Genomic DNA, 72,089 nt, shown 5'->3' on the forward strand with positions numbered 1-72,089 from the left:
CTGCTGTTAGGCCCTCGTGTCGTGGAGAGCAGCCTGTGTCCCTGGCTGCGAGCTCCTCTGTGAGTCCAATACTTAAACCAGAGGAGAAGGAGCTTGGTGGCCAAGACCAGCAAGTGACTAGGCAGAGCCCTGCGCCCCATGCCCCGGGTCCTGACCTCCTTGCCCTTCAGGACTTGTCTCCGCAGCCTCCAGAGCCCAGCCACCACTGGCCCCCGCCCCCCCCCCCCACCGCCCATCAATAGCTCACGCTTTATAGCACATCACATGATTAAAAGAGGAGATCCGGGCAGGGCACGAGCCCTCTGTGTGGTCTCATAAAATATTAATGGATTCAGAAAGGAAATGCAAAATCAAAATACTCGTGCAAGCTCGGGCCTGGCTGGGCCGGTGTTTGCTGTGGGATCGGATTTCAGGCTTCATTGTGGGCGGTCCCGAGTGCTGGGTGGAGGGCCCAATGCTGGCCTGGCCCGTGACTCGGCCGAGGACCCGCCCCGCGGAGGATGTAGCCCAGTCCTCTCAGAATCAGAGAAGGCGCCCGCCAGTCAGTCCATTCCTTTCCTCCCTGCCAGGACCCAGTGGGTGTGTGTCTGGAGACCCTGATGTCTGGCACCTTGCTGCAGCCCCCGATCCATCATCTTGGGGACCCCCACCCCAACCCCTGAGCACCCAGGGTCCAGCTTCCTTCAGAGCAGACGAGCTTGGCCACTTTCCCTCCGTTCTTTCAGCAGCGGTTGGTCCCACGCCCACAAGGTGTCAGGACAGGAGAATTCTCTGTGCAGGAGAACGCTCCTTCCATCTAGATCCCAAATCTCCCTCATTCCAAGTTCCCTCTTCCCTTTTGTCTGTTAAGCAACATGTGGGGGACGCGTTGCCTCTTCCTTCTCGGATTCCAGGGCCGTGTTCTCTCCAACTCTCCTTTTAAATAGGCGACATTTTAACACAGAGCAGGTTTCTGACACTCAGTAGACACTTAAAACCTGTTTAAAGGGCCCCAAAGGGACTTTCCTTAAAGTTCTTGAAATAGCAGTGCCTATTTGAGGGCAATTAGGAGAAACTCACTGAACCTAAAGAGAAGTTAACCTTGGCTGTGGAGATGTGTCCATTTAGACCTGGGCCGCAGCCGTGGTAAAGCCTGTCAACACTTGAAGTGGAACGTTTGCGGGCCCAGCGGCCGTCCAAAGCGGTTATTGAACCTCCCACGTGAGGGCAAATTGTGGGCTCGAGGTCTCTCTTATGTTCTGGAGCCAAGCCAGGCTCCACTGACACTCTGCAGGTCTCGTGGCCAGGTGAGATGGACGACTAACCACTTCATCAATCACTGCCCCAGCCAAAGTGCTGCCGGGTGATTGGTGGGAAATTCAAGCCATCCATCTTACCCCATCACCTGCTCTCTGCCCTGTCCAGGTAGCTCTGCTGCTCCCTCCTGCTTGTTCAGTGTGTCCGTCAAGGCAGTTGAGCAGCTGGCCCCTCGAGCAGGGTCGGCAGGGACTCACCCCGGGCCCTGGTGCTGTCGAGCAGGCCCCGAAGGACAAGTTCCCTGCCAGGGGGTGGAGCTTCGGTGTCACTAGAAATGCAGCAAAGCTCTGGGCAAGGTGGGGCATGTGCCGTTGCCCCAAATGGAACCTTTAACCATCAGAAGGCAATTTGCTTACCCAACAGTAAAGTCGTCGCTTTTGAAGGAAATCATAAATTCCACAATTTAAACAGGGTTCGGCAAAGGGACAGGGAGCTGGGCTGATTCAGAGATTAAGGAAAAACAAAAGCAGCAGTCTTATTGTCTGCTTTGGGGTCCAGGAACTGTAGCGTAACCTGCAAGATGATGACTTGACTTTCACACGAAAATCTGCAGTGTCTGTGTGCCCTGAGGGCTGACCTCTGACACAGAGAGGTCAGAGGGCAGAGTTGGTGGAGCTGGGAGATGTGAGTGTTGGGGCTTTGCTGATGTGACCTTGAGCTCACAGGCTCCCAGGATGTTGGTCCAGAGGTGGGCTTGTGGGCACTGGCCTGGCGGGGTGCCCCTTGAGGGGGCTCCCTCCAGGTGGTGGGCTCAGCCCCCAGTCTGGACCACCACAGAGACCCTGGGTTCGGGTGCCCCGAGGGTGCAGGGGGAGAGCCTTGCGTCCTGCGGGAGTCCAGCTGGGACAGTAGGCCTCCCGCAAGCCGGCGCTCCTGGGCCCTGGGGACGGCGTTGGGTTTGCCAGGTGAAGGGAGAGGCTGGAGTCCCTGGTTGGAAGGCGGTGGGAGGACTGAGATCAGCCCAGGTCCTAGAGAGCAGGGCGCTGGGCTTGGGACGAGGGCGAGTTCCAGGGAGATAGCAGGCGTCATGGAGGGTTTTAGCAGAAGTGAGCCAGGTGTGATGTTCATCCTTCACGTGACGATGAGAGTGGGGTGGGGACGGCCTGGGAGAAAGCGGCACATGGGGAGGGGACATAAAGGGAGCGGCGGGGTTCCCGGGGGCCCTGGGCCTCCCATGGGTCAGACTGTCTTAAATACTGAGTTCACATGGGCCTAATTTTATACCAGTGCTGGGGGTGGGTGCTATTGTGGTCTTGCTTCTCAGACAAGAAAACAGGGACGAACTTGGTTGGCAACCCGCCAGAGCCCCGACATCGCCCACATCAGGGGTGGCTCCAGGGGCCTGGCTCTCAGGATGGGCTGAGGGGGCGGCGGCACCGGGGTGAGGGTGGACGGGGCAGAGGCCGAGGCACCGGGGCTGCAGCCCCGCTGGCTGGAGCCAGTCTGTGCAGACCGCAGGGCCTCCCTCATCTCATTAACATGGAGAAGCCCTCTGGGCTCCACCGCTCAGGGGACTTCCCTGCCAGCAAAGCAGAGTCAGCACCTTGGGCCCATGGGCTGTCCCGCCCCAGGGAGCTCATGCAGGTCCACCCTGCCCCACCTACTTCACTCACACCCGCCACGTGGTCACCTGGGTCACTCAGGGTGAGTCTGCCTCTGGCCAAAGTGACCACGATGGATCGAGCTCATGAGGGGAGAGAAGGGAGGAGGGGAAACTGAGGCCAAGGGCCGGGACTCGAGTGACGGGGCAGTGAGGGAGGAGCCGGGCCTCAGCCCCACGGGCTCCTCAGCTGCCGGGCAGGCGACATTCTGTCCCTGGATGAACGGGCGGCTGAAGGCACACTTCCCCGCCCATCGAGCTGACCCTCTGGGCCCCACCCTGGGGTAAGAGGGGGTGTTGGAGAGCTGCGATGGAGCGGGTCGGAGGTACTACTGTATTAGTGTGACAAAGCTCACACCTGGCTTCCAGGCACGTGTTTGAGGTGATACTGCATGTGCTGACCTCTTCTCTGTGGGGACGTCTGTGTATGAGGGCTGACTGGGTGCCGGTGTGCTTTGTTGGCAGGTCTGAGGCCCCAGGAAGTGTGGGGACACCTACTGGGAGGGCTGTGTGTTGGCTGCAAGGTCATCTGCACCTCGGTTTCCCTGTGAGCAGCCCAGGTCCCCGTCAGCTGCCACGGGGACGTTTGCTGGTTGAGTTTCAGGTGGCACCCACAAGCGTCTGCTGAAGGGGTGATGGAGGCTGAACCACAGTATGTGACGGCGCAGAAACATAAAGGGAAGTACTTTTTATTTTACCAACAATTATTTATGAGCATTCCCATTCACCTTTTATGAAGTGGCTAGTGCTCATTTTTATACAACAATAAAATGTACAAAGCCTTCATCCTCTGTCTTACAATCTGATAAGACCAGGATCTCACCCCTCAGGACATTCTGGGAGGTGGCCTGAACTTGTGATGGCAGGCTATGGAGCTGTGGACGTTCCTCCCTGACCCGAGCAGAGAACGAAACAGTACTTCCGAGGACCCAGGGCTCACTTAAGGACGTGCGTATTTAATGAAATGGTGGTATTTCAATAATGACATTTGCGTTATTACCGATTTCGGGGACAGAGTTAAGAGAACAGCTCTCCCGTCCTTTCTGGGAAGAGGGTTCCTGACCCCCCAACCCCAGCTGGGGTCCTGGGTGGGCGCCAACTTCTCCCACTGCACTGCTGTGCTCCTGGGAGGGGTCAGGGTTCACATAACTGACCACTAAAATGGTAATTCTGTTTGACTGTGGTTGGAAATGTTAAATTTGAGCTGCTAGAAACTATCGCATTTCAACAGAGCAACACTACATTTTGGTCAAGTAAATCCGAATAAAATAATGGGGTGATTTGTAAAAAATCTGCTAGAATATATGGACCTCAGTTGTCTACAGTATAGGAAGAAGGAGTTGGATGTTAAGTCAACTTGTAAGTTCCTTTAAACCAAAATATTGTATTGTATTCTATTGTGTTTTGTTCTTTTCATGGCCCAATGCTGAAACCAGAACTACTTTCCTCACATGCAGGTCTGACTTACTGACATGTTTAATGCTGTAGCATTAGACCAGAAATAATCGAATGGTTTCACCGGGAACTGATTCAATTCACGTCAGTCTTATGAGAATAAATTTCCAGGTGTTTACTGGTTAATGATTGGTTAGTAACTACTCAGTGGGTTCAGAGTGGTCAACTCGCTTGTGCATGGGTATGTGACCATATCGATATTCAGGGAAGAATTAGGATGAATGACATTTCCAGGGAAGGTCATTTTTTCCCGCATTGATTTTAGTCCAACATATGCAATGGTTTCCTTTATGGTGATGATTAATAACACACGTTTGTTTAAAGTGCTGCTGGGCGTTAATATTCATTGCCGGGTTTGACCCTCACAGCCCTTGGGAGTCGGTCAGTGTGAGGACCTGGGTCGTCCCCTCGTAGGTGGGTGGCCCTGATGGCCCACAGAACCAGCAAGGACAGATCTGGACCAAGCTTCAGGCCTCCTGCTTCTTAATCTGATGGGCTCCTTTTCGAGCCAGCAAATACCTGCCCTTCTCAACGTTTCTGCTTTACTGGAAGATGCAGAATTTAGACTGGAAGATGCAGAATTTAGACGTCCATGGATCGTGTGGTGACTGCAGAGCTGGTGACTGTGAACCGGCTCAGGTCCCACCAAACACTGTGGCGTTCGTGAAGCCTCCTGAGGCCTCCTTCATTTTCTTTTTAATTACTATGGAAATGCATGTGTCGTGGTTATGAAAAAATAGCAAAACGCCCTTTCCCAGACTCCTTTGCACAAACTTTTGGATATACGGGGAAAGATACTAGGTGGAAGACTGCCCTCTCACCATTTCCAGCACATCAGGGCTCAGGGTCCCCTGTTTGACACCGTCAGAGTGCCCTGATTGGTGAAGTCCAGGCACCTTGAGAAGTCCCCATGGGGAGCCTCTTGATGACTGAGTTCTCTCAACTCAATGCAGGCTCCTGGAGACCCTTGAGGGTGACCACCCAGAGCTATACAGATTCCAAAGTCACATTCTGCTGTTTCCTCAGAATATGGTGTTTCCCAGTGTGTTTTCTTATTGCAGAATTGAGCCATGGACATAAGTTTGATCCCTCGTTGTTCATAAGCAGAGTCCCTACCTGAAGGCGATTGGCTCATCTCCGGTCAGGAAGCTGCCCATGAGGCGCTGGGTAGTGACCTGATGGACTGGGGTGGGGGATGGGTTGGGGTCACAGGGGCTGGCGGGGTGGGGGGTCTGTACCTGGAGGACACCCCTCCAGAGCTCATCATCCCAGTTCTTTTCTTGCTCCACTAACCGAGGATCTGGTTTACTAGCAAAGTTCCTGGAAAAGTTTCTTCTCTTTTCAAAATATTATCCTTTATCAAAATTCAGAAAAGTAACAAAAATCAACACGAAAATGACATTTGAAACCAAGACCACTTTTTTTGCTGTTGTTTGGGTTCCACTTTAACCATGTTTAACAGTCGACCATGTAACTGCTAATTTTAACAGTTAAATTTACAGGTTTAAACAGTTTTTATGATGCCCGGCTATGTCAACTTGACAAGTCTACTGTTAAAATAACTGCTTAAACACTACATTTACAGTCCAAAACATTCTTTGTCACTGCTAAATTGACTCATTTCAACTGCTATTTATTGTCAAAATCATTTTTTCAAATTACAGAGTGAGAAAGGCAGTTTTTCTAACTTTGAAATTGAGTCACTTCAGGCTGTTTAAGATTCATGGAAATATTGCATTTTAAACTGTTCCCATTAAAAAGTGGGAAAATCATGTATTGCATTTACAGTGAAAACTATTAAATCGATTTATAGTGAGAATGAAAATTTACTACGTGTGGTTGCACACCCAGATGTGAGGGACTGAGTCTTCTGTTCTAAACAATTCCTTGAGAATGTGCTGTCTATTCTCCTTAAAGATGAGTGGAGTATTTTTCAGAGAATAGAAAGTTCACTGTAAGAATCAGCATCACTGATCATGAATGTTACACATTAAGCATTTTTATGTCATTGAAAGTGTTCACGTTTAATTCGCAGTGATTTTACATTATTTATGTAGGAGACCAGCAATTTGGAAATTTTAAACACAGATATATTTGTGTTCTCTGAGAAAAATTCAAGACAGTAGCATCTTTGATTTTATAACCTATGTTATACATAATATGTTGTATGATTTTAATGTGTATGTATATATATATGTATTAGAACTTGTGTTTTTATTTCAATAAATTCACATAATTTATGATGCAATATCATTTGTGTGTATATATGTGATTTTCTCTGATCAAGTTTCTTTTTTTTTAAGAGCTTTTCAAACTTTGAATTACTAAATTATCCCCATTTCATTTCATTTATTTCCCAGGTTGTCAATTGGTTTTCATTAACCTGTGTCTTTGGGTTTGATTCAAAGCAATTGTATAATTTTAACAATGGAAAATAAGTTTTATTCACCGTTACCTTAAATTAATGTAATTGATCATTAAGACCTGGACAGAAACATTTTTCTTTTTAGCATTGAAAGGAGGAAATCTATGTGCTCCTAATTCAAAGCCCCCTTATAATCTCAGGGAGAAAAAACAAAATAATGTCCGGTCTGGGTGGTGAGCGTGTGTATAAGAGGTGTTCCTAGTATCCTGACAATGTAGCTTACGCTCTTGTTGGATTTCCGCCAGCTTAGGTGACGTATTTGTCCCTCTTGTCTCCTCTTCTCCTGCAGGGGAGAGAGGAGGGTTCACCACCTCCCTCGTCATCTGGTTCACACGGTCTGTGTCTCTGTTGTTGCTTAGTCGCTCAGTCGTGTTCGACTCTTTGCAACCCCACGGACTGGAGCCTGTCAGGCTCCTCTGTCTGTGGGATTCTCCAGGCAAGAAGACTGGAGTGTGTTGCTGTTTCCTTCTCCAGAGGATCTTCCCAACCCAGGGATTGAACCTGTGTCTCCTGCATTGCAGGCTGATTCTTTACCACTGAACCATCTGGGAAGCCTGTGTTAGGTGCTTGGAATTTTCAGACTGTAATGCACAAAAGATGTGAAATTTTATGTGGTGGAGAAGCGAATGGGCAGACAAAACCGAGTTAGATGGACAGGTAAACACGTAGTCCCACAAGGAGGTCAAGTTCACTGCAGAGGGAAGGACAGATAAGACAGGTGGTCAGACAGAATAGCAGAAGATAGCAATGAAAATTTCAAAAATTTTTACAGCTGAAACTGGAGAAAATCCCTTAAGGAAATGTAAGCTTTCAAAGGAAAAGCCGTTGTTTTTTCTTCTCTTTGTGTTTTGTTTTGTAGTTGAAAGTAGATAAATGAGCTCTAGGTGAGTAGCAGCTTGGGAGAGAATCTGTGGCCAGTCACAGGATCCAGTGTGTTTACCCCTCGTCATTGGTCACGATGGTTCCTGAATAGGACGCCCAGACTGGGGGATGTCAGTGTGGATGTCCCCAGCTGGGTCCACCCTCGCCACCGTGAGAGACAGAGCCACACATGTGTGGCCGGCAGTCAGTCTGCAGGTGTAGGCGCGGGCGCTGTTGAGGGTGACCACCACGTTCCCTTCTCACGGGAGAAACAGTGAAACTCGGGTGCGTGCCAGCCACACTGGATGCCCTTCCTGACGGGCGGCTCCAGGCCCTGCCTGGACTCTACCTGTGATGCATCCCTGAGCGTCCTCTGTCAGGTGGTCCTCTCCTTTCCCGAAGCCCCTCGTCACACGGCCTTTCCCAGTGTGGGAACAGGGCGGATTCTCCCAGCTGGCAGCCCACAGAAGGCCCGACCCTGGGACGTAGCTCGAGTGTCTTCCCGACGTGGCCCCGGGGAGCCCAAGGGGAGGGTTGACACCCTCCTGCTCCTCTCCCTGCAGTGTCGTGGAAAAGCCTCACGCCTGCCGGCCCTTCCCTCCACCCGCACTAGCACAGTCTCCTCCGAGGACCCGTCGTCATCAGAGAAGACCCTCCCCAGGGCGCCCACCAGCTTATTTCAGAAACAGGGGAAGTGTCCGGATTCTCTCTGCTCCCCTCTCCCTCAGACATCCGGCCCCTCAGTGCTGCACGTCTGTAGCGTCTTCTCATTTTCATTGTGCCTGGCCGTGTAAAACCCACAGACAAACTCCATTGTGGGTGTATTTTTGAAAACATATTGGATCATTATAAACTTTTCAATGCGAGCTAAAACAAAGCAACTCACTAAATATTTCAATTTGCCCACCTGTTCAAATTACTCCCCACAATGGGGTTGCCATTCACGCTGTTCCTCCACTCCTTCCCCTGCTATTGTCTGGGCTTTAACAATAGATGCGAGTTAATAAAACCCAATTAAAGATGAGGGAAGCAGTTTGCAATGGTTCAGATAGAATACCTGCTCAGGAATAATTAGCATAAAGATGTAGGCTTGTTGGGTGAAGGATTTCCAGAAGCATCTGTACCACTGGCGCCTTTATGGCCGTCCGCAGTCTGGGTGGCCATGGCCTGATCACAGAAGCAACAGCTTAAAACGTGTCCCTGCAAAGTAAAAAATATTAGCCCAGATCTGCATTTCGATTCACAGTACTTGCAAATGTGGTTCAGATTTCTCAGCTCACAGACCAACCACTAACTAGCGGTTTAGTAATCAGAGGGATCCCACCCACAGCCCTCCTTGGAATCACTGGCTTTCTTGGTTAGACACCTGGTTGGTGACAAGCCAATTAGTCCAATAGTTGAATTGCTTGGGCTGCGTAGACACAGCCCGACTCCAGTTGGGAAGATCCACATTCAGAATTTGGATAATTTCAAAGAGACTCGGCCATTCTGCCCCTTTGAGGAAATGCCTTCCCCAACCACTTATGGAATTAATTGACCAATTAGAAAATATTCAGGAAGAGAGAGTGGCTGATCTGAAACTTTCTGATAAGCGGCCTGCGCTCTGGGTTAACGGGCTTGCAGACATATGTTCTGCATGCGGGCAACCTCTCGGGTTCCTCCACGGGCTGCCCATGTATTGTTTCTGTCCACCTTTGCAGAGCAGAGGTCAGCTCCTCGCGCGCTGTGCTCGTCCCATCAGGGCCAGAGAGTTATTCCATCAGAAGAACCTGTGTAGTCAAGGGCATGTTTCTCCAACACACAGTCACACTTAACAGTTCTTTCCTGTGAGTGGCCCCTGCAGAGAGGCCTCTGAGCACACGGCCCTGGGGCTGTCCGGGGCTATGCTCTCCTTCCCCGGGCCCCGTCTGGGGGTGGTGTGTGTGCTCTGTGTGAGGCCCCTCGTGTTGGTGGGCTGTCCTGACCCTCCTGGAGTCGGGGGTGGTGATTTAGCTCTTTCCTTACTGCAAAGGGCAAGAGAGGTCCCCATATAAGGGCACACCCGGCCTCATGCACTGGCCTTTGGAGCCCCGCCCCTAAGCCACACCGCCTCTCCCCCGGCTGGGTGGGAGTCGCCCTGGCCACCTGCTCTGTGGACGCTGTATGTGGCCCAGAGTGGCGGAGATGGCTCAGGCCACAGCCCACGGGCCATCCTGCCAGCCATGTCCACGCGTGTTCCCTGCTTCCAGGCACCACCCTACTCTGTGGGCTAATCCCAGATTGAACTAGTGAAGAAATGGGAAGAAATTCTAGCAAAGATGGCAAATAAACAGAGTAAAACCAAATAAAAAACCAGCGGGTGAGCCCCCCAGATATTCAAGGTGGCTTCTGCCATTCATTTTCTCTAGAGCAGCAGGCTGGGGGCTCACTCTCCCCCTCGTGGGCTCACTGTCTCCCCTGGTGGACTCACTCTGCCCTCGTGGGCTCACTCCCCCTTCGTGGGCTCACTCTCCCTTCGTGGGCTCACTCCCCCTTCGTGGGCTCACTCTCCCTTTGTGGGCTCACTCTCTCCCTGTCGTGGGCTCACTCTCCCCTCTCATGGACTCACTCTGCGCTCGTGGGCTCACTCTCTCCCCCATTGTGGGCTCTCTCCCCTCGTGGGCTCACTCTGCCCTCGTGGGCTCACTCTCCCCTCGTGGGCTCACTCTCCCCTCGTGGGCTCACTCTCCCCTCATGGGCTCACTCCCCCCTTGTGAACTCACTCTTTCCCCTTGTGGGGTTCCCATCATTTCAAATCCTGCTCCTCCTTCAGGTGCCTCAGACCTGACCCGAGCCTTGACCCCTGAGGCTCTGTCTCACTGCCAGAGCGTTTCTTGCTGTGAAGCACTTGGTGTCTGTATATCTCCCCTGTGGAACAGACTGGGACCCTCTGAATTTGCACTTTTTGGCTCACAAACCCCGTGGCTCTTCCCCTTGCGGGTCCCTGCGGGTCTGGCCCAGGAGCCAGCTGTGGGCCCGTCCTCCCCGGGGAGAGCCCTGGCAGCCGCTCCCCGCAGCCTCTCCAGAGCCCCGGCCCCAGGGAAGCACACTGCCCTGCACTCGGGGCTCAGCGCTCTCACCAGCCTGGTTAACCACGTCCCCCAGCGTGTGTAAGGGGACTGTAGAGGTTCACTCCAAACTGCACACAGCTCTTTCGTTAGCACCTGAAGGGCCACCATGGAAGTCCAATGTTTGAGAATAAAGACCACCACCCAGCATAGAGCCCGCCTCCAGGCCCGTCCCTGCCACTGTGGCCCGCACGTGGGGTTCTCTCACGGGACGCGTTTAGAGAGGGTTGTACACTGCTAAACGCCGAGGCTGGGATGCCGCTGGAGTGGGGTTCCTGGCCCCCAGCAGGGCGCAGGCCGAGGCGCTGGAGGTCAGCTGGCAGCCCTACGGCCTGGGGCGTGGGGCTGACTGCCGGCTGGCTCTTCCTGCAGAGGTGACGGCCACATCCTGGACTAAACAAGCCCCGTCGGAGGGCCGAGGTGTTAATTGGCGTGGGCACTGCGATGTGGGGGTGGACAGGAAACGTGCCTGAGTTACGATGTCATCACAGCTGGGCCCCTAACGAGGGGCCATGTGTGTCTCTCTGTGGCTGGATTTTCGTATTTCTCAAATGGCCTTCAGTGACAGGCATGCACACTCACACACCAACAGGGACCTGCCGCACAGCACAGGAAAGTCTACTCGGTGTTCTGTGATTGCCTAGAGGGGAAAATCATCCAAGAAGGCATGGAAACACACACGGACAACCGGATGCCTTTGCTGCACCCCTGAAACCTACACAGCGCTGTAGATCAACGGTAGTCCAGTGTGAAATTAAACACAGACAAGAGAAGGGTCTGTGCTGCATTTGAGCTTCTCTTCCTCTCTCTGGTTAAAGGTCAGCTTCAGTCCGTGTTGCTGTTCGTGAAGTCCTACTCCACGAGAGGCAGGCTTTTGTTCAGGTCTTTCTCTTAAGCCCTGTGGCTGCTGGACTCGGGCTGGAGAGGCTGGGATGTAGCCCTGCATGTCCCCACCCCAGGCCGTGGGGAACGTGTCCCCGAGTTGGAAGCCGGGTGTCTCCACCCTATCCTCCTGGCTCTGCTCCCTGATGCCTCCTGGGACGGGTTCCCCGGGAGTCGAGGCCTCAGGACAGGAGTCCACCTGTCTTCCCCGTCCTTGGTCAATACTCACATGAGGTTCTGGGCCTTCAAGCTGTCCTCTTGGAGAGGATGTAGACATCATTTCCTAAGATTCACTGCAAAGCATATATTGACCAAACGGACACACCTACTGAGAGTCCACTGTGCCCTGGGGTGATGCAGTGAGCCAAGTGCCAGCCCTGCCCTCGGCGGGCAGCACCTGCAGTTCATGAACTGACATAATCCAGGGGAAAAGCCAGTCACGGGAAACGGACAGGGAGCTGGGTTGCTCCAAGGGTAAGGGGCTGAAAACACGAGGGCCGGGGAGGCTCTAGTCGCCGCCGTGGAGCGGCACTGGGCCCCAGGGTGCAGCAGAGGTCAGGGCTGGGGGGGTGGGCACCGGCCTGGGCACTGCGCTCCCCCTACAGGGACCCACCCGGCCAGCTGGGCCGGTCCCCGTTGTCCACTCCCACAGGGGCCCATGGAGAAGGCTCCTGCGGGTGGCCAGATAAGGCGGCCGGTGGAGCCTGTGTTGAGGGAGGAGGCTCTGACCGTGGTGTCCTCTGGAGATGCGGGAAGACACGGGACCAGGGACTCGAGGAAGAGGCGTAGGAACACCACAGATAGGGAGGACGTGGACTGGGACGAAGGAAGGCGTGGTTTCGTGACAAACCACGTCCTCGAGAGGGGATCCAGCCTGCGGCCAAGCCCTCCCAGGGATGAAGGCTGGGAGCTGGACACTGGCTCTGGAGGTGCTGTCACGGAGCCTCTCGCCCCTTTGTGTGACCCTGGTGCCTTGAACTTCCTGATGTTCAAGCTGGTTTTAGAAAAGGCAGAGGAACCAGAGATCAAATTGCCAACATCCGCTGGATCATGGAAAAAGCAAGAGAGTTCCAGAAAAACATCTATTTCTGCTTTATTGACTATGCCAAAGCCTTTGACTGTGTGGATCACAGTCAACTGTGGAAAATTCTGAAAGAGATGGGAATACCAGACCACCTGATCTGCCTCTTGAGAAATCTGTATGCAGGTCAGGAAGCAACAGTTAGAACTGGACATGGAACAACAGACTGGTTCCAAATAGGAAAAGGAGTTCATCAATGCTGTATATTGTCACCCTGTGTATTTAACTTATATGCAGAGTACATCATGAGAAACACTGGACTAGAAGAAACACAAGCTGGAATCAAGATTGCCGCGAGAAATATCAATAACCTCAGATATGCAGATGACACCACCCTTATGGCAGAAAGTGAAGAGGAACTCAAAAGCCTCTTGATGAAAGTGAAAGAGGAGAGTGAAAAAGTTGGCTTAAAAATCAACATTCAGAAAACGAAGATCATGGCATCCGGTCCCACCACTTCATGGGAAATAGATGGGGAACAGTGGAAACAGTGTCAGACTTTATTTTTCTGGGCTCCAAAATCACTACAGATGGTGACTGCAGCCATGAAATTAAAAGATGCTTACTCCTTGGAAGGAAAGTTATGACCAACCTAGACAGCATACTCAAAAGCAGAGACATTACTTTGCCAACAAAGGTTCGTCTAGTCAAGGCTATGGTTTTTCCTGTGGTCATGTATGATGTGAGAGTTGGACTGTGAAGAAGGCTGAGCACTGAAGAATTGATGCTTTTGAACTGTGGTGTTGGAGAAGACTCTTGAGAGTCCCTTGGACTGCAAGGAGATCCAACCAGTCCATTCTGAAGGAGATGAGCCCTGGGATTTCTTTGGAAAGAATGATGCTAAAGCTGAAACTCCAGTACTTTGGCCATCTCATGCGAAGAGTTGACTCATTGGAAAAGACTCTGATGCTGGGAGGGATTGGGGGCAGGAGGAGAAGGGGACGACAGAGGATGAGATGGCTGAATGGCATCACTGACTCAATGGACGTGAGTCTCAGTGAACTCTGGGAGTTGGTGATGGACAGGGAGGCCTGCTGTGCTGTAATTCATGGGGTCGCAAGAGTCGGACACGACTGAGTGACTGATCTGATTTGATCTGACGCCTTGGAACACAGGTGGGGCCCATGCGCCACCTCAGCTGGGACCTCGAGGCCAGGAATGCTGCTGGATGCCTGAAGGACACGGTCCCCAGGGCGGCTCCACGGTCAGGGCCCCTGACCCAATGCCGCCCACCTACCCCCAACCTGCTTGCACTCCCCATGGGGCTCACAGCTGGGTCAGCCTGTGTGCAGCACACGTGTGTGTCAGCACCCACCGGAAAGCCTCGCCTATGTGAGGGGCCGGAAGCGGTGCGTGGACAGAAGGACCAGTCTGTCCTGGCCACCCTGGAGCCCATGTGATGGCACCAGAGCGGAGGCCCCAAAGGTGTCCCTGCTCTGCCTCTAAAGGGCCCCTGGGGGAGCCCACATTCTGAGCTTGGATACTTCCCTGCGTTCATTCAAGAGAGCTTTACTGCAGTGCTGCAGACCGTGCCATCAGTACGTGCATTCAGAAAACGGGACTGAGTGAAGGAGTGAACTCGCATTTATATGGAGTGACATTTCTAATGTAATAAGATAGGAAAGCCACCCACAGACCACACCCATTTTTATATTATTTTTAAATCACTTCCCCCCCAAAAAAAACTAAACCTTGATTTTGAGGAAACACAGAATTCTACAAGAGTAAACACAGAAGGTGAGTTTGATAAACTCTTACTTAGCATTTTAAACTGAAACATTTAAAAGAAGGCATCTTTTACTTTTGGGAGCTTGTACTTAAAAGGAAATATAAAAATGCATGTGGAGTAAGGTCTGCTTGTTGCCTGGGCTGGTTCATGTGCAGGGTTTGCTTTGGATCTTCCAAGGGCTTTAGTTTCTGTGATTAAAATGAGAAATGATTGCTAAGGGTGAAATTAATTTTCCTGAGTGGAAATTCTTGCAAAACTGATCAGGATGTTTGATGAATAAGAAATTATTATTATTCTGTAAAATCAGGTATTACAGAAGGTGGAAGAGAATGTTCCTATAAGTTTATTATTATTATTATTATTAATTGTCCCATGTTACAGAACAGGAAACTTAGTCTGAGAAACTTTACTGTAACAAGATGATAATTACATGAAAATTTATTATTGACATATTATGAGGGTTATGAATTTCAATTGATCATGGTTAATTAAAACTTTCATGGCAGCCAGAGTTTCCTGATTTAGAAGCAATTTCTTCCTAGTTGCACAAACTGGAATTAGGAATGAAGAAGCCATTTTAAAAATAACATTCATAGATTTCTGGATTTTTTAATTCATTAAGGAAATCAGTCACTTTGAAATCATGATTTTCATGTTGATTTGACTTTTCCCTGAAAGAACACGTAAGGACTTGCATAATTTTTCTGTTATTTGTTTTATATGAATGTGTGATTAGAATGCTTATAATGGCAAGTCATAGAAAAACCCAACTCTGCTTGGTTCAGACAGTGCAAGGATGTTCTTGGCTCCTGGGACGTGACAAGTGTGGTGGGGATTCAGGCCAGAGCTGCTTTCTTACGGCTCCAACACCTTTCCCTGGACCTCGCCTTGCTCAACCGCCTGATGCCTCTTCCCCAGGCTGGTCTCCGGAGCCACCATCCATCCCTGGCCCCTCACTGAGGCAGAGGGGCGGGGATGACCCAGGTAAGAGCCAGCTCTGGGAATGGGATGAAGCTGATCCCCTGATCTCAGAACGGCCTCGACAGAAGCCCCATTCCCTCTGCCCCTTCACCCCCCGACTACAGCATCCACATGGGGAAGACCTGTGCTCTGGTGTGTGAATGCAAATACCCCAGACAAGCATGGCACGTGAGGTCATCTCACCATCCCTACCTTTCTCTTCTCTTAAAAACAGCCATGATCAGGCCTGTCGGGCATGGCATCCTCTTCACACCGCTGGTGCTCTTTCTGGCTGCGTAGACAAGATCTTGGATGGTTGGGTGAATTCCAGTTTAGAAGAGGCATTCTCTCTTCCCAGAAGATCACAATCCCACCATCCATTTCCTAATGGTCTTTAAATTGACGAAGCTATGAGAAACTTTGTTCTCCTTTGTCATTGCAATTAAAAACTTCTCGTATCCATTTTGTGTGCATTCATTTAGTCATTGATCCAACTAATTAGATGCCAACTCTGTGCCATGGATTGTGCAGGCCTGGAGAATTCAGTAAGGTAGAGACAGTTTCTGCCTTCACCGCCGGATGGGTGTGTAACCCGTATCATTGCCACGTGGTAGGTAACCTGAGAAATGGAGCTACACAGACGTCCTGCATAGCGTGATCTGAAGTTGCTTTCCTGGGACAGGCGGCAGCTTTGGGGAGAGCAGGGGGAGGTCAGGTCTTCCAAGAGAGAAACGCAGGGCAGTTATTCTGGGCTCTTCACCCAGTCTGTGGATTTAAAAATCCTTCTGATTCTCTTGTTTTGCTCTCTATTTCCTGATGATTAAAACTCTCTCCAGATGTGGACTGAAAGAAGGCAAGGAGTTGAAATACAGGGAAGCACTTGGATGCTGAGTTTAAATGCTGGCTGGATGCTTTCAGGAAATCCGTGGCTTCGATTCCTCTGTGGTCTCTGTCCAGGGCCTCCAAGCCTTGTCCTGACCTTGGTCTCTGCTGGGGCCGCCTGATGCCTGATGGACAGAGACCCAGCATCCCAATTACTGGGCTTCTTCTGTCTCTGAAAGGAAGCCCATGAGCGGGAAGGGGTTTTGTCAGATGCAAGTTGGCTGTGCAGCATGGTCCTGGGTCCTCATGGTGTGATGACAGGAGAGAAGCTTATGGGCGCACATGGGTTTTCTGTCCCGCCCGCATCCCAGCTTTAGCTGCCCCTCGGTGGCCACTCCTGGTAGAGGATGTTGAGGGAGGGTTTCCTCTGTGTCCCAGTGGGTAGCAGGGCCTGGCCAGGGTCAGACCCCCAGCTCTGGATTCTTGGCACCCCTTGTTCTGGCGTCCAGCTCGTAATAAGCCAGCAGCTTAAGAGCCTCTTTTTAAATTGTCTGGGAAGGCAGGCGAGCTTTACAACCCAAACAATCAATTTCAAGCTGCCGAACCCAATCAGACCGGATGGAGAGCGACCCTTTAAATTGAGTGTGAAATTGGGAGAGGGCTCCCTGTCCCCCACAGGGTGTGGGGCTGTTGTTTCCTCTTCTAAGTGGGAGCCGTGACGGTGGCTGTGGTCTCACACAGGCCACGTGCCCCGACCCTGGCCTGGTCCTGCCGTGGGTCCGGGGGGCCGGGCCCAGGCCATCTGGCCGCACAGGCGAGCCTGTGACGTCCAGACAGGGCGCTTTATGCCCTTGTAAATGTACGCTGTGTCTCTCGCAGGGTCTGATTTTAATTTGGGTAATATTCCCGTTAATAATAACATCTAATTACAGCATCCATTAAAAGTTAGTAACATTAATTTAACAGGGAGAAAATCTAATAGAGTTCTTGGAGTGATATTGGCATTTTTCCATTAAATTAATGTTACAAACTTTTAACAGGATGTCTTAAATGGGCATCGTTAGTGTTGGGAATATTGAACAAATTAAATTCAGGCCCATAATATGAGGTGGGAGCCTATTTATGAATCCAGAAAAAGGTGTCTGTTGGGCTCTTTCATCCACTTAAAATATTCTACAGGAAGCGTCGGAGGCCGTGCAGCGCTTCTGGAAAATTCCTTCAGGGACGGACATGCCCTCTGCAGGGAGAAGGACCCCACGGGGGTGCAGTGTCCCTGTCACATCCTAAAATTCCTCTTGGAAACCCTCCTTTCCCCAGGTCTCATGAGACAAGCAGGTCCCTGGTGGACGCGAGGCTCCTGCTGCAGCCGCGGTGGGTAATGCTGACCTGGCTCAGCTTCCTGGTTGGGCTCCGACTAGCCGTGTGGTCCGCCTGGCAGGGTAGATGCAGCGAGGCTGTCTTTAAGCCCAGCTGGATGGGGTTGCCTACTCCCATACGTGCAGATGAAGACTCTGGAAAGGGCTGCAGGGGCAGCAGGAGCGATGTCCTCACGTTCCTGGGAGGTCGGTGCTCTTGGTCGGAGCTGGGGCTCCAGATGCGGTGTGGTCCTTGAGGAGATGGATGGAGTCGGACGCTGCGCTGTGGGGTCGGGGACTGCTGCTGCCTGACATTTACAAACCCAGAGATTTGTGAGTGAGGTTTGGTTTCACTGAGGCTGTCCCATAAATGCACTCATTACATGCATGCTTAAGGGAGCTGGTCAGACAGACGTCTATAAAAGCTTGGTCAGAGAGGATGGTCGTGGAAACGAACCTCGACACTTGGGATGGAGCGGCCGAGTGCCCCCTCGTGCTGGTGTCCAGGGCCTCTCCATCTACTTCCTGCTCACATCCCCGCGGTCCCCTCCCTCCTGGCTGTGGTTTAAGGACGAGTGTCTGGGGGCCTTGGGGGCGAGGGCAGGTGGGGGTGACTCTCCTGCTGCAGGGACTGCTCGAGTCTGCCTCTGCCGGAATTCTGTTCTAATTGAGAGGTTCGCCTGTTTTCAAGAGCTACGGTTTTATAATATAAACGCGCACGTGCACTTGTACACGACATATACACAAATCAGTATTTTGCGTGTATTTCAGTGACACGTTCCTGCAGTGGGAAGCATCTGTGTCTGCTTTTATGTGTGGGTAACAGTGAGCTCACAGGTTAAGGTATTTTGCTGTAGCGGTGTGGCAGCGTGTACTGACGCCCACCAAGTTCAAGTCCATGTCTGCCTCCACCCGCTGTGTGGTCGTGGTTTCTCACTTTTTCTGCAGTCTCAGTTTTGTCATCTGTAACTTGGGGTCATAGTAGCCACCTGCAGGGCTAGTGTAGGCATTAGAAATAACGACTAAGGCCCTACCAAATAAGGAATATCATCTTATGTTTTCAAGTATCAAATGAGAAGTAGAGAAACGAGTTGAATGCCTTCTTAAATTTTTTTCTGAATCTAAGGTTTGATGAGATACTACCCACCATGGCAACAGAAAAGCTTTGTAGTGATGCCTTTGCTGTTCAGACCTCAGCTGCTTCTGAGACTGAATGAATGTGGGACGTCCATGCCTAGGAAGACGCTGGTTGGAGTTCTGCATGTGGTGTAAACTGCTCTGCTGTCTCAGTAGGAAATGAGTATCTTGGAAATGTGAAGTAATGATGTACAATGAGCGTGTGAAGTCAGGAGCTCACAATGCCGTGGAGAGAGAGGATGTCACTTGAAAAGCAAATGCTGTCCTGTTTGAAGGGCAGATTTGGTGCCATGAGCAGTACACACAAAAGGACTCTGGAACCCAGAGTGAGCAATTTGGATTTTGAGAAAAGGTGTTTTTCCAACTAGTTTATGAAGTAAGACCATAGGCAGGACAAAATATGAGAAAAAAAAAAAAAAAAAAGAAATCACTTGAGCATCCATTTCTGAATGGGTTTCAGGAGAACAAACCATTTCTGTGCACATCCTTTGGACGGTTGGACTGAGTCCCTTTAGGGCAAAACCCTGGTCCAAGCTCATCCACCCCTGGTCAGTTCCTCTAGGTCCTAAGATGTTTATGAGTTTGATCTGCATTATTAACTTTGTCCAGAAAGAGTAGGACTGGGTTACCTTTTCCAGATCTCAGAAACACCCCTTCCGGATGGGGAAGCTGTTGGAATCAGAGGGAAGGAACGAGAATGCCTTCTGCCTGTTTCCTGATCTTCACCTCCTCTTTGCATCAAACTGCCTGCAGTTTGGGTTAATACCTGTAAATCTTCTCTTATGAATCGAGAGTATAAAAGCTCTGCTTAAACAAACTACCTCCTCCCAGGCTGAACAAAGGAAGTCTCTAATGCAAATTAGATTAGCTCTAGATTTAAAAAATGCCAGGAACTCTATCTGGAGTCAGCTTTCAGCCTCCTTCCATGGGAGACTCTGCTTCTTCCTTACGTAACTCATTAACAAGGAAAACTCACTCCTAAGCGCCTAACAATTTAAAATTTAGAGAGCAAACAGGTAAATAAAAAGCATAAGTTCATTCTGTCAAATGCACTTTAATTCCCCCCTTTTTGTTGTACTAAGATATTTAGAGATAAGTTTCTAGCTCCCTAAGAGGTAAAATCTAATTGTATCGACCACATATGAGTGCCTGGAATGTGGGCTCATCTTTCACAACCTCAGAATTGTGTTGGTTCTCCAGTCAGAAGGACATGGTGCTTGTCCTGGTACCAAAGCTGATAGAGGTTGTGTCCCAGAGGAGAGGGGTCACTGGGTGACTTAAGCCTTGAACTGTCATCTGCATGAAAGTGTCACTAACTTATATTTCCACAGGGACACTTCTGTCTGTTGTGTTTCCCAAAAGCTGCATCTATAAGTCAGGTGTCTTGAGGCTGGTCTGAGATGCAGCTTAGACACGTGGACAAATTCAGGCTGCCTTCAAGCCTCCCTGACAGTTCAGGGGGATGAAGGAGCTTGGAATTCCCTGGGAAAGAGGGAGGAAGTGATAGGGTGAGACCTGGAGACCCTTCACGGGTCGAACTCTGACAGGGATGCGCTGGTGGAGGTGGGACCCTGAATCATGAGAAGTGACTTTAGAGCACGTGAGTGAACACCTCACATTTCCAGGTGGCTTACCAAGTCTATTTCAGCTTTCAACCACTGTCGGACTTAGGGAGTCATGAGGGTGTGTGTCAACGTGTGCATGTCCATGTGTGTGTCTACAGGTGTCCATGTGTGTCCACACATGTCCACATGTGTGAGTGTGTCTGCATGCTTGTACACGCGACTCCATGCATGTTCATGTGTGTCTGCTTGTATGTCATTGTGTGTATGATTATCCATATGTGTGTCCATGTATGTCTACGGGTGCCCATGTGTGTGTCTCTATGTATGTGTCTGCATGTGTATGTCCATGCATGTGTATGTCCATGTATGTGTGTGTCCATGTGTATCCACATATGTGCATGTGTATCTGTATGTGTGTGCCTGCCTCTATGTGTCCACATGTGTGTCCACTGTGTGTGGATGGACGGGGATCCAGCATGAGGGCACACAGGGAGGTGGCGGAGACTGCATGGTCACTGGGCACAGCCCCTGGCTTTCCCCTGAGGTTCAGACCAGAGTCCAATCTCATTAATGTGAGAGACGTTGGTCTGAGAAGGGGACACAAAAGGTGCAGAGAAGACAAGCTCACCTGGGGGGCTCACCGTCGCCGGAAGTGAATCGCACTGTTGGGCGTGCAACGCCAGCCGCTCGCTCAGGGAGCAGCCACAGAGCCGTCCAAGCACACTTCTCACTGTGTTTTCAGTCGGTCTGGGCGCTGCTTTTGCTTCTCTTCCTGCCCGTCTTGGAAAAATTTCATTACACTGTTAAATGTTCTTTTACTTGGTACGTCTCCCTGTTTTATTCGGCGGAGGCGGTAGGTTGGATGAACACTGAGTCTCAGGTGGGTGCCCGTGGGGGTCCAGACCCTGTCCCTGGCTGCACGCACGGCCTCCCCGTGTCCGGACCCGAGCGTCGGGGCACCGTTCCCATGGCCACAGCACTTCCTGGCTTCCTCACTTCTGTGCGCTTTTCTGGGAAGACGGTGGGGGCAGTCATGCGGTTTTGTCAGAGCTCAATCCAGTTTGGTGTTTGGCTTTAGGAAGTGGTGGGAAGAGGTCCTCAGAGCTAAATCGTGCTCTTTTGTGAAAGGAAATATGATCCCAAGTGACTGTGGCCACTCAAGGCCCTGGTGGTCTGAGAGTCCAGGGGCCGCTTCAGGAGGAACCTGGTGTGAGACCTGTGTCAGTGTGGCCCATGAAGAACCAACCAGCCTCGCTGAGGAGCTAGTGGAGGTCCCAGTGCAAGCAGAGGAGACCAAGGACCTAGCTGGTCTGAGGTCCCAGTGGAACCAGAGGAGATACACAGGGATGTGTTCTGTGGCTCCTCTGTGCAGAAGACACAAGTATTACATATCTAGCCTTTTTAAGTTAAAATCCATGAAAGCAGTGTATTTTGAATTTTTCATTCGGGCCTAAGTTTAACTTTTAAAACAAATATGTAGACAGTAATGAATGCTTACATAGCTATTTACACTTTTGAAATATTGGCATTGGTTATCAATACCTGGCTTTTCACATTTCCTCCTGGTTAATAGCAGCAATGTGGTAAATAAAAGATGGGACATGTTACAGCTAGGACCACTAGGAGAATGTTATGAGGAATCGGATATATCTGCAGCAAATTGGTTGTGGTCAAATGTATTTTAAATTGACTTTTGTGTGTATCTTAACATTCAGCATGACACGCTGAATGTTATAAATAAAAGATCGTGGAATGAATTATATCCCTTATCTAAATGACGACACAGAAAAGAAGAGTAGCCAACCTCATAATTGAATATCCTTTAGGATGTAATGGTATGTTTTGTTTAACTGGTCGGATTCAGGCAATCAGTATAACATAAAACATAAATTAGCATGATGCTAAGACGAATACAAATATTTGTGCATCTTATTGTGTAATCAGGTGCAGGCAAACTAGAGTGCTGCTCTGCAAGGTCTGCTTTTAATTAAAAGAGCCCCAAATAGAACCATCATGCTAAACATCAGAGAAAAAAAAAATCTCAATACAATCTGCCAAGCAGCCGCCTTATAACAAAACGTTTGATTGTCCTGTGGGATGGTCACACTATGGATCTGGGTAATATGACTTATTGATTATTGCTCTAAGTGCTCTTGGTGCTATTGATAGGTTGAAGATGCACGAAATCCCGCACACCGTCCAATCTCCTCCAAGGCAGGGAAAGCGCGCATCTGGTTTCTCTCAGCTCTGAAATGCTCATTAGCGAAGGTCTACAGCGAGTAAATCCTGCTCTTTTAGGAAGTGAGCTAATTAGGAGTTGGTTTTACACTTCTCAGGGTTTCATTGCAATCTTTACACTTCTGTGATGGTGCTTAGGAATTGCTTCTTCCTCGACCTCTGCAGTCGTGGGAGGGCTGTCCTCTGAGCAGTGGTCTTTGCAAGATCGCTGGGGCTTGCTGGGGCTCACTGGGGCTGGGGCGATGGGTACCGTGGTCCAGGAGCTCAGAAACCAATCACAGTTAACACAGGATACACTTCCTGCTTGCAGAGGTCAGTGGGGAGGATCACAAGGCAACGTGTGGACAGAGAAACCACGACCTTTCAGGACCAGGTCCCTTGGTGGGCAGCCGAGGCCAGCTCTGCTGTGGATTGCAGGAAGGGTCATTGCAGGAAGAATTTTGGGATCCTGTAGGTACAGTTGTTTCTGTATGAACTGAAATTTGCTTTACATGAACACTTGGAGAAGACAGCTGGGTGAGATGAGGTCAACACATCCTCTTCGCTGGAATCTGGCTGCTTTCATTCCATCTTTTCTTCCCAGGTGCGAGCCAGCTCCACCTCCCTTTCCTCTCTTGTGTTTCCCTCTTGCTTCAATCCCACAATGCCTGGGTCCTGCTCTCCAAATGAATCCCATGCACTCATCCTTCCTGATCTAAAGTTCTTTCTTCCATAAAGACTGACCCGCAGTTTCAGATAGAGAACATACAGATTGCTGTCTTTTGTGTCTTACAAATGTTAGGTTGGGATTCTCAAATAGACTGGGAATTCTTTGCATCCAGGAAACACTTAATGCAATTCTTTTATGTTCTCACCCTACCCTAGAGTACCCTAGAGAATTCAAACGGTGTAGTGGACTGTCCCCAAACACTTGCTAAATGACTGGTAACATGAGTGCTTTCTGGAATCCAATATTGAATTAAAAACTTTATGAAGGTCAATGGTGACGGCAGATGTCACAATTATGTGAGACCAAGCTGTGCAAAGATGCCTGTGATGCTGTGTACCTGTGTGTGTGTAAAACGTGCCTCTTCTGTCAAAACATGCTAAGCATAGCAACCGATTAAGGTAATTAAAAGCAAAACAATAATATTCAGTGACACCAGTGTCATGAGAATGTGGTCTGTTCAGGTTCATACATGTAAGACTGCATGAGATGAAACTGGAGCAAGCAAATTCAAGAACAGACTTTCCAAGTTTCTTAGAGCAGTGGGAGCACTAAGGAAGTGCTCGGTGGTGAGGGTAAGAGAATGAGAACCAGCCAGGGCAAGGAGAGTTGGGAGACGCAGAGGGACCTTGAAAAGAGGAAGCCATAACAGAATCTCCATCCAAATAAATTTATTTCCATTAAGAAATAAACTTTGTTTCCAATATGAAATTTATTAGTTAGAATCAGAAAAAGAGAGCAGGGTCCCCAGAGAGCATTTCCCACCACTGGGAAGACCCCAAAGAAGTAGAAACTTCCTAACCCTACATGGACTGCAGTGGGAATCATGACCATTCCACCGTTTGAGTCTCCCCTGGAATCTGAGGCTCTATTTGGCTTCAAGTGCTGGGTTATGTAAGACAGTAAGAATGTCTCGCAGGTGTCAAAGAGAGTGTGTCGAGGAGAGAGAGATCACCATGGGGCTACCCCACAAGGAGAGGAGTTTGTCACCTTGCTCTGCCCAGTTCGCCAGCCAAAGGAAGCAAGAGTATCTAACATGATTGTTAAAGAGGGACGTGTGAGCAGTGGTGGCACAGAGAACATCCAGGATCATTCCTGCCTGTGCACATGGCTGTGTGCACGTGTGGGTGCAAGTGTGTGCAGTGTGTGCATGGGTGTGTGCAAGCGTGTGCACATGTGTGCACAGCTGTGTTTATATACACATGTGCATGGTGGTGTGTGTGCCAGTGTGCACACGGCTGTGTGCATATGTGGGTGTATGTGTCTGCATGCATGCTGGTATGTGTGCGCACATGTGCGCATGGCAGTGTGTATGCCTGTGTGCACGTGTTTGTGTACACATGTAGGTGCATGTGTGTACATGTGTGGCAGCATGTGTGTGTGTACATGACTGTGCATGTACCCTGACCTCACCCCAGGCCTCAGTGAAAAGCCTGGAAGGTTGTGTCCAGTGGGGCGGGCCTTATATGTGGAGGTGGCTGACTGACCCAGAGACAGAGCTTTAGTCGGAGTGTCCTGCTGTGAGCTCACCTTAGCAGGATTTGCGTTGGGATTTTTCTCTGTATGCCAAGAGGGAGAAGGGCAGCCCACTCACCACTTTGGGTGGGGCCTTGTGAGCCACGGCCCCAGCAGAGCTGAGCTGCAGCCAAGTGCTGCCTCCGCGGGCTGGCTAGCTCGGGCAGACCCGCGGCTCAAACGCGCCTCCTGTGGGCACAGCCTCACCGACGCTGGGAAGCAGATGGGGTCCTGAGGAGCTCAGGGCAGCTGCCCCATGGCCCAGTAGGGAAAGAAAGGCGCTGGGGGGCCGGTGCCCACGTCCACGAGCCATGTTACCCAGGGCCTGCTTGACAGGGCTCCTGCGGCTCCAGCCACCGAGACCGTGGCTCAGGGCGACCAGGGAGATGGGACATGGTCTCCGGAGCCACCACTGTGAGGGCCGTCGTGGGTGAGCCGAGGCATCAGCCGGGCTTCCTGGAGCCCCGCTGTTTGTTCTTTGCAGCCTGTCAGGCAGGCCTTTAAGGCAGGGCTAACTTCTTCATTCCAGACATTTTAGAAAGCCAGACATAGCTCTTCCTTCAATCCCTGAGCTTCTCACACACAGATTGGTCCTTCTCTGGGATGGAGGCTCTGAACAGCCTTGTGGGAGTCCTCTGTCTTCATCTTCGTCATCATCACCCTCATTGTCAATATTATCCCCTCAGATGGGGAATCAGATGGTCTCAATACGTGCTAGGAGATCAACCTTTGCCCTGGCATTAACAGATGTGAGATTTATCAGCCGGAATCACGTGGGCTCATGCACAGCAGACCATGGCTGGAGGGAACAGGGTCGTGTTCTGCACAAAGGGTGGTCATGAGAGTGGGCCTGGGATGGAGAGGCGGGAGCTGGGATAGCCAAGTCTGCACGTCTACCCGTGGGTTTGGGACAGGGGAGGCATCTGGAATCAGACATGTTTGCATCCATGGCACTGTTTTCACTGAGGTTCACCTGGCGGGGGTCTGATGAGATGCTGGATGTAGGCAGTTTATTTATTACAGAAAGCCCAGCATCAGTGTCATGTGTTCAGAGTGAGTCTGGACCAACGCCCTGACACAACCCCAGAGATGTTCCCCCGCAGCAGGTGAGGTTTGCTGGGTCAGCATCCCAACCTGAGAATACTATATTCAGTGAGTGGTTTCCGGGGGTTTTCAAGGAGGAAATTTTGACTCAAATCTCTCTCTCCATTTTCCCACTGTTCCAGGTGCACAACAACTGTTCAGAAGGCTCCATTACTCTCTGCTTCAGTTTCTTTGAGCCCGAATCAAAAAGCAGAGACTCCAAAGGCAGTTCAGTGAAGCTGAATGAAGTTTCCCGTGGGAGCTGGGATGTCGTTCTCCCAATTGGATGTAGATCCGTGTGGAGTGTATCAGGAAAGTCCGTGAACATGAAACCACGTGAGCCAGAACCACCGAGTGGCTCAGTCAAACACACATACGTCAGAACCTCTGCGCTTTGTGAAGTGCCACTGACGTGTCCGGGACATGAGCACGGAGCCTGGTGGTCCTCAAGGCACGAGGCCAGTGCAGACACCAGCCACCACCCTCCACCTGTAAGACATGGGAAGGACCGTGACCTACCATCAGATTCTCTCACCGTAAGGACGCTTCTCAATGAGTAAGTTCATCTGGACCCCTGCTTACCTTCTCTCGGGTGGGCGCAGACCAAAGGGAGTTTCCACGTCTTTTCACAGGGACACCCTCACATGGGCCCATATTATTGGCATTTCTATCAGTTAATATGACATTTTGCCTCAGAAGCTAACATTTTGTTTCCTTTTCAGTAGATTTTATAGTCTTTTCCTTACACAGAAAAAAACTCTCAAGTCTGAACTTTTAAACTTTGGGAACGTTTTCTGTGGATCATCTAGTAGTTATGACCTGTAGCTGAGACTGAGTTCTGTTTTCTAATTCTATTTAAAATTGTTTTATCATAATATTTTAAAAATATTTTAAGGTTTACAGTATTTTTAATTTTTTAATTTAGCAAAATACAAATGGGATAGAAAGATGGTGCAAATACTTTTAGGAAGATTGTTTTAAAAAAAATAAAAACCAATTCCAGAGCTCCAACCACAGAGGCTGCCCTGCATGCGCAAGACTCTCTCGAGTCTTTGCAAACTCAACTTGGATCCCAAAGATCAAACCAAGTGCATTCACAGCCGGGCTCAGTGCAACTCAGGGCAAAAATACATTTTCTGTCTGACAAGTCCATTGCATAAATAAGCAATTTAAACACAATTTAAATACTATTATGGGTGAAGCATAATTAATTTTAAAATCATATTTAAGCATTTTTAGATCTGTGATCTCTTGGTTCATTTAAGGTAAAAGAAGCATCACTAAATCATTGGCTCTGCACGTTTGGAACACTTTATCAGTATTTGTGTTTTTAATTTCATTTCTCTTTTTGAGACCGGAAGATTCTCTGCATTCATTGTGATTACATCATAAACTATCTAAACATTCCTGTTTGAAAAAGTGTTTTGTAGAAACGGTGCGACTGACCCACTTCTCAGTGGCTTCATCAAATTCTGCAGCTTTAATTCCGACATACACCAGAAGTTCTATTTCTGTCTTTTTTCTTCTCTTGCCCTCTCTTTAAGGAACGCCTCCTAATTTTGTTTTATGGCAGTTCCTTAAATATGGCATTTGGTATGATGTCTTCATATTTACACTTGGAAAAGGCTAATAATACATTAAAAATTTAAAACATTGCATGGGAAAAACACATAGTACTACAATAATGAGTTATTGTTACTCAGTGTATTTTTATGGTGTTTCTGTTTGGAAAATAAAAATGTTTCCCTGTGGAAAGTCTCAACTTCTGCAATGCAACCAGGGTAGGAAGACACCACCTCCATGTTTAGCAAGCGATCTGATTATTCAATGTATTATTATGAAATGAGCTCCATTGGAAGATCAAAAGTATTTATTGCTTTGGATTTTAGTTCCTATGATCATTATGAGTGCCAGACACTCAGAGCCCATTTTCCAGGCAAAAAAACAGGTTTGGAGAGATTAAGTCACTTAACTAACAGCTGGCAACCAGGACCAGTGCTTATCATCACTGACTACTCAGGCATGCAAAGCTGGTTAAACAGGAGAGGGTGTTGTCTCTGTTAGAAATGACACAAAGGCTTTATGTCTTTGTCTAAAGAGAGAAGGATGGTGACTATATACAACACTGTTCTTCAGGGCCACTCTTTTCTTCTTTGTTCTCATAAACTCTCTGAAATACCTGTCATATAACAAGAGGACACCCTCCCTGGTCAGCAACCCTGGGAGAATGGACAGGTGCCCTGTTCACTTCATAGGACTCCAGCTCACCTCTACAGGGGTGCTGTACGTGGGACCGCCTGCACCCCTCAGCTGTGTGGTCAGACAGAAATGGTCTGTAGGTCCGCCCCCAGGCTATGGCTGTGGGGCTCAGCCCCTGGAAACCCCTGCCAGGAGGCATCCTATCCCTGCTCTTCAGGAAGCTGATGAGTGGATTGGAAAGTATTATGGGAACTCCAGTGCAGGTAAAAACCTTAAACTCCCGTCCTGTGCAGGTGGAGAGGCTTGTAGGTAGGGAACTTACATAGTGACACTTAGAAGTGCTCAGTCACTCAGTTGTGTCTTACTCTTTGCGACCACATGGACTGTAGCCTGCCAGACTCCTCTGTCCATGGGATTTTCCAGGCAAGAATACTGGAGTGGGTTGCCATGTCCTTCATCAGGGGATCTTCCCAACCCAGGGATTGAACCCACGTCTCCTATATGGTCAGGCAGATTCTTTACCACTGGTGCCAAAGAAGTCAATTGCAAAAGGATCGCAGGATTACTGAATAGAGTGCCCTGCGCTATTCAGTAGGGCCTTGTTGGTTATCCATCCTGGGTGTAATAGTTTGCATTGCATTTCTTACTTGAACACACTTTCACTATTTCACAAGTCGTGGTGGAGCTAACATTGAGAATTTACTAGAAGCCTGGCAGTGTACTGTGTGCGTCGCGTTGTCTGGTTTAACACGTGTCAGTTTCATAAGGCGTGATTAGTGTTTTCACTCACAGATAGGAAAATGACTAAGAGATTGATCACTTTATAACATGATTCAAGGGTCCTTATTTGCCATCCGCCAAGACTGTGAAGCTTAACAGCAACTGGCTCAGAGGAGGCCACACATGTAACTCAACCTAAAGGAGCATGTTAGCTCCGGCTTTGTCAAAACCCTTGGGAAACAGACACACTTCTCACTTAAGTTGTTAAGCTGATACAAATGCAAGCTTCCAGGGAAAGGGCAGGTGCTGTCTCGGAGGAAGGCAGCATGGAAGAAGCTGGGACCAGGCACATGGAGGGACGAACTCCCGCGGACGTGAGCCCTGGGCCAGCCGTGCATGGGCTTCAGTCTCCTGTGTGAACCCATGGCTGCGTTTTATATCTTCCGTTATGAGTGGCACGTCCAGCTCCCTGTGTCTTACTTCCATGACCTTGAAGTTCCCACTGCTGTCTGCTTTCGTGGGATCTCATCCACAATTGAGAGATGGTCTGGACCATCCTTACAGCCTTTGGAGCTGGTCTGGCTCTGGTTCAATCAGCAAGTTCAACCCAAGTGGGTCCATTTTCTTATTTCACCTCCTGTGCTCCTGGGTTTATGCTGAAGCACATTTGGTGAGTATAGCCAAAACTTTGGTTTTTCCCGTAGTCATAGATGTGAGAGTTGGACCATAAAAAAGGCTGAGCACCGAATAATTGATGTTTTCCAACTGTGATACTGGAGAAGATTCCTTAGGGTCCCTTAGACTGCAAGGATATCCAACCAGTCCCTCCTAAAGGAGATCAGTCCTGGGTGTTCACTGGAAGGACTTATGCTGAAGCTGAAACTCCAATCCTTTGGCCACCTGATACAAAGCACTGACTCACTGGAAAAGACCCCAATCCTGGGAAAGCTGGAGGGCAGGAGGAGAAGGGGGAGGCAGAAGATGAGATGGTTGGATGGCATCACTGACTCTATGGACATAAATTTGTGCAATCTCAGGGAGATAGTGAAGGACAGGGAAGCCTCGTGTGCTGTAGTCCATGGGGTTGCAAAGAGTTGACTTAGTGACTGAACAACAAAATTTGGTAAGAATGATTGTATGTAGTATCAAAGTCTGCTGTGGTTATTTATCACTTCCATTATAAATGAAAAACATTTGCATTTTCATTTACTAATCTTCATATGGTTTGGGACTTTGCACCTTTATTATCTGAAAGACAAATGCTTTTCTTAACTTCAGATGTCCACACGCATGAGGACTAGCCCCAGTGCAAGCCTCTACATTCCTACAGGAGAGTAAACTTTAAGCAAAAATACTAGGTCTGCATCCCTGTGCTTCCTGCATGTGCAGAACTTTTACTGCAGTAGAACATGGCCGATGAAAATTATGACTTAAATAATTTCTCAAACATGCCACAGCCACATAACTCTTTAGATTATCCTATTAATCTTTCCTCCCTAATGCTTCTTTTATTTGTTTATTTTCATGTTGGGTTGTTATTTTTATTACCTGACCACACTGTGTGGCCTCTTGTATAAAGCAGTTGAAAGACTCTAATTTTAGAATGAAGGGCTAGGAGAACCGATTCTGTGTTCACTTACTTTTAAGTAAACCTTGATTATCTGGACTGACTATGCCACCAACATCCTTGTGAATGGAGCTCTTTTGTATAAGTTTTATGATACCTCCTGCCAAGCAAGGTCATGCTTTAGTGTAACCTGATACTTTTGTGTTAAAAGGCCCAAATTAAGAAATTCCTGAAAGCTAAGCAAGGAATCCGTTTTCAGATGGTTTCTTGGGCATGAAGAAGGTACACACACGTCACTAATGAATAGGAAGTGTGTGTTTAGATCTTGTTGCAAATTTACCATGATGTCTCCATAAATGCTTATGACAGTGAAATAAGATAGAGTAAATTCCATGGACAGAGGAGTCTGGTGGGCTCCAGTCGATGGGGCTACAAGAGTCCGACATGACTTAGCAACTAAACCACCATCACCCAAAGTATTTATAAGTCCAGTGACTCTCTGAGCATCCATATTCAGTGACTGTTACAAGATAGACGTCGCCCCAAAGCATCTTCACTCTGAAGAATGGGGGTGTGTTCACTGTAATAAGTCTTTCCACGTCTCTCTCATGAGATTCTTATAGGTTCTTTCTGAATCTTTCTTATATAGCATTGCTAATTTGAGAACATTCATGAATGTTAGATTTTTTTCACTTTAGAGGAAAAATGGAGTGTGTTGGCTTGTGTGTCTGATTGGAGCACAGGGGTGTCATCGTTTGCTTCACTGCTGGCACGAGGGAGCCCCATGTCCTGCGTCTGGGTGGGGAGGGTCTGGTGGGAGCCCCATGGGGCCAGATTGCCCGCAGAGATACTCACTGAAGATCCCTCCATGGCCACTACCATTCTCCTTGAGGAGCACATGTACATTTAACCTGTGAGATAAAAAGATGACAGATTAGGCTAAGAGAAATTGCCCAAGAGGCTGATGACCGTGGTCACTGAGAGCCCCTCACAGGTGCTCTCAGCATGAATATTTAATCTGTTTCAGTCACCCTCCTGTGAACATGCGTCTGCTCTCCTAGTATCAATTCAGAGTTATTGAAATGCATATCACTCTGATATTTGATCCCTGGCCTCTGGGGTCAATTGTTGGCTGATTAGGCTGCTAGAATCTGAGACCTCTCCGGGGGTCTTTGCACCCACCCCAGCTCATCAATCAAGTGCTAAGCAGAAGACAAAGAGAGAAGATAGTACTGCTGGCTCCAGAGTCGGACAGCTGGTCTACCTTGGGATGGTCTTTCTGCATTGCCAGCCTTTCTTTCTTCTGCTTTAAGGGACTGAGGAAACCTTGCTGGTCCCAACAGAATCTCCTGGCCTTGCTCTGTACAAATCTGCTACAGCTTTCTGCCCACATGCCACCTGATCACTGCACGTGAAGAATCTCCAGCCTTAAAATGATGACAACTGAGTGATGGTCTCACTTGTCCAGGTGTCCTCACTGCAGCCGTTTGGGGGAGAAGGGCATCTGTGGGCTGTCAGAGCAGGGTGTGAGCACTCGGGGAGTGGGCTTCCTCCCCGGGCTGTGTGTATTTCAGAGCTCGAGGGAGAGTCTTGCCGTGGAAAGTTCAGGAGAGTTTTCTGAAGACCTTCTCTGAGTGTCACTTTGACTGCATCTCTCTGGAAAAGTCAGTAGCAGCCAGTCCTAAAACACTAATCGCTCCTGTTGACTTTTGTTATTTAGATGATTATTCTTAGCCTTGCTGAAGAATAGGATGATTGGGTTGGCAGCAGAAAGTAGAATCATTTTGTTTCTCACCACAGGACAAGCAAAATTGACAACCTCCTCCACTCCTGGGAAGTCATAATTAGAAATTAGAGCTGCATCAAACTGTTCGCTACAGCTGTAAATGCTGGCAGAAGAATTGACGAACACCTCAAAAACCCTGTCAGTTACTGAACTCGCTACATGTTTTTAAAATTGTACGTTTGCCTACTGTAAGATCAATCCAAACAGTATTTGTGGGTTTTTAATAGGTCTTGAAGCATTCCAGAGTTGCCCTCTTTTTGTTGTTGCTCAGTTGCGTCCCACTCTTCGAGACCCCATGAATTGCAGCATGCCAGGCCTCCCTGTCCATCACCAACCCCCAGAGTTTGCTCGAACTCATGTCCATTGAGTCAATTACACCATCCAACCATCTGAGCCTCCATTTAGTGGGGAAAAATAAGTCTCAACTTGCTCAGGAAATCTTTGCTTTTTAGACATAGACACATATTGGTCTTTTATGATCAAAGCTATGTGTTTTTACAAAATTATGAGGGCACAAGAGTGGAGGTGAAATTTTGAATCAGGCCATAGGTGTCCCTGAAGCATCGGTCACAGCAGGTAAGCAGAACATGCTGGGTTTACTGACATAAAGCTATGTTGTAGCTGACTTGAACTAGTGCCAAAAACTTTCTGAATGGGTGTGCAATTTGTCAAAACAATTCTGAGGCTTGGATGAATATGCGGACCATGAATTTTCCATGTTCCCAGTCTTCTATGGTTTGATGTATGGCATTTGGTAAAAGTTTAGTTCATTGTGAGTTTTTAAATTAAAGGTTTAAGAAAGTTTTTACATTATTTTCCACCAAGAATTATGTGACTGTAAGCATAGCTTTATAAAACATAATACATTTTAAGCATTTATTTGAAAACTCTGAGTGTAGTCAAAATAGCCATTTTGGGGACTGATTTAGATGATTGCTAAGGCAATAAGAAGCTTCACAGGTGGCTCAGATGGTAAAGAATCTGCCTGCCAATCAGGAGACATGGATTTGATCCCTGGGTTGGGAAGAGACCCCCGGAAAAGGAAATCGCAACTCACACCAATATTCTTGTCTGGAAAATCCCATGGACAGAGGAGCCTGGTGGGCTACGGTCCAATGGGTCCAGAGTCAGACACAACTTGACAACCTAACAACAACAGAGAGAGAGACGCCCTACTCCTGACTTGGGGTAAAATCCCAACCTTCAAAATAAGCAAAAGTCTGACTTGACGAAGGCACAGGGGGTGTGATTACCCACTCAGCCCCCACTGAGCACTAGCTGGATGCCCAGGGACAAGCTGTTTGTAAATACTACTTGGAGCAGACCCTGTAGATGGCAACCTCAGCTTCGTGCGGGGACAGGGAAGTTCAATCTCAGAGCTTCTTTCACAACATTTTCACCCTAAAGACCAGCCTGTTGGAGTTGATGGAGTTCTCCTGCCAGAGCTGATGAACTCGATGCTGAGGTTGTGCTCAGGGTATTGTGCGCGGGTCGCTGCCAGCCAGGAAGGACGTGGTCCACATCCGGGCATGAATGGATGCTTCCAGATCCTGACAGCCAAGCAGCCCTTCTCTTTCTAGCCTTGCAGATAAACAGCCCAGCACAGGCTGCTATTTTCCATTTGTTGTAAAGAGTCTGGGAAAGCCAGGAGGGCTGGTGGTAGGGGTGGCCTCGTGGGGCAGCCTTCTCTGATGGTGCTTTTGGAAAAGACAAGCTTATCTCCTCCGAGAAAGTTCATTAGAAACCAGCTGCATGGAGGGATTTCTCTGCAAACCAGTCACCCTCACCCTGCAGAGAAGCTGATGGTCGGCCACCCATCCCGACCCCACTAGCCAGTCAGAGGAGCTGGTTTCCAAGTCTCTGAAGTCACTGTGTGCATCGTGGAATTCCTACTGGGCCTCGGCCGTCTGCTCACGGACTGGGGCTGCTCGTCCCAAGTTCTATGGTTGGAAAACACAACCTTTGGTGCAGAACTGGGGTCAGAATTAAGTCTCTTCCTGAAGCCTCACTTGGGGCACGGCCTTCCTGGGAAGGGAACTGCCCCTGGGCTCACGATGGAGAATGGGGTGGAGGTCTTGGTGTTACCACGGCCGCTCTGTGGCTGAAATTGGCATAGTTTAACTCGGCAATTGTCACCTTTAGTTACAGAAGATCACCCATCTCCTGCGGGTTTTGAATGTGATGCCCAGAAGATTCAGAGTGTCTGCATGGAGATGCAGCATCCTCCCGGGGAGGGCTGACGTGAGAGCCTCTTTACCCTTTATTGTCGGTAATAATGATGCTTCAGAATCTGCATCCTCTCGCTTTGATCTATGATACACTGCTTTCACACAGCCAAATATAAACCTCTATTCTCTAAAGCACTTAATTTTTCTTTTCTGAGGTGGTTCTGCCCCAAACAGAGCCAGTAATGTTCTGGGAAGCAATACAGTATCTCCTGTTCTCCACGCTCCCCTCCATAGTGGAGAGAGTGTGATTTCTGAACTGTCTGTTCACTCTGTCTTTGTTCTTTCTGGTTGTGTGGGTTGTGGCTTTGTGTGTGCCATTCTGAAAAATCGGGTCATTACAGTCAAATAATTGAATGATACAGTGAAGCAACTAAAAGTCAATCAAATTGGTTGCTTGACTGCATTGACCAGACACGGCTGGATCATTACTGGAGATATCAGTGTCCATGGAAATCACATGGGCATTGCTGCAACAGCCTGAAAGGAGGCTTGAGGCATTACCACCTTCCGTGCCCTCATGCTCTTCCCTGGCTATCCAGTCTGTGAAGTGCTCCCTGAGGACCAGCTGTCTGCCCAGGGGCTGGTGAGATAGCCGTGGGGAGCCGGGTGACCACTGCCCACCTGAGGCCCACCCGTGGCCCACCTGCTCTGAACCCTTAGAGGAGTGGCTGGGTGGTCAGGGCTGAACAGCTCTGCTTCCCCCACGCCTCACAGTGTGGGGGTCCACAGAGGAGCCACACCTGAGCCCACATCCTGTTCTAACAGCCCGGTCCCATCCCCCTTCTCAGTCCATCAACAGGGACTAAAGGCAGAAAAGAAAAGACTTCAGGGACTGTAGCAGGAAACAGCCCTGTCTGGGGAGCAGGGGTGGGTGGGGACGGGCTCTGGCAACAGGTGGAACCGTCAGAGCTAACCCCACAGAGGGCACGTTGGCCTGGTGACCTGCATGTGGTTGCTTCACCATCTCAGGAGCCAGGAGGCAAGTTTAGGAGGGCCAGGCTGCTATGTTCACCCTACCAGCCTTTTGTCCTGGTGAAAAAGACACTAAAAATCCAACATAAGCCCTAAGAAACAGAGTAGATGATGAACTCTATGCATCTACCCTGGCATTATTGCAAGCACCCACGTCAAAAGAAGTAGTCCCACGAACATTCCGATGATCTGCTTTATTTTTAGAATTCTTCTTTATGAGCATCCCACTATTAGATTTATATCAACTCAGTTTGAGTGCAGGTTATGCTTTTAAATGTGGAGCTAAACTCCCAGGCTGGTCATTTCTGTTCTGGAGAAGGAGGTAATGGCTGCCCCACCCAACTGGAACTGGGAAGGGAGAGTCTGGGTGAGAGAGGCTCCACCCTGGGCTCTCCCACTGTCCAGATACTCCCAGGGGCCACGTTCTGCCACGCCAGGGAGTCTGTGCATCTTTGTGGTGAAAGGCGACCTGGGAAGTGATGGCAAGTCTGCACTGGGGAGGGGAGGAGTGACGTTTCCGTCAAAACCCCAGTCTGATGAACAGTGGACCTCCATCTCCGTGACCTCCCCGTGTGCTGTCCACCTGGGTTCCTGCCCCTGGGCAGGGTCCTGAATACCGTCTCCAGGCCTCCTGCTTCTCACCTGCACTTCCCACCCCGCCCTTCTCCGCATCTTCCCATCAGAACCACCATGAACCTCAAGTCTTCCTCTACAAACCAAGTTGCTTTTGAGTGATTCTCCCAGGAGTGTGCAGATGATCCTTGGGGACTTATTTGGGGTCTTCTGAAACTGGACTGGGTGGGGGAGGCAGCGTCTACCCCAGAGCAGCCAAGTACTGCCTGGAAGGGTCTTTCCAGACTCCTTCTTGTTGACAGCTTCCTGCGGCTGCTGTAACAAACACTATGCATTTAGTGGCTTTAAAACAGCACAGATTCACTGTCGTCCAGTGAGCCTTGGCAGGCCGGGACCTCAGAGAACCCATCTTTCCTTTCCAGCCCTGGTGGTGGCCCCTGTTCCTCACAGCATGGTCCCCTCCTCTGTCTGCAAAGCCAGCACCAAGGTTCCCGTTCTTCTCCCTGGCATCTCTCTGACTGTGGCTCCCCATCCCCCTCACACTAGAAAGGACTTGTGCTGTTCTGTTGGGCCACTCAGATAATCCAGGCTGGTCTCCTTATTTGAAGGGCATCTGGTTAGGGGATTAATTCCAACTGCAGCCTTAATCCCCTCGCCCTGCTAGGTAACCAGTTCATGGGCTCCGCAAGTTCAGGTGTGAACATCTTCAGGAAAACATTCTGCCACGTTGCTCAAAGTGGATGACTTTTCATGGTGCGAGGGGCAGGGTCCATTCATTCCCATGTGTCCCTCCTCTGGGCATGGTTAGCAGGGGCTGAAGGAATTGCGCATTAGCGTCTAATTATCACTTAATCTTGGTACCTTGTGTACATTATTCAGGATATTCACACTCAGGTACATCATTTTATACATTTTGGAATGGGAGAATGCAGCCTATAGGGATTAAGCAACTTGCTGGTGCTCACCAGTCACTCCTGGTAAGAGGCTGGACCCACTTGGAGCTGTTTCTGACTACAGATCGTGCACTTCGCACAACATCCATCGATGCTTGAGGAGGAATTAAAACTATGCTTCGAGAAGGGGAAGTGAATCTGTTTGGATGATGGGTGTTGGCAGTGACTTCCAGCTGGGTGCTGGCCCTTCTCTGACCTGCCTGGGGGCTGGTCTTAGCATCTCTGGGTGGGAAGGAGCAGCGGATGGTCCCTCTACTCAGCTCCCACTACCGACTCCTTTCCCAGTCCCTAGAGGCTATAGACAAAAATCTAGTTGGGAATTATTTTAACGGCTAATTCCAGTTAACAACGAACTTCCCTGGTGGCTCAGATAGTAAAGAATCTGCCTGCAATGCGGGAGATCCGGGTTTGATCTCTGGGTTGGGAAGATCCATTGGAGAAGGGAATGAAAACCCACTCCAGGATTCTTGCCTGGAGAATCCCATGGACAGAGGAGCCTGGCAGGCTACAGTCCTTGGGGTCGCAAATACTTGGACATTACTGAGCTACTGGAGCTGGGAAGGGAGAGTCTTATACACACACACACACACACACACACACACACACACCACCACCACCACCAACTAACATTACTGAGTCCAGGAGTTTGCTAGGCACTCCTCATGTGGGAGCTCATTAAGTGCCCCCTGAAAGTCTGGAAGGAAGGGCATGACCCCTCTCTATGGGTGAGGAAGCTGGTCCCAGGGGGATGAGTGTCCTGTGCAAGCTGGTCAATGACAGAGCAGAATGGACACCCCCAGAGCCAGGTTCCCATCTGTGGTACCTCTGCCGGTTACCTGCTGGGGGTTGCCTGGCACCACACCACCTGAACAGGTGCGTGCCTCCTGCTGGGCTGCTTATCAAAGTCTCTGGCCCATCCATGTGATCTCTTCGCCACCTGAACAAACATCCTTTGTTCTAAAAAATGCATGTTTGCCAGTAGCTGCAGTGGCTTGTTTTTGGAGAAAGTGTCATGAAAATGAAGATGGAAAATTCATCTATGGTACTTAGACATCACTAGTTAGTAACCTAGACTGGTTACAGTCATGGAGACCTTGAGAATGGAAATGTCCAGCATATCCCAGACATCTTTTCTGCCACAGTTGTAGCCTTTCCCTTCACAATCTCCTTGGCACAGCCAGAAGGACATTGGGCTGCTTCTACGTGCTGTGGTCTGTCCACCTTCGCACACACCACTGTGGTCAAGCATGGCCTCAAAGTGGCCATAGATCAAGGGCAAGCAGCAGGAAGGAGGTACTGGGGTAGGTGATTAACAAATAATACACATGTTCCCAAAAAACTAACATTTAGTCATTGCATTTCTATTTCCCACATCATTGTCATGGCTTTAATGTTTCATGAAATATTAAACCATTTTGAAGTGAAAATGGAATTTTAAGTTAGTATTAGTTTTTCAAATGGTATATAGATTCTTCTCCTAATTGCTTTTAATGATGTTACAGTTTTTTTAAATCATGTATTAAGTTGTAGGTCTTGATTTTTTATGTGCTGACTGGAAGAAAAAAGAGAGCGGAAGCATTCATTTCAAATGCACAATTTGAGTTAATTGCAAAAAGTATTGGTTTGTTGTTCTCCGAGGCCACCCAGGAATGGGACAGACCACCCATCTGTGTTCTGGGCCGGCTCACTGACCCTGGCGGGTGACTCACAGAGGCACCAAACAGCCCAACATAAAGTCTGTTCCCCCATCACTGTCAGCGTGGAGCACTGACTGCCTACAGGCCAGCTCCATGCTGCAAATCAGTCACTTATTAGGGAAAGAGTCCCCACGGAGGGGCAGGAGCATTTAAGGAAAGTCTAGTCATTCTGAACCTAGCACTTACTGTTTTGAGTTGAATTAAATACGAACTTCCTTTACTTTTCTGTTGGTTGTCACGGTTTAATAACTACTGGCCCTGCCGATGATCGGATGGAAAGGTGTGAATGTGATATTTTGCAGAGCCTGGTCTTTGAGGACTGGGTTGATTTATATCATGGAAAAGGAGCCAATTACTCACTTTATGTGTCTCTGACAAGTATCTGCTCCTAGTTACCAAGTTAAGCTACCACTTCCTCTGCAAGGCGTTGGGTGGAACAGGTGTCTGCCGACTTCAAGAGCGCCATTTGCCTGTTCCTATCAATCCATGGGACGCAGCGGTACACGCTCAGACTCAGTCCGATGGAGGGAGCACACCTGGGAGCAGTCTAGGGGGAGGAGAGCTGGAAGTCCTCCTCAGCACTTTGAGGGTGGGTGGTCACTGGACCATCCACGCCGTGAGAAGCTACATGCCAAGAACAGCGATCTCTAGGAGTTTGCAGAAGGCACACAGCTGTCTGTCGATAGCGCGGCTCGAGAGACTCATCGCACAGGAAACAAAGTCTGGTCTGGGGCGAGCTTGCTGTCAGCGCGGCTTCTTTGGCAGGGCTCTGACTGCAGCCCAGTTAGGCTGTTGTTTGGATAGGAGCACGCGGCTGTGTTCTTCAGACACCTTGCTGCTGTCAGGGAACTGGGGAGTTCCTGAAGTTTATCCCCATTTTAAGATGATTTCTTAGGAGATGTTCCATCCTGGTCCTGCCCCTCAGTGGGGACTCTTTTCCTAATAAGTGACCGATTTACAGCATGAAGCTGGCCTGTAGGCAGTCAATGCTCCACGCTGACAGACAGGATAGGCAGTCCTGTCTGTCCCGAATATTGCTGCACTGATAAACAGTCTTAGGCTCAGGTTACGGGATGGACTTCCCTGTTACTCAGAAATTGTTGTTTAGTTGCTCAGTCGTGTCCGACTCTTTGCAATCCCATGGACTGCAGCCACCTGGCCTTCCTGTCCCTCACCATCTCCCGGAACTTGCTCAGGGGTGCATTTCAAAAATTCTAAGTGAGATATATTGTCTTTGTCACCAAACACTGAGTGTTCCTGGAATATTTCCATCTGGGACGAATGTTGATGACAATGACAGCTGAAGGTATCGATGCTCCTGAAGCTGGTGGAGACTTTCAGGCTGGGTAATGTGATGAAACCAAGGTCAAATTTTAAACTACTCAAAATTCTCTTTTGTGCTTCACAGAAATACACAGTTGTTAGGTCTCTTTATGTTAAAATCTTTATGACTCATCCACCAAGTGGAATTTTATAATAAAGGATGATAACACATTGTTATTTAATCAATTATAGTTTATGGTGGTTTTAATGTGCAACCTACGGAAAATTCTCTATTTTGCAAACTTTTGATTTTGAGATAATTGTGCAGTAATAAGAAATACCATAGAGAGACCCTGCATGCCTAGCACCCAGTTTTCGCCCCTGGTAATATCTTACAGAGCAGTGTAACAACCAGGAAATGGTCATAACACCATCCACGAGCCTTAGCTTCCACTACTTTTACACACACCTTGTGTGTATTGAGTTCCATGCAGTTTTGGTCACCCTGTGGATGTGAGTGACTACTACTGCAACTGACAGACAGAAAGTTCCCAGCACACGGCTGTTTGCTGGTTCCCTCTTACAGCACATCTCACTCCCCACCACTGACCGCTGCTCTTCAACGTGTCTCATGACCCTGTCATTTCAGAGTGATGACTGTGTGGACTTACTCAGTAGGATTGTCCTGAGATCGGCTGTTTCCATGTGGCATGATTTCCTCGAGAGTCCCCCAGATCGCCGTGTGTATCAGCAGTCAGTAGTGCTGATGTTTAGAAGGAAATACTCTGAGTCTATGGTTTGGCAAAGGCTTTCTTTGACCCAACATCAAACACCATCCATCAAGGGAGAAATTGGTGAATTGTGCATCATACACCAGTGTGCCACCTCTATCCGAAAACCTCCAGGACACAGCAGATCCTGCAGAGAGATAATGAAACAAACACTTCTGACAACAGGACGTGAGGACTTGTGTTGGGAGAAGTGGGTCAGTCCTCAGGGCCTTTTATGCTTACCTTCCACACGTATCTGGGGCTTCCCAGGTGGCTCAATGGGTAAAGAACCTGCTGCAAAGTAGGAGACACAGGAGATATAGATTCAATTCCTGGATTGGGAAATCTCCTGGAGGAGGGCATGGTAACCCACTCCAGTACTCTTGCCTGGAGAATCCCATGGACAGAGGAGCCTCGTGGGCTGCAGTCCATAGGTCACGCCGAGTTGGACACGACTGAAGAGACTGAGCATGCACGCACACAGGTCTACCAGGTTAGTTCCTATCTTTACCAGCCTACAGTGAACTAGCACAGCAGTGAGTGTTAGAGGCTAAAAAAGATCTAGTTACTCCAACAACTTCCTAACCCCAGCTCCACTGCACCTCCCTCCCCCAAAAAGAAACGTAGAAGCTGGCAGACAAAAACTGTAAATTGCAAAGGCTAAGCTCACTGACTTATCACTTTATACCTGCACAATTAAATTACATTCAGGAGCATCTATTTTGGAAAGCAGGAAAGTATACACCTCATTTTAGAAATCCTTCCACAAAGCACCTTGGGGAAAATAAACCCTTAAAGGAATAAGTTTAAGTTATCTGGAAAATCCATTTATATCTAGAAATTCATTCTGCCACAGAGAAATGAGTCCTCCTGAATGCACATGTGTGTGTACATGCACACCCTGTGTACACATGCACACACGTGTGTGGCTACCTACACACTTTGCATACACTTGCACACGTGTGTACACACATACCCTGTGTACACATTCACACGTGTGTGACTACATGCACAGCCTGTGTACACTTGCATACATGTATATGGGTATATTATACCCCTGGTATACATGCACAGAAATAAGTGGGTGTATGCACACTCCCTGTGCACATGTACACACCTGTGCACAACTGCTGGGGGCCATGACTTGGGGAGAGCAGCCTGGGTTAAGGGCTTTGTGAGGGGCTGGGGTTGGTTATTGATACAGTGGACAGATGCCTGGACCTCTGGGTGTCCATTCAGGACACCAGCCAATCCCCCGACCCTGACCCCATCCCTCCAGGATTCAGGCTTCTACTGAGATCTGCAGGAGGACAGAGCTCCTGACCAGGAGCTGGGTGGGAGCGGGTGTGAACAGCAGGAGTGCTGAGATACCCCTGGGAGCAGAGGGCAAGACCTCCAGGACTCTCCCGGGAAGTAGATGGGAAAGTGACTCACTGTGTCACATCCTGATGCCGGCTTGTGGGATGCCACCCACCTCTGCAGCCTTGCAGTGTGCCTTCTCCCACCTTAAGTGAGCACAGATTCTTGCTTAGAAGAAAAATTATGTGATTTTGCTCAAAATGGATTTATTATGCGGGCAAAACCAGAGAAATGTGTATTTGTCATCATTGTAAAGCCAGCTGGAAAGATGGAGCCTGGCTGAACCTCCTTCCTTTCAGTTGCTGTTTCTTTCTGAGGCAGAGTCCTGGACCAAGAAGGGAGATGGTGTTGAGTGATGGGCTGGAGGGACTGATGGGGTGGAGGTGGTGACCCTGCCCATGAGCTGTCCCAACGTCTGGGGCCACAGGCACATCTCCATCCTAGTCCGGCACCACGTCTATGTACTCTGGGTCTCAACTGATGACACATAGATTGCCACGGGCTCCATCAGCGGGAGTCCAGCCACACTGAGTGGCACATCTCCCCTGGACCCGGACCCCTGGGCCCCTCCCCCGGGAGGCTCCTGGGCTGCTGTCTCCAGGGTATGCCAACACTGAGTGAGTTATTTCCCTGGGGCTCTAAAGTTGGATAAAAAGGCCCTGCAGTTGCTACCGTTACTGTTATTATTTAAAAGTGAGTGTTTCTGCCAGGAGGTTGCCCCAAGCTCGCCCAGCTCTGATCAGGATGCTAATTACAGGGATTCTGAAGAAGAGGGACACATGATTACTACCTGTCCCCACAGGCCCTCGCAGTCTCGGGGTCCAGGAGTCACGTGCCTTGTGGGGGACCCTGACTTGCCCTGACCTAGGTTGGCAGGATGGGGCTTTTCCACCACGCGTCTGTCCCCACACCTACAAACATCCTTGTTTATCTCGGGGCTTCCAGAGAGGTCAGAGGTCAAATATGAGCGGTGGGGCTGCAGGCGGGTGCAGGGGCTGGGGTCACCGTGGGGCCAGGCCTTTGTGGCCGCCCGTCTGCTCTAACTGCTCTGAATGTGCCAGCGAGACACCTGCTGGGTTTTTGTTTCCTCCCTGCAGCTGGAACGCACTGCACGGGTTTGCCTTTCTCCCTCCCTCTGGTGCAGGGGGAGTGGAGGACTCTGATGTTTTCCGGTTCCTTTTCCGCTCTTGCCAGGCCGACAGCGCAGCCGGGAGGGGCACCCTTCTCCGTGTCCCCTCTCCTGCACCGAGCCCAGACGGCTGCAGCGCTGCATCTCCATCGCCTCCCGTTGGCCAGGGCGGCCTCTGCAGACGGACGCGGGAGGCCGGTGCCAGTGTAAATGAGCCCCATTCATCTCCTGCCGCTGGCATACGGCATGTCATTGTCCTCGGGCACCGAGGCAGAAGCGAGGCAATCTGTTGGCATGTCCTGCCCCAGTGCAGACTGTCCACCCCACTGAGCCCCAAGAAAACAACAGAAGCCGAGAAAGGGCAGCCAGAACTTGCACAGCTTCCTTGCACATGCACACGTGGCTGGGGAGGAGCTGTGCCCTTGACCGCCGTGCCTGCTAAGGAGAGGGAGGGGAAAGGTGTCCCAGGCTTCTCCCTCATCTCTGCATCTCTGTGTCTCTGTGTGTGTCTCTCTGTGTCTGTCTGTCCATCTCTCTAACTACCAAGAGCGTCCGAGTCACTGGCTCCTAAGGGAACCGTTCTCAGAGGTCATCTGACGTCACTCACACGCACCTCTTCTATTTCTGCTTCCCATCCCTTCCCCCAAAACAAGACAAACAAGTGATGGGAATTTAAATGCATCTTCAATGATAAGAAACAAAACCCACTTGATTCGACTCGTATCCAGGGAGGAAGGAGGTTTATAAGAGGGCCCAGCGATGGCTTCATTAGACAAGAAGAAAAGTTGGGCAAACACAACCACAAAGAGCTGAGAGATAGAACACACTTCGCAAGGGTTAGGTTCACTCCTGGGGTGTGGGTTTTACAGAACAGACCGTTGTGAGCATCCGAAGCCAGTTTGAATCTCACAGTTAAGACCTGACACTGGGAGCTGAGGCCCAAGGCTACGGCAGGCTGGTTGAGCAGCGAGTTGCGAGGGCAGACCCCTGCCAGCCACCTGACACGGTGAGTCTGTCGGGGCGGGTCCAGGACGTTTCTCTCCACCTTCATTAACATCACAGTGAATGCAGCGATGCACGAGAGGTACTCAACAAAGACACTTTGACTAATTTGTAGATATATTTACCTCCAGAGGTTAGAGGACAGGGTAAAGAAATTAACTTTTAGCTTATGAGAGTGAAGGCAGGAATAGAAAGTGCAGCTTTCATTCCAGGAGAATTAAGACATTTTCCAGATTAGAAGACAAAGATTTCCCTGCATTTTGTAAAAGATGTGCCATTTTAATTTTATATTCTCACATTCTTACTTTGAAAAGAGGGAAGCAAATGGAAAAGGAAGATACGTGAAGGCAACTAACGCTCACTGCTTCTAAGTTGTAGAGAGAGGTTACGGTTATAAATACATAGATATAGACAGATAGATGGATGGATGGATAGATGGATGCATAGATAGCTATCTCTTATAGACTGGGGAAAAAAGCAAAATAAATATTTGTCAGGCACATACTGTGCATTCTGAGTGCTAGCAAGGCAACAAAGAGCAACACAGAAGCAATGCCTGCCCTTGAGGAGCTTAAATTCCTGGAAGGAGCCCCCAGGCCTTGCAGGTCAGTGGTGACTACTCAGGAGCAATGCCCCTCCCCCAGTGGCCCAGAAGAGAGTCCCCAGGGTCACGCGGACAGCGTCCAGCCGGTGGTGGCAGCTGAAGTCATGCCAGGAGCAGGAAGGCCCACCTCTACCGGGATCACAAGGACCTGCTCCCGTACTGGAAGGGCTGGGGGCGCTGGGCTCCATGTGTCCCACCCGGTCAGGGTGGGATAACAGGGGCCTGGCTTTCCCTCCTGCTGAAACAGCTCAAAAAACGACAAAATCGGTGAAAAAATGGCCCTGAAGACACTGGATGTCAGGCCACAAAAGACAGTGATTCTTTAAAGTCGAGAGAGGAAAGAGGTGAGCCCTGTGACACCCTGCAGGCTAGTTGTCTTGGAGTCACTGCCCGGGGACGGGACACCCAGGCACAGCCCTGCAGTCACCCTGGGTGGAGGGGCAGTGCTGGGTGTCCAGCCAGGCTGGAGCTGGAGCTGCAGGCAGAGCACGGAGAGCGACGTCTCGGAGGAGGGTGCTCTCTGAGGGCCAGAAGACCACGAGCGGTCAGCTCAGTGATCACTGGCATTAGTGCATGCACTTGGAGATCCTGGGGCTGGAGGCAGGGCTGCTTTAGAGGAGAGGGGGCGATGCCATACCTGCAGGGGGCTGGGAGAGGTCCCAGGTCAGAGGCCACCGTTAGTCTTCTGAGAAGACTCCTCGCTGCTGTTGTCCAGTCGCTCGGTCTTGTCTGACTCTTTGTGACCTAATGGACTGCTGCCCGCCAGGCTTCCCTGTCCTCCACAGTATCCTGGAGTTTCCTCAGACTCACGTCCCTTGAGTCGGTGATGCTCAGCTGCAGGAACACGTTGGCTGTAGACCAATCACAGCCCCTGGGGCCCCCTGATGAATCCATACCTCATTCTGGATAAAAGGCTCATTAACCAGAAGAGGAGCCCCTCCACCCGATAAAGGGCGTCTGTAAACCCCTCAGTGGACACCACGCCCCACAGTGAGAGGCTGAAAACTTTCACACAAAAATCGGGGATGACAAGGGGCGTCTGCCTCCACTGTGCTGGGGTTCCAGCCTGGGCGGGCAGCACTAGAGGGAAATAAAAGGCAGCTCTTTGCGGGGAAGAAGAGAAACTTTCTCCATTTGCGGATGATGTCCAGGTGGCGCTAGTGGTAACTCAGCCGTTAACAAGAATACATTTGAATCAGTTCTAATGAGGTGGATGAAACTGGAGCCGATTATACAGAGTGAAGTAAGCCAGAAAGAAAAACACTAATACAGTATAATAAAGCATATATATGGAATTTAGAAAGATGGTAACAATAACCCTGTATGCGAGACAGCAAAAGAGACACAGATGTATAGAACAGTCTTTTGGACTCTGTGGGAGAGGGCAAGGGTGGGATGATTTGGGAGAAAGGCATTGAAACATGTATATTATCATATGTGAAATGGATCGCCAGTCCAGGTTCGATGCATGATACAGGATGCTTGGGGCTGGTGCACTGGGACGACCCAGAGGGATGGGATGGGGAGGGAGGTGGGAGGGAGGTTCAGGATGGGGAACACGTGTACACCTGTGGCGGATTCATGTCAATGTATGGCAAAACCAATACAATATTGTTAAGTAATTAGCCTCCAATTAAAATAAATAAATAAATTTATATTAAAAAAAAGAAATCTGTCTACCAATGCAGTTTCGATCCCTGGGTTGGGAGGATCTCCTGGATCCAGGAGGGCATGGCAACCCACTCCAGTGTTCTTGCCTGGAGAACCCCATGGACAGAGGAGCCTCTAAGGCTACAGTCTATAGGGTTGTAGACATGACTGAGATGACTTAGCATGCATGCTTGTCCTCTTGCACATGGAAGACCCACGGAATCCACAGAAACTATTAATATGAAGCGAGTAAGTTGGCTCAGAGAGTTGCCAGATACAAGATCAATGCACAAAACTGACTGCATTCCACACATTAACACGACAATCCGAAAGTCCAAAAGTGAAGTTAAGTCCGTTTTCCACGGCAGCAGGATGTGCGCTGGGGTTAGGATGTGAGCCCAGGGCGTCCTGGACGTGGGGGTGGGAGGAGGGAGTCAGAGAGGGAGGGTTGGGCGGCAGGAGCAGGGCCTGTGGGGGGTGGGAGGAGGGAGTCAGAGAGGGAGGGTTGGGCGGCAGGAGCAGGGCCTGTGGGGGGCTGGGGTCTGAGCAGAGGGGGCCTGGGACCCCCTCCTGTACCCCACAGGTCTGGTGAGGTGCCCTGGAGAAATAAAGCAACGGTTTTCCCAGAAAAGTACACAGGCAGCCGGAGCTGCTGAGTTATCATGTCAAAACAACTGCCTCACTTGGATTCTTAAAGTTTAAGAAAATATTTAAATGATCTTTATCTTAGTGAAGGAAAAAAACTATGTGAAAATCTCAGAGTCCGGATTTCATGTGTTCTTTTGTTGTTTAGATTTTGCTTCTCCTTCCTGCTGCTCACTTGATAACTATGCTTGGCATAGGTTACGGTCACTATAATTAATCCATGTTCACAATATAAAAACTAAAAAAACCCCACAAAGAACAAGGAAGAAAAGTCACTGGGAATATACCCTTAGCCCTTCAGACATGTCATCATGTTGAACCATCTCATACTATACTTGTCAGTGAGGTCAGCAGTGGTTTTGCTTTTAGTTGAGGGAGATGAATAATAAAAATTCAAATAAATAAATAGAAAATGCATATCCAATATGCCTATCAACAAATGTACATTTCTTAATTGCAAGTCTTTTGCCAAGGGTTTTCATCTTCACTGGCCAGTTCGATGCATTTTAATATTTACTCACATAAAAAGGATGCCACAGTCTCGACAATATATTAGGAAATGAAATCATAATTTCAATAAAAGTATGAGTGGTTGATTGCAAATTCTATTTCTCCAGGGAGGAGTGTGACCTGTCTTGGGGTCATCCAGGGCTCTGCTGCATCCTCAGCCGTCCCTGCTGTGGTGAGGTTCAGGGTCAGGGTGAACCCCAAGTCTCACCCGCCTGTCCTTTCTTCCCAGCTCACGGCTGAGACCCGGCCCAGCAGAAGTTGAATATCATGGGATAGAAATCGAGGAGATTCTGCTATTACTGCTGACAGGGTGGGGAGTGGTCCTCCGAGGCTGGGTCCACACCTCAAGCTGCATACAGGGTCTTTCTGTGGCCTGGGGCTCCCCTGTGGATGCTCTGAGTCCAAGCCCGAGGCCCCTGGGCTCTGGATCAGAGCAGCACCTTCTTGCCCTCATTCATTCCTTGTCTTACAATCAGCTTCTTTCAGGAGAACTTCCCCAGGGGACCCCCGACCCCTGGCTCCAGAGGCAGGGTGAGTGGTTTTGCCAGGTGGAGACACTGAAGCAGGAAAGATGAGCATCCAGTGTCTGGGTGACCCCGAGTCATGGGTCCCTGGCCTTTGGACTCCTCTTCTGTTGCTCCAGCTGGAGGCCCCTCCAGGCTCCTCATTCCGTGTCCGCACAGAGTAACTGCCTGGGTGCCATCGCTGTTCGAGAAGCAGGAAGGTGTGGGCCCCAGATGGTCCTGCCTCTCCACCAGCCCAGGATGCTCGCTGCCCACCAGAACCACTGTCCGGGGAGCCACACCCCCTCCCCGGGGTCACAAGCCTTCCGGTTTGCATGGGTGTGTCCACCATCCTTTCGTAGATTTTCAGTAAGAAGGACTTGTACTTTGCTTTATTTTTCAGCTTGAATCTGACATCCCAGAGTGGAGGCCTTGGGCCTGGTGGGCCCTGAGAGACCCCTGGATGGCAATGTTCGGGTGTTAGTGTCTGTCCGGGAGGTTCTGGCCTGTCTGCGGGCTCCTGGGGCCCTGCTCACTGCCTGCGAGTCTCCTGTTCATGATGTGGGCCACTCCTGCTGTCTGGCCTTAATGGCAGGGAGAACTCCTGTGGGACGGATTCTAAGCTGAGAAACAGCAGACAGGGACGGAGGCCCAGGGCACCCTCTGTGCCCTAAAGATGCCAGTGGGGAGTCTGCAGAAAAAATGGGGGCAATTCAAAGCTTTGGATAAATAGGAGGGACATGGTGAGTGCATCAGATTGTCACTCGGTCCAGAGTGTCCGCGCATTGAAGATCTCCCTGTAGACAATAACGTTTTAGGACAAGGATTCTCCCAACTCACAGCTGGCAAGGATCTTGGCGGGTGTCTCCCCGGATGGTGACTGCTTTCTCAGCTCCTGGCTCCTGGGTGCGGGGGAGGGTCCCCTGCAGGATGGGGGCTGCAGAGGGTCTGTGAGGCCCGCAGCTCGCCCAAGACAAGCCTGCCCTGCCCCTCCGTCGGCCTCCTGATCTATGCTGATCTGAGGCCAAATGGACTGGAGAGGCTCCCTGTTCAGGGAAAGAGGGTTGAATTGAAGGCATTGACGCAGATGCAGTCCATTCATTTCCCACTATAGACAGAGTGTGAGATGAGCCAATTTAGGTTAAAATATCTTTAACAAATTCTCACAGGAGCTGACATTCAAGATTGATTTTTTTTTTTTTTCCTGGTGAAAATGGTTACTTTCCTGTGCATGACTTCCAAGCCCTGTGTATCTCTCTGGATGGACAGAACTGACATGCCAGGGATCCAGCCCGCCCCTCTGCCAGCCCTGCAGTGTGAGTCCAGGACTAACTTGGTGTGGTGATGGTCCCTGCGGTCATCACCAGCACATCCTGCTTCATGACCGGCTGACTCGGACTGACCAAGTCTGTCCCCAGAGGCTGGGCTGGCAATGCCTTTGTCTCTAAGGAGGGCACGTCACCTTTCCCCAAACTACATTTTCATTAGTGGGAAGCTTTGCAGTGCCCACGTCCACACTGAGGACACAGGGCGTTTTCTCCCTGTGACACTGTGATGCTTGAGTTCTTTGTCTGCTTGGCCCCAGTTACTCAAACCTTCACTGAGTGTCACCATAGAGGTGGTGGCTGGTCACGCCCCTTTGGCTCTTTGAGGCTGTGACGTTTCCTCAGAATGTCTTTATTTTTGGTGACTTCAGCAGTTTTGAGAACACTGATCAGGCAGTTTGTAGACTATCCCTTAATCTGAGTGTGTCTGATGTTTTCCCCATGGTTAGCCTGGGAAGGAAGACCAGCAAAATAAAGTTCCCTTCTCATCGCATCCCATCAACACGACCTATCAGTGTCCGTGCTGACCTTGAATTGTACCCGAGTACTTTTTTGGTGCTGTTACTGACGGTGTTTTGATATTCTTGCTTCTAGGTGCACTTGGCCGGTTTATTAATACTTTACTGTATTAATCTCCCATCTTTCAACCTCCCTCTTTTTCATTTGTTCTAAGAGTTTTGCCTTGTTTTTGCACCTTTGGTATTTTCTACGTAGACATACATGCCATCTGCAAAGACAACGTTGTTTTTTCCTTCCCAATCCATGCTTTTAAAATCTTTGTTTTGTTTTTATTTCACTGGCCAGGACTTCCACTGTGATTTTGAACAGTTATAGTGAAAGAATCCATCCTTACCTTCTTCTGAAACTTAGGGGGAAATCATTAAAAATTGTTTTAACTGTGTTTTTATTTTTTTTTTTTAGGGGCTTTCCAGGTGGCTCAGTGATAAAGAATCCACCTGCAATGTGGGAGACACGGATTCGATCCCTGGGTCGGGAAGATCCCCTGGAAATGGCTATCCACTCCAGTATTCTTGCCTGGGAAATCCGAAGGACAGAGGACCCTGGTGGGTTACAGTCCTTGGGGTTGCAGAGTCCGACACGACTTAGCCACTTAATAAGCATGTGCCTTATTAAGTTGAGGAGATTCCCCTCCTGTCCTAGTTTTCTAAGAGTTTCTATCTTGAATTATGTTGGATTTTGCCAAATGTTTTTTCTGCATTAATTGATGGGATCATATGCGCTTCCTTTGACTCCTCCCATGAAAAATTGTTTGTTATCAGACACTGTAATGGCAACAGCTCTGAATTCACTTGCCAGTCTATAACCAAGTAGACTTTTCTAAAACGCTTGGCACCAAATATAGTTTAATTTGGATGCCAGTTGTATTTAGGCTGGATCTATTCTAAAGCTATGTTTCTGTTACCAGCTGGAGTTTTGCCAGCTGGAGTTCTCCTCGCTGGCATTTTTCAAAATACACCTCAATGAAAATTTTGCCGCGGTGACATTCTCTGTGTGCATATACCAGTGAACAACAGATGATTAAATTATATTCAATAATTTACTTCTCTGACATCACAGGTCTGGTGATGCCTAGCTTTATGTCTATGACGCTACACCAGTTATGTAACTTAACATCTATGATGTCACATCTCTTTGAAAAATTGTCATCCATCTACATTACATGTGATAACTCACTATAATCTTTGATTAGTCAAATGAATTTGATTTCCCACAAATAACACAAAAAATATACAGCAACTTCATAAGTATGTTAAATATCTTCTTACATTCCTGCTATTTTTCTTGCTTTCTTTTGTCCCCTGCAAACAACATCTGTTCACTGCATTTTTGGTGTTTTTTGCAAATGGAAATGAATAATTCAGCTTGACAGTACAGTAGTCAAATGACACCTTTAGGCACTATTTACATCCAGTAAATAATTCCTTTGGCAAGGTAGGTGTTGGAGACAAAACAGCAGCTTCATGGGTCCAGAAATGACTTATAGGTTTCCCATCAGACTAGATCCTAAGGCTAAATTTGACACATGGAGGGAAGAATCTGATTAGTTCTACAGACCTTACTTTGGTTCTTGGGAATTTGAACAGTGATCTGATTGTTTCATGAAATATAGACTTATTGGTGACAGCCACATGCCTATCTGTTGTTCTTTTTAATTTCTGGGAAATATAAAAGAAAATACATTAGAATAGTTCCTAGCACAGAAATCTTTAAAAATTATTACTGAAGTTGTAAACACATAGAAAGTTCTGTAAGAAGCTTGCAGTGGGTAGCGGCTTCAGGACACATCAAACAATTAATTCAGTTCTCCATCTTTCTCCACTCATTTTTTGACTTCATTTTTTGTTACAGAGAGGAGGATTCATCAAGGCAATAAATGTTGCTGATTTCTTTCTGACCGATTCTGTTATTTCATTTGAAAATAGAGTTTTAATAGTAAATCTCTGGCTTCCTTGGTGGCTCAGTGGTAAAGAATCCACCTGCCAATTCAGGAGACTTGAATTTGATCCCTGGGTTGGGAAGATCTCCTGGAGGAGGAAATGGGCACCCATTCCAGTATTCTTGCTTGGGAAATCCCATGGACAGAGGAGCCTGCTGGGCTACAGTCCATGGTGTTGAAAAAGAGTTGGACACCACTTAGTATAAGAGTAAAACCAGCTTTCAAAGCTGTCAAAGGAAATAAAAAAAATTACTGGGGATCAGAGAATCTAGTCATTCTCACATACCTTCTCAAAATTTTGAATTTCATAACAAAGTGAAATAAAAAATGAAAAGCTGATTGATAAAGATTCAACAAAGTTTTAAATCTTTTCAACTAAGAACAGTAAATAGATATTGAAAACACCAAATGTGATCTATTATCACCATGTTTTTGTAAAACAAGCAACATTTTTCAACATTTTTAGATTTTTGTTCTTATAGTTCTTATTTCTTTACAGATCAGTGAAAAATCTTTACAGATTCAGCAGGGGCTGACTCTCCTGTATCAGGATCAACTTGGTTACCTTGTGCCTCTGTCCGGAAAATTGCAGAGAGGATGAATTCACCCCGGGCCAAGTGGTCGGTCAGTGCTGGGAGCTCTGGGGTGTGTGTGTGTATGTGTGAGAGTGTGTGTGTATGTGTGAGTGTCAGTGAGTGTGTGTGTGAGAGAGAGTGTGTGTGTGTGTGTATGTGGTCTCATGTAATCCCCTTACTGCTGACAAATGAAGAAACCAAGTTTCTGAGAGGTTTGGCAACAAGCCCGTGTCTGTCTGAGTCCAAGGCCTGTGGAATTCACACTCCTGGGGATGCCCCGGATGCTCTGTGCTCAGCAGGACCCGCAGGACAGCAAGACCTCCCGGCCGTGGGCTGGCGACCACACCAGCCGCACCATGTGGAGTGAGCCTCAGAAAAGGAGCACCAGGTTTCAGCAGAAGCTACAGTTCTAATGTTCGTATTGGAAGTGGAATTCCAGGAGTGTGGTGAGGAAATTGTTGGAAAGAAAATGTCCATGGATATATTCTTTGTAAGGTTTTTTGTCAGGAAGCAAAAGAGAGAAGTAGGGTCTATGCTTTAATGGAGATGTGAAAGCCCTTTAGGATGAGAGTTTCATGGATGGAGGAGTCCGTTTACTGACTCCATGGTCTCCCTGCCCAGCCATTTCCCACTCAGCCCCACTGTGAGATCGCTCCAGAGTCTAAGACTCATTCCCAGTTCTTCCCCACCCAGTCCCTATTCCAGTGGGTCAAGTCGGAGCGTTCTCACCCAGAACCCAAGGCTCCAGCCCTCCATCCACTCGAGCGTCCCCCCTGTTCCCGCTCCGTCTGCGCCAGCACATCTGGGGTCCCAGCACAGTCTCCATCATTGCTCTCTCTGCACCTTTACACACGCACTTCCTTGCATTTCTCCAGCAGCCCTAACACCACTTCACATTCCATCTGGCCCCTCCCCACCCAGGACCTGTCTTGACTTCCTGGCGTGCTGTGGGTGCTTCCTGCTGTGCCCCACTGCCGCCCCCTCCCACCGCTGCTCACCAGGGGAGGGAGTTTCCAAGAAATCGTTTGATGATCCCTCTGGGCTTGGAAATGAAAAGAGATCATTCTGTCGTTTTTGAGATTGCATCCAAGTACTGCATTCAGGACTCTTTTGTTGACCATGATGGCTACTCCATTTCTTCTAAGGGATTCCTGTCCACAGTAGTAGATATAATTGTCATCTGAGTTAAATTCACCCATTCCAGAGACATTACTTTGCCAACAAAGGTCCGTCTAGTCAAGGCTATGATTTTTCCAGTGGTCATGTATGGATGTGAGAGTTGGACTGTGAAGAAAGCTGAGCGCCGAAGAACTGATGCTTTTGAACTGTGGTGTTGGAGAAGACTCTTGAGAGTCCCTTGGACTGCAAGGAGATCCAACCAGTACATCCTGAAGGAGATCAGTCCTGGGTGTTCTTTGGAAGGATTGAAAGCTGAAACTCCAGTACTTTGGCCACCTCATGCGAAGAGCTGACTCATTGGAAAAAAGTCTGATGCTGGGAGGGATTGAGGGCAGGAGGAGAAGGGGACTACAGAGGATGAGATGGCTGGATGGCATCACCAACTTGATGGACATGAGTCTGAGTGAACTCCAGGAGTTGGTGATGGACAGCGAGGCCTGGCGTGCCGCGATTCATGGGGTCGCAAAGAGTTGGACACGACTGAGCGACTGAACTGAACTGAACTGAACTGGGCTTGGAGGCAGGATCATGGGTGACAGGACTTGTTTGGTGGAAGAAACTTCTGTTTCCGATCAAAAGGATGGGAGTGAAGAGTCACTCATTTTAGAGAGAAGTGTTCCCCACAAACCTCAGCAACTTTCTGTGACACTGAAAGTCCCACATGCGCTTGTCACCCGTGCGTCAGAAAAGGAGCATGGTGTGAGGGTGCTGGGTGCTGTGGGAAGCCCCGACCTCAGTGGATTCCTTTGATGCTGAAAGTCGCAATATGAACATGGCGTGAGCGTGTGTGCCAGCTCTGTGAGAAGCCCCCGACCTCAGTGGCCTGGGGAACCTGACAGGCGAGGCTGACTTTCCCCAGGATGGGATATGTTTGCCTCCCTCGCTGTTCACGACCTGCAGAGTGAGCTGCAGTCTTGGTTGAGAGAGTCAGTAGGGCTGGCCTGGGTCTTCAGGAGCCGGGAAGAGAAATGGAGTGGAGCCGGCTTGTATCTGAGGGGTGAGGAGAGAACCTGAAGTTGTGTCTCAGGGTCAAGTGAGGTCAAGAACCATGGAGACAAGGCCCCTGAAGGAGGTGAAGCCTGGGTTCCAGGCACACCGGGGCTCGACCAGCACTAGGTGGAGGGGCTGGGGGAGAGGCCTGAATGGACTCCACAGAGGTAAGAAGTGCATTTAGAGGGAGGAAGCTGTGTTGGGTGGGAGTTGTCTGTGGACCAAGCCCTTGGGGTTGCCGAGCTGGGACTGGGCTCCAGGACTGCAAAGACCAGACAAGGGTGAGAGAGATGTGAGAATTGTGGAGATGAGTGAGGAGACCACGGCGGACATCTGTACACTTCAGGGACTTTCTGATTTCTTCTTTAGCGAGCAGTTCTCATCTCCTGAGTGTAAAGATCCCTCATTTCACCATAACACCATCCAACAACGGGTTTTACAGGCGTTTTCATAATCGATACTGAATCTCCACAGTGGTTTAGTCACTAAGTCGTGTCCAACTCTTGTGATCCCATGGACTGTAGCCCGCCACACTCCTCTGTCCATGGGGTTTTCCAGGCGAGAGTACTGGAATGGGCTGCCGTTTCCTTCTCCAGGGTATCTTCCTGACCCAGGAATTGAACCCAGGTCTCCTGCATCGTAGGCAGATTCTTTACTGACTGACTTATGAGGAAAGCATGAAAGTGCCATAATCCAGGCAGGTCAGCGGTCTCTTCTCCTGCGGGTTCGTGACAGGCTCTCTGACCTGAGAGCAGGTGGCCTGGCCCTGGACACGCCTGCACATCACAGAGCCCCAGGGCCATTTTCCTGTTCTCACCTGACAGTTTAACACAGTGTCCCCCGAGGGCAGCTGAGCACAGCGTGAGTCAAGACTGCCTAAGCACCGGCTTTTGAGACACAGAGTAACAACAAATAGTATTACGTCTCCAGCTCTGAAACTCAGAAATTACTGTCTTACTGTGAAGGAAGTGGGAACACAGAAATCTTTCTGAGTAGGCCGTTTTATTTTTTCAACGTGAACTTTTTAGGAGAAGAGAAAGCACAGTAAACAGCTCTTAAATGAGCATTTGTTGAAACATTTAGATGTGAAAAAAAAACCAAATCAAACAACTTTTAATAATACTTTACTGCCAGAGGAAAATAAAATCAGAGATGCCACTATAAAATAAAAAAGCAATTAGCAACTTTCTGATTGTATTTCTTTAAGGAGCTACCTCAAGAGGCAGGGGGAAAAATATCTACAGTCTTTCTAAAAGAAAAAAAGGAGAAATGTCCATAGTTTTTGAAAGACGTCTGGAAATCGGTGGTCTAGAAGGCCTGTGATCCTCAGCGTCAGACCGGGGCTGGTGGATACCGAAGGTATCAACCTGTGCAGGGACCCTGCGGGGGGTGGAGTGGGGGCCTGACAGCTGACAATGCAGTGGCCGGCTTTGCTCAGTGACGCTGATTTCATCAGGAGATGATGGAGCCACAGAGAGCTGAGAGTTCAGTCAACTCTGAGAAGCACCCATCTCTGTCTTTTCTGAAACTGTATTCGACTTCTGCCTGCTACTGTAATCCCTAAATTCTCTTTATTCAGAACTTGAGTGTGTGTGCATGCTCAATCATGTCTGACTCTTTGCGACCCCATGGACTGTAGCCTCATAGGCTCCTCTGTCCATGCGATTCTCCAGGCAAGAATACTGGAGTGGGTTGCCATGCCCTCACCCAGGGGATCTTCCCAACCCAGGGATTGAACCTGGGCCTCTTATCTCTTCTGCAGTGGCAGGCAGATTCTTTACCACTGCACCACCTGGGGAGCCAAAACTTAGAGACTGGGCCTTAGTAAGAGAAGCAGGAAGAAATGGTGGTTGGCCGGGACTTAGCTTGTCTATTTGCCCCAACTTCCTCGAAACGTCCATGTGCCTCTTGCTGAGTTTCTAGAACATTCCCTGGAACCTTCCCAGTGCTGTTCACGTGGCATGATTGACCCTACGATCAGGTTACCCGACACGCGTGTGCCAGGTGTCATCGTCCCAGCTCAGAGGACGAGCAGCTACAGACACTCAGTTCAGTCTGGCTCCATGTTTGCTGCCTCCATTGGCAAGTTCTTGCTCCTGCTTTTCCGTCTTTTGGGCCCATGTAAGTGTCAGTCTTGGGATGAACAGGAATTAACGGCCCTGCAAGCGTGATGTTTGCTGTGCACAGACACAAGACCAGTCCTCCCAGTGCCCTGAGCCCAGCACTGGGCTGGGGGATGCACGCACTGACCAGGACACGTGGGCGACAAGCCCGCGCAGCCTCGATGTGAGCCTCACATCCACCTCGACGCTGCCTCCAGAAGCGTACTCAGAGAAAATAATTAGCCAGATACATGGATGTTCGCTTTCTAAATACAGAATTGGAGAAGCTTTATTGTGAGCATGCACCGTTCTTTAGAACAGGTAGGGATTTAAGAAAAATTATAAATAGTCCCTGAGAGGGGAGTGGTGTGAAGCAATTACACGGTGTAGCATGACACAGAAACTGTTCGGCTATTAAAACTGAGTCCAGTGTGTTTATTAACACAGGAACACGTGCAAGATATACTGTTGAATGAAAAATAAGGTGTAGAACATCTCCATGCGTGCATGCTGTGTATCTATGCATATAAGCCCTGTCTGTGTATCTATCAAGCATCCCTCTATTTATCATCTACATACAAATAGGAAAAAAAATCTGGAAGAATATGCAACAAAACACTCAAGATGTTATATTTCTCTGGTGGCACAAAATAATTTTTTTTGGCCTTACCACAACACGTGTGGGATCTTAGTTCCATGACCAGGGATTGAACCTGTGCCCCTGCAGTGGAAGCGTGGAGTTTTAAACCATTGAACTACCAGGAAAGTCCCACAGAATAATTTTTAGTAAGTCTTCTGTGGTTTTGCTTCTACCCGGTTCACTTGCAAGTACGCCAGCACGAGTCTTTCATCCGTGGTCTTCTCCTTCCTCTTCAGATGCCCAGGGCAGTCCTCGTCCTGTGTCCGCGTTCCTGCCTCAGCCTCCATCCCTGTGTCCTGCACGGCCCTGCCAGGGGAGGAGCCAGACTGGAGCAGCTCACCCGAACTTAACTGTTCTTATCTCCCAGCAAGGACCCGTGATCTGATCGGATGAAGGTATGAAGATGGTGTCAGAGACACTCTTATAAAAACATATGTGTTCCACAGAATTTATGTCACTTAGTTTTAACTCGGCACAGCGTGGTGGCATAATAAATATTATAACATATTGTGAGGAGTGCGTGTGGCCATATGTTCATATCCGGAGACAGTGGGGCTCATCTAAGCGAGTGGAAGGCCCGGCAGAGACAGCTCTGATGTGACACGGCCTTGCTGGGGTCTCGCCCCCTGACAACGGTCCCGCTACCCTGGGAGCACGTAGGGCCTGCCTGCCCCTCCTGCCGCCCTGAGCCCGCGTCCCTGGCTCCTCCTGGCTCCTCCTATACAGCAGCGCCGGTCGGGGCTTCTGGGCTCAGCTTCGGGGGGCTCTGAGGAGTCCTGGGAGCCGAGCGAGTCAGGGTCTCATTACCGTTACACAATGCCCTGAACCCAGAATGGGTGGTGCTTCTTCAAGCACGACGCTCGTTTTCCAGCACAAACCCTGGAAGCCCTCCACTCCATATGGTGGAAATCAGAAGCTTCACCATCAGAGAAAGGACCAGAAAGAAGGATGCTGAAAAGCGTGGTTTGCCATCAAGGCTTCAAAGATTTCCTCTGAGCTGAACTGAGCTGCCAGTTCCTTGGCTATGATCTATCTCCCGCTCCCGCCATCTCCTCCCTCCTCACACTTAATTTTGCAAAACTCCGTCTTTGCTTGACTTTGCAGAGAGTCGAGGGGAATACTGCCCATTGCTGGACCACGCTCATCTCACTGTGAATAGACGGCCACCTTTCACATCACCTGACCTTGTTTCACTTGCATTTTATCTTCTCAAAACAATTCTTTTCAGATTAGCAGTCACTCAAATGAGCACTCATGAGCTCCCAGTACAGTTTATCAGACTTGGAAAAGCCTTCCCCGTGAGAAAACTTGTTTTTGTCGAGTCAGACTCAATTTAGAGACGCACCCTCTGCCCCCTGCCTGCAACCTCGGTCACCTGGTCCAGGCTCCTGTTGTGACCACCTGGCTGCTCTTGGGACCTGCCTGCAAGCTGGGCTGTCGAAATTAAAGATCTTTCTGGTGTTTCTAGGAAGAAACTCCCTCAATAGCACGAGAAAGCCCCACCTTGTCCTATAGCTTCTGTGCACTTCGCCACCTCAGATAATCACAGTCTTGGTTCCTAGGATAATTGCTTCATTGACCTATGAAAAGTTTTGATGGAAACTTGGCATTTGTCGTTCAAGTGGGTGTATCAGATCTAGGCTAACCTTTTAGAGTTTCCAGCTGTCTAGTGTTAAAAGCCAATTTCTAAAAAAAAAAAAAAATAAATTAACACTTAACAGTGTTATTTCAGAGCTCAATGTCAAAATAAGAAAACAGACATGTTTCCAAGTCTTGCAGCATGGGGTCTCCATTTGGAAGTAAAGCAGCCAGTATCTGCATTTTCAGAGAAAAGTTGCTAGAATTTGTGTTTTGACACTTGATTTTACACTTTTTCAAACTTTCCTTTTCTTGCTTGGAAAACTGAGCACGCGCCCCCTAAGAGGGGCCAGGGCAAAGGGACCCGGACAGCTGACCCCACCTCAGAGAACATCGTCTGAGTCCGAAGAATTCCAGGGTGAGAGGCAACCAGAGTGGCCGTTTTCACAAATTCTAGGGCGCACTCTGGCTTTAGAGGGGCGTATGTTTTCCTAGGATTCGTCTTTCCTGGCCGGGCCCTGCTGCCAGATAAAAACTGGACGCCAGACACTGCATGGTTCACAGTCACCCTAGAAAGTGTCTTGGTCCTTGTCTGAGATTCGGTGTAACCAGGCAGCCTGTGTTTTATTTGCTACATTTGGCGACTGTGGGCCGAGGACACAGACTTGGATTCAAACAGACCCACGTTCAGCATTGGGGTTTCTGAGTTCTGTGTGGCAAATGGAAAATTATATTCTGCTTATATTATACAGGTGTTAGTTTTTATGTCTAAAAACATTTGAACTTAATTTGCACCTCCTATGAAATTAAAGATAAGAGTTAATACGTTGACCTCTACTTACAGATTCACAATACTTCTGGTTCTTGTTCTTACTTATCAGCATGTGTTAACATAATTTAGGATTTTAGAGCCAGAATATTATTCAATTACCCATTTAAAATTGTATCTTTTTCCTTAATTTTTTTTTCTTTTAATTACATTTCATGTTATATGATGTTTAAATTGATCTCTGTTTTAGTGGTTTCTCTGCTTACAGCTAGTTCTGTTATACTGTGACTTTGCTACGCTTGAGGTTTTAATTTTATGTAGTTTTGAGGGGACTTCCCTGGTCCTGTGCAGGAGACACGGGTTCAATCTTTGGCTCAGGAAGATCTCCTGGAGGAGGAAATGGAAATCCACTCCAGTATTTTTGCCTGGGAAATCCCATGGATGGAGGAGCCTGGCGGGCTACAGTCCATGGGATTGCAGAAGAGTTGGATACTATTTAGTCAATAAATAACAACAACATCTACTTTTGAAGTACAGGAAAAGTGGCTTATGAGTATTTGCTTGTCTGTGATGCCTTTTCTCAATTTCTCTCTCTCTGTTTTTCCTTCCACATGAAGGACAATCAATTTGGATGTAACCTGAGTATTTTTTTTTTTAACTTAACAATATTTTAATCTCAAAATCCTACAGATGGTTCTTTCTTAAATTCTAGTGCCTGGTGCTGTGAGACAAAACTACAAGGTTAGTTAGTAGGTTATATTTTCCTGCCTAAAAGTTTCTGAAATTTTATTAGGATATGTCCAGGTGCTGCATTCTTTTTTAGCTTAGTGACCCCTTTTGATTGGCAGATTAAAGATGGTTTTTTTAAACTAAGGAACGTTTATTAGTATGCCTGGAGCTTACACAGCAGACATTTATTCTGTCCCAGTCCTGGAGGCCAGACGTCCAGGACCAAGTGTCCAGGGGGCTGGCTTCTCCCGAGGCCTCTCCCCTTGGCCTGCAGACACGCCTTCCTGCCGTGTTCTCCCGTGGTTTTGTGAGCAGGTACCTCTGGGGTCTTCGGTCCGAATGCTCTCTTCTGTAAGAATGCCAGTCAGGTTGGGTTTGGGTTGCCCTAACGGCCTTGTTCTTATTTAATCGTGTGGTTACTTTTAAACAATTCTATTGGAGTATAGTTGTTTTACAGTGTTGTGTTAGCTCCACGTGCACAGTGAAGTGATTCAGCTGTGCGTACACACGCATCCTTTCCTTTTTAGGTTCTCTTCCCATGTAAGTTATTACGGAGTATTGAGTAGAGCCCCCTGTGCTGTGCAGCGTTGGTCACCTCTTTAACCGCCTCATCTTCAAATATAGCCCATTCTGAGCTGCTGGGGGTTAGACGTGCAGCCTCTGAATTTCAGGAGGGGACACAATTCAGGCCAGAGGGAAAGATTTTCACTTCTTTTGTTGGTTGTTTTCGTTAAGTGATTTGCCTTTAAGATCCGTTATTGAAAATTACATTGAAAGTAACGTTTCCTAAGTCCTGCCATCCGTTCAGCTATGATTTCTCTATCTTTTGCTCTTGTTTCCGGGAGAAATCCTGCTCTTATCTCATCCGTTATTGATTTGATAGCCTCAGCGCTTTGCCAGTTGATAACTGACTCTATTGTCTCCAGTGCAGCACAAGCGTTTTCCTTCCCAAGGAGTCTCTCCAAATATCGCATGGTTCTTTCTTCTTGACTTCCTACTCTATTTCTACATGACTGAACTTATCAGTCTTACTGAGAAAATTATTTTAAGAAGGGTTCTGTCTCTTGTAGTAAGTATTTTGTAGGGAGATGTTCGATCTCATCCTTTAAAAGAATTACTGCAAGAAATAACTGTGGGAAAATATTTATTTGTTCACTTCTTATTCTTTCAGACTAAGTAGGGCCCAAGAAAGAAGCAGGAACACACTTCACAACTGTTACTTGCCTCAAACTTACAGGATATAGGGCTTCCCTGGTGGCTCAGATGGTAAAGAATCTGCCCGCGTTCTGGGAGATCTGACTTCGATCTCTGGATCGGGAAGATCCCCTGGAAAAGAAACAGCTACCCATTCCAGTATTCTTGCCTGGGAAATCCCACGGACAGAGGAGCCTGGTGAGCTACAGTCCATGGGGTTGCAGAGTCGGACACGACCGAGTGACTAACACTTTCACACCTGCATTGGACATAAAGCAAGTTCAAGCTACTTGCAGGATATTCACCAGCTCTAACAGCAACCGGACAAATGGCCAAGGTGGAGCCAGCAATGGTGGGACGGGCAGCGGCCAGGACCAGAGCACTGCTTTACTTAAGGCTGAATCCCAGGAGAGACGCCAACGCTGAGAGGCCGCAGGTTAGCAGAACCAAGACATGGCTTCAGAAATGGTCCCTGTCCACTAACTGAAAAGCTTTTTAAGCATCGAAAATAATTTTCACTCTTGGCTCTTTCTTCTGAGTTGAGAGCCATCAGCGCTGAAACCAGCAGAAGCTGAGTACATGGAGATCCACACTGATGCTTCCTTCTCCCTCAACAGCTCTGACTACAATCCAGGTCCCACATGGGTCCCAGGTCGGATGAGGACAACAGCTCGTCCTCCTGGGAATGAGGGCAATTTTGAAGGCTTTGCCTTGGAAACTGAGGATCCCAAATCAGGGAGATTCTTAGACATGATTCCCAATATCAGCCAATCATTTAAAACTACTTTTGAGTATTTCTCAAAAGTAGCAAGCCCCACCCAAAGGTCACAAGAACATCCTGGACTTGGGCTGGCATTTCCTTAGGATGCCCAGATTCAGCTCTCTGCTGCCTCAGGTCAGCAAGTCTTCAGCATCCTGACTTGCAGGGCTGCCCTATCGGTGGTCAGAGGTCCAGCTCTCACCAGCACTGCTGGCCTGGGAACCAGGATAAGCTGACTCTCCCTCAGATCAGTGTGAACATGTCCTCCCTCACAAAGACCCTCTGTGAAGTGTTTGTTCAAACCTTCTGTCCAATCTTTACTGGGCTGATGGTGTCTTTATTACTGACTTGGGAAAGTACTTTAAACATTCTGAACATGAGTCCTTTACCTGATATCCGTGTTTTGGTAAAATCTTCTCCTCATCTGTGACTGCATCTTCACTTTCCCTATGGTGGCATTTGAAGAACAAAGTCTTTAAATTTGATCAAGTCTAACTGATCAATTGAAACCAAGCAATTTTAGCTCTTTGGACTCTGGTTTCTGATGAGAAACCCAAGGTCATTCAAATCCCTTTTCCCTTTAGACAGCTGGTCTGCTTTCTTTAGCTCTTTCCAAGTTATTGTTCTATGTCTTAGGCCTTTAGCATCTTGACTGTGATGTGACCAGGTGTTGTTTTCTTTGATTTTATTCTGTTTGGATGTGCTGAGCCTCTTAAATCTGTAAATGTATGTTTTTCATCAAACTTGGTATGATTTGAGGTTTTATTTCCTCAAACGCTATTTTGTGTCTCTCTCTCATTTTCTCCCCCTGGTTGGACTTCAGTGACGTGTGTCTCTACTTTATTTGCTTTTTTTAATTGCCACCCCCCGCCCTCCCCAACCCCAGGTCTCTGAGGCTCTGTTGATCTTTATTTCCTCTCTCTATTTCAACTCGGAAGTCTTTCCTGCTCTGTGGTCTAGGTGAAAGACAGAGCTTTCCTCCATCAGCTCCATTCTGCTGTGTCCATTCAGTGAATTTGTCTTTTCAGACATTCTATTTTTCAGTTAATGTTTTTTTGTTTTTTTTTTTTTTTAGTTTCCTTTTTTAATCCTGCTTCTCTGCTGAGAATGTCTTCATTTTCATTTTTTTTTTCATGGGTATTTACCTTTATTTTATGAATCATTGCTATGTATTCACTGTTGTTAGTACTCCGCCCAGGGTTCTGGCATCTGTGTCATGTTTCATTTTGTATTTGCTGACTGTGTGACTGGTTTTATCCTGGTTTTTGATGTGTCTCTTATTTTTGTGTTTATCTTGGACATTATGTATGCTGTGTGCATAGATCCTACTACTACTATTACTACTACTAAGTCACTTCAGTCGTGTCCGACTTTGTGTGACCCCATAGACGGCAGCCCACTAGGCTCCCCCACCCCTGGGATTCTCCAGGCAAGAACACTGGAGTGGGTTTCCATTTCCTTCTCCAATGCATGAAAGTGAAAAGGGAAAGTCAAGTCACTCAGTCGTGTTCGACTCTTCACGACCGCATGGTGCCATTGCCATGGGGTGCCATTACCTTCTCTGGTCCTGTTAAAATCCTCTGCAGGATGTTTCTGCTTTTATTCTTCAGGCATCAACATGGTAGGTTCAGACCTTGTGCTCTGAATGGGAGCTCACAGCTGAGGTCTACACTTCTAACCTCAGATTTTTAATTTTTTTTAATAGTTTGGGATTTATATTTTAAAACAAACTATGATCTATTATCATTTAAAATATTCACTTTATTCCAAAGTAAGGTTGATATTTCAAAATGCAGCTGATCCTTGAACAAGCCAGGGTTGGGGTGCCAACCCTCATAGTCAACAATCCAAGTATAACTTTGAGGTTGGCCCTTGCTGTCCGAGGCGCCGTGGATTCAACCAACTGTGGGCCATGTGCACTTTCACATTCCCTGGCAAAAATCTACATGGAAATGGATTCACACAGTTCAAACCCACTGTGTTCAAGGCTCTGCTGTATATCTCCCTCCAGTTCAGTTCAGTCGCTCAGTTGTGTCTGACTCTCTGTGACCCCGTGGATTGCAGCAAGCCAGGCTTCCCTGTCCATCATCAAAGCCCAGAGCTTGCTCAAACTCATGTCCATCGAGTCGGTGATGCCATCAACCATCTCATCCTCTGTCGTCCCCTTCTCCTCCCGCCTTCAATCTTTCCCAGCATCAGGGTCTTTTCCAATGAGTCAGTTCTTCGTATCAGGTGGCTGAAGTATTGGAGCTTCAGCTTCAGCTTGAGTCCTTCCAATGCATACTCAGGACTGATTTCCTTTAGGATGGACTGGTTGGATCTCCTTGCAGTCCAAGGGACTCTCAAGAGTCTTCTCCAACACCACAGTTCAAAAGCATCAATTCTTCGGTGCTCAGCTTTCTTTATAGTCCAACTCTCACATCCACACATGACTCCTGGAAAACCCGTATCTTTGACTAGATGAACCTTTGTCAGCAAAGTAATGTTTCTGCTTTTTAATATGCTGTCTAGGATGGTCATAGTTTTTCTTCCAAGGAGCAAGCATCTTTTAATTTCATGGCTGCAGTCACCATATGCAGTGATTTTGGAGTCCAAGAAAATAAAGTCTGTCATTGTTTCCATTGTGAGAACCCCATGAACAGTATATCTCCCCTACTATTCCTGTTTTGTGGTCCACCCTTCCATTTTTGTTTTGTGAATAAAATTATTTATTAACACAGGCTTGCTTTCTTACACAAATGATAATACACCATACACACATTTTCCATTCTTGAGGGAAGTAAGTGTTATTTCAATTTTTGCTAAATATATGAAATAACTTGCATGGTGATGACATAATATTATCGAGACTGTTTGATTAAGTCAATAACTGTTCTTATTTCTTTGTGAATATGGACTTAAATGGATCAGTAGATTGTCTTACAAAGCTAAGATTGATATTATGTCTTGGTAACACAGTTTTCATTTATATTTATTCTGAAATGGAACTTTCCAGAGTCAACATTTAAATTTTGATTTAAAAACAAAATGATTACTTCATTCCATTAACATGAAAGAGCAGTTATGGTCAGTTTTTGGAGCTGTGATTTGTTAAAAAAATTCTGTGTTCAACCCTAAGAATCTTTTTTTCTGTTTTTTTTTTTTTTTTTTTTAATCAGCATACAGTTGGGTAAATAAATATTTAGAAGATGTGTGAACTGGTTTATAACAGTAAAGGGACTTCCCACAGGCAGGCGACGGTGCTTACCTCACCTGCTGAGCGCTTGGGAAGCCGTCTGATGAACTGTGTGTCACGGCTAAGACTCTGAGTGCCTGGTGCTCAGACGAGGCTTCCTGACCAAACGGCATCATCCTTGCAGCAGTTGGCTGATCCATCACGGAGGAGAAGAAGCGACTCTGAGACCTCGCTGGTGAACATATGGCAGCCTCTGATTCCCTCACTAAATCAGATGATATTACTAGAAGTGGGTCATTATGCACACATTGTAATCTATCGTTAAGCCCAACAAAGTAATATTTAGCTAGTGCTTTAATTGTGCTACTGGGATTTATCTCTTCTTTTCAAGGAAAAAAAAAGTCAAGCAGAAGGAAATAGGGAGAAGCAGTGAATTTTCCGTTTTGATAAAGAGAGAGTCATTTTTGACAAATGACATGTGGGCTGAGCAGCCGCGGTCTGATGAGGCTGGAATCCTGGTCTTGCTGGGTTACCGGCTGCAGGAATATCCATTTGAAGGGCTGCCCTTATGGCTCTGGTTGCAGTTTCTGTTCATCAGTTTACACAGGGAAATGTGGTTCAAGTCAGCCTAATGGGGTTGGAGTCAAATACATTAAATGTATATTTCATCAATCATTCCTTTCTTTAGATCTTTTCTAGAAGCACTCCTTTCCCACCAATATTTTGTCAACCGTCCATTCCTATCAGGCCCTTTGATTGTTTGTAGTCAGGGATAGAATCATTAAAAAGAGATGAAGGTGGATGTGCTTTGCTTTGCATTTCTCTCACCTGTTTTAGCATGCCTTCCCCCCCACATTGGAAGGTCAATGCTGTTCTGAAAATAGCAAGCATTTTAGCCTGAAACCATCCTATGCTTTTCTTTGGAATCAGTCTGTATCAGACATCATCACCTGCTTCCCAGAGTCTTGTGCTGAGTGGTCACTCCTGGTGGGCCAGTGGAGATGAGCCAGGAGTGCTTAGCATCTCTCAGGTATCTTTCAGGCATGGAGGGGGCATGCTCTGCTCTCAGAGGGGCCCAAGAAGAAGCCAGACAAGGCGTTAGAGTATGTTAAGCTCTATGAAGGGAACACGTGACATGGCTTAATCTAGACCCATTAGATTAAGTGACATGGCTTAATCTAGAATCTAGACTTAATAAAGTTCACCTCCTCAAGACATGCTGAGATCTGTTCTGTGCTGACAGATTGCTAATGACTCCAAGAGGGCTGGTGAGCACACCAGGATTTTCAGGGAAAGGGTTTCTCCAGTTCAGCTGGAAAGTACACGCCAGGTGCTGCTGACACAGATTATGGAATATTTTGAGAATTCTCCAGCTTAATTGAGAGGATGTCTCTGCAGCTTACTTCTGTTTGGAAGGTTTTAGGGACATAAGCCCAAGGAAATGGAATCAATGGTCTATCACATGCCTCTAGCCTTAGCTTTGAGCAGGACTGCTGCTGCTGCTGCTAAGTCACTTCAGTCGTGTCCGACTCTGTGTGACCCCATAGATGGCAGCCCACCAGGCTCTGCCGTCCCTGGGATTCTCCAGGCAAGAACACTGGAGTGGGGTGCCATTTCCTTCTCCAATGCATGAAAGTGAAAAGTGAAAGTGAAGTCGCTCAGTCGTGTCCGACTCTTAGCGACCTCATGGACTGCAGCCTACCAGGCTCCTCCGTCCATGGGATTTTCCAGGCAAGAGTACTGGAGTGGGGTTCCATTGCCTTCTCCTTAGCAGGACGGGGTTTAGAAATATGTATAAGCCCTGGGCTCCTGTCTGGTGAGAAATGGACATTATATGCTGTCTGCCAATGTACTCCTCATTAAGGATGTGTTACGATTGTCTTGGGACTTTTCTCATGGAGCAAAGATGGATGCTCTACAAGCAGCTCACTTACCTGGGACACTTTCTCTGAGGTCCTCAAATAGTCATGGCGATGTTTGTTTGATGCCTGAAAGCTTTGACTCATCATAGTCCTAAGAGAAGAACCTTAGACTCTGATAAAGGACATAATTCACCAGGGCGTCCCGAGCTCTCCTGGAGCCTTTCTCACGGTTCTTTACTCAGGTCAAACCACAGTAGTTCGTATTTGAAAGTTTCTCAAGTTTCATTTATTGCCACCAGCTATGTAACAGGTTCTAGTCTTGATGGTTTACACATGTTAGTTCATTTAACCCTGAGAACAATCCTGAGAAATGGGTATTAGGTATGTCTTGGTATACTGAGAATGAGGTTAAGAATGTCTTGATATATTAAAAATTAGATTAAGAAGGTTTAATAGTGAATTAAGCCTGTATTTTTTACTTGCTACTCCTAGAAATAAATTTGAATCAGACATCTAATTCTATTCATATCATATTTATCGTCATTCATCATATCTTTCTTAGCAATCTGTGTTTCAGTCTTCCCATCCATTTCCAGAGGATGTATGCTTTATTTATGGATATATTTCTGAACTTAGGCAATTTCTGTCTGTTTAGTAACACAAATCTCTTCGAAGAATTCAACCCTGTAAATGGCTATGTGTTTTTCTCCCAAGGAAATGACTTTTCATTTGTTTTGGGATGCAGCCAAATTTTGGTTGGTATTTTTCATATACTGAGACCAAGTTTGAAGTTTAAAGAAAAGGAAAGACTGAAGCCATCTCTTCATTGCTCGCTTCTTATGTGTCAAGATGAGCATATTTTCCAGAGTGACTTGCTCATTCCAGCTCCATCTATAATTAATCAAGAGGAATAGGTCTCGTCTTCTGAGCAAGTGGACCAGCAGATGGCCTCTTCCCAGGACACGGAGTTCGGACCCTCCCGTCTGCTCCCAGTCCCAGCCATCGTGTGGGTGAATGAGAGGCGGCTACTTGCTCAATTGCCTCCTGTGCTCCTGGGCTTCTCTACACTTGAACAGTTGTGCTGAAAACACATCCACATTCACCAAAGTCATCTCCTCCAGGAGGAAGTCTTGCAATGACGTGTTAATGGCGCTGTTTTATATGGCACAGCAAATTTAGCCCATCCCTAGAGGCGCAGCAAGTTTTGATATATTCTGCTGCTTCTACGTGATGCTTATCGGCTTGGTGTTTAATTTGCAACTTGTTAGCCATTACTCACGCTGTTTGCCAATTTCTCTTCTGTGCTTCATACCATTGTCAAATTAACTTCTTTACTGGAATATGCCTGGAAAAAAGGTAGGTGCAGCACAAAATAAACTGGTTTATTATTTGAATTTCTCTTTGCCTGAGTAGTTTCCAGAACTTTGGCATTTTCTACATCATAAGTCAAATTAATGTGTAGGGAGATTTATTGCCATAGCTATGAAGAAGTCTTTCTATCACTTGTTTCAGTATCTATCTGTCTGTCTGTCCATCCATCCATCCATCCGGGCATCCATCCATCCATCTACCAATCATTTATCTATCTATGATCTGTCGAATCTGAATATATACATACACATACTCAAACACACAAATAGTAATTGATAGAAAGAGTCCTTCTATGGAGCAATATTTAATTAGCCAAGTATCCTTTTTTCCTTGCAAGGAAGAGAAAATGAGGCAGGGGAACACAAAGTTAATATCACAATTCTATTCAGTTTTAAGCTAATATTAGATGTTGGTCAAAGGGCACAAACTCCTAGTTAGAAGTAGGTTCTGGAGATCTAACGTGCAACATGGTGCTATCAATAATAATGCACCATGCACTTGAAATTTGCTGAGAAAGTAGATCTTAGTCATTCTCACAACACACACACAACAAGCACACACACACACACAGATGGTAATTATGTGAGGTGGTGAGTGTGTTAATTAGTTTGGTTGTGGTTATCATTACAGAATGTGTACACAAAACATCATGTTGTTGCATAAATATGCATAATTTTTATTTGTTCATTATATCTCAGTAAGCTGGAAAAAATTAAGAAGATAAAAACTGTGTGAAACTATGGTATTTGACAAGTTCCTTTAGTTGCAAAATTAAAATGTATCAGCCTCATCCATATGTATTTTTGCTAATTTACTGGGTCTGTAGGTTCAGAGATGAACTTAGACAAACAGGTATTTCCCATTGTTTGGAGAAGCTGCTAAATGTGTGTGCATTTGTGTGTGTTTTGTGTGTGTGTGGTTATGTGTAGTTACATGCGTATCCGATGTGTGTGTCTGGTGTGTATACCTGGTGTGTGTGTGGTGTCTGCTGTGTGTGTCTCGTGTGTCTGGAGGGGACGGTGGTGGCAGGGATAAGGAAGGAAGTGGAGATGAGGCATTTGCATGCGCCAGCCTGAATGTCTGCACAGTAGCTGTGGCCCCAGTGGCAGGTGTTCTGAGCTGAGGGTGTGTGTGTGCACCGCGGGTGACAAGGAGTGACTAGAGCCTGGCGATTTGGAGGGAGGTGGGCACCTCGCAGCCTGCTGGAGCCCACGCTCAGCTGCTCCCCAGATGGGATCTGCTCGGGTCACACGTCACCTCCTCTGTGAAGCAGGGATGTCCATGCTCCCTCATCTTCTCTCACTGCCTCTCTGGAGCTCTGAAAATTTGTGAATAAAACGTGTCTTCTCTGAATTTGTCTAGCTTTTCTTCCAGATGAAAACGGCAGGGCTGCGACCAGCTGCATTTGGGTCCTGGTTTTGCCACCCTCCATGTTTCTAGAAGCCAATCCCAGGACGCCTGGGACTCCCTTTCCCAACAGACACACTGGGGAAGCCAGAGGATGGGCTGCTTCGCTGGACTGAAGCTTGCATGAGAACCACTGGCTGGGCTTTAACATTGCAGAGACGATGGCTTGAGGCAGCAAGAGCAGAGGGAAGTAGCGTATGTTCAGGGTCACAAGAGTGACGGCTGTCAGGGACTGAGGTTCCTCCAGGAGGGCTTTGTTAACGCTACAGAAACTGATCAGAGTTGCATATCTACCTGCATCTCAGTGTCCACATGTATGTCTACATTTCCACCTCCAGCATCTACTCCTGTATCCACATTTACCTGTGTCATCTCTCCCTGCATGTGCACCCGCCCATGTGTGTGTCATCTGTGTATACCTCATCATCTAGGCATGTTATCTGTACAGGTATACATGTGTGTGCGTGCTCAGCCACTGAGTCATATTTCTGTCCCTGGCATCTATACCAACATCTATGAAAGTGAAAATGTTAGTCTCTCGGTCATGACTGACTCTTTTGACCCCATGGTCTGTAGCCTGCCAGGCTCCTCTGTCCATGGAATTCTCCAGGCAAGGGTATTGGAGTGGGTTGCCGTTTCTTTCTCCAGGGGATCTCCCCAATGCAGGGACCGAACCTGGCTCTCCCACACTGCAGGCGGATTCTTTGCCTTCTGAGCCCCCAGGGAAGCCCTGATCTCTAACCCAAACCTCCATCTCCACCTGCATCTGCACTCCTGTCTCCATCCCATCATCTATTCCCATATCCTAACCTGAACCTAAACTCATATCCATGTCCACCTTCAGGCTCCCCTGGGAGATATTTTGGTTTTACTTCCAGACCGTGGCAATGAAGTGAACATCGAAATAAAGCAAAACACACAATCTTTTGGCTTTCCAGGGCTTATGAAAGCTATGTTTACACTAATACTGTAGTCTATTAAATGTGTAACAGCACTATGTCTGTAAAAACAATGGATGTGCCTTAACTAAAAATACTTTGCTGCTAAAAATGCTAACCGCCATCTGAGCCTTCATTGAGTTGTGATCTTCTTGCTATAGTAACATCAGTCACTGATCACAGATCACCAGGACAATTATAATAATAGTGAACAAGTTTGAAATATCGTGAGAATTACCAAATACGACACAGAGACACGAAGTGAGCAGATGTTGTTGGAAAAATGGTGCTTGTAGACTTGCTGGACACAAGGTTGCTGCTAACCTTCAGCAGGTGAAAAAGCGTAGTGTCTGCAAAGTGCAAAAGGAAACTGCAGCAAAATGAGATGTGCTTGTATGCTGCATCTGTGTCGACATCAATATGCACACCTGTATCTGCACCTGCGGGTTCCTCTGCATCTGTCTATATCATCTCTCTGTGTTTGCATCTAGTCCTCCACATCCATCCCGTATTAATGTCTACACAGTCAGCTTCTGCTGGACCAACACAGATCCACACAGTTTGAATTCTCTTGATCAGCTGCTAGTGTGTTTGCTACCGTGTTACAAGCTGGTTGCAATTAAGAAATCTGTTAATAACCATGGGAGAATTTTACTCAGGTGCAGAGATAAATAAATTGAGGGTGAAATTAGATTATAGACGACAGATTATCATGGGTGAGATATTTCTCCTTTTACCAAAGAGAAATACATTAAATGAACACTCTGGGAACAGAGAAACCAATTCATTAAAATCCCATTTTTAGGGGCCTCTAAGAGACCCTGCGAGATGTTCACTATAGAATATTTCTTAGGTTTTCAGAAACTGGAAGGATTTTTTGTGTGTGTTTTTACTTCTCTATGTGGATTGAAACACCAGATTAAAATTGTTCATTCTTAGTTCATTTTTTCACTGACTTTGATATTTTCAATGAAACTTTTAGGTTATCTTACAGGGAAGAGGGGACAGGGACCTCATCCCAGTGCTGTCTCGTCCAGGAGCCTGGAGACAGTTGGGGTTTGGGAAAGTCAGGAGAGCCAGCTCTGCTCTGAGTGAGTCATAGGGAGCCTCA

The sequence above is a fragment of the Bos indicus x Bos taurus genome, chromosome 24 (genome assembly GCF_003369695.1).
Source record: "Bos indicus x Bos taurus breed Angus x Brahman F1 hybrid chromosome 24, Bos_hybrid_MaternalHap_v2.0, whole genome shotgun sequence".
NCBI classification, from domain to species: Eukaryota; Metazoa; Chordata; class Mammalia; order Artiodactyla; family Bovidae; genus Bos; species Bos indicus x Bos taurus.